Source organism: Vitis vinifera, chromosome 14, assembly GCF_030704535.1.
Source record: "Vitis vinifera cultivar Pinot Noir 40024 chromosome 14, ASM3070453v1".
Lineage (NCBI taxonomy): Eukaryota > Viridiplantae > Streptophyta > Magnoliopsida > Vitales > Vitaceae > Vitis > Vitis vinifera.
Window position 1 is genome coordinate 9847299 of NC_081818.1, and position 72089 is coordinate 9919387.

The 72089-nt window shown below is 35.5% G+C and overlaps 1 protein-coding gene and 1 pseudogene across 1 annotated transcript; one reads left to right on the top strand and one right to left on the bottom strand.

Moving 5' to 3' along the window:
• Positions 1 to 1828: 1828 nt before the first annotated feature.
• Positions 1829 to 45495, bottom strand: LOC100258649 (serine/threonine-protein phosphatase PP1). The gene is made up of 4 exons (XM_010661932.3): positions 44980 to 45495; positions 31672 to 32231; positions 31079 to 31345; positions 1829 to 2176 (listed from the first exon to the last, which is right to left on the bottom strand). Exons 1-4 carry the CDS (start codon positions 45152 to 45154, stop codon positions 2153 to 2155), a joined length of 1026 nt encoding a protein of 341 aa, XP_010660234.1. The 5' UTR covers positions 45155 to 45495; the 3' UTR covers positions 1829 to 2152.
• Positions 45496 to 47639: 2144 nt separating this feature from the next.
• Positions 47640 to 48837, top strand: LOC100853287 (zinc finger CCCH domain-containing protein 3-like; annotated as a pseudogene).
• The last annotated feature ends 23252 nt before the right edge of the window (positions 48838 to 72089 follow it).

Consider the following 72089-nt stretch of genomic DNA (forward strand, 5'->3'; position numbering starts at 1 on the left):
AAATGTGAAGAATCATATGATAAATTTTATCAACTTCAAACCCAATTTTGTTTTTATTTTTTCTATATTTTATTTCAATTTTAATTTTTCTCAAATTATTTTAAAATCTAAATAGAGTCAAAAGACACTTTTAGCTTATGTTCAATGTTCAGTATGTATTAAGAAAATAATAGAAAAAATTGTTAAAAAAATGTTTTTTTTTTATATTTGATTTTACCATGAAAAATATATAAAAAGTTAAATATAACTATAATTAGTTCAAAATTTATTTATTTTTAAATCATTAATTTTTCTTTTATATATTAAAGAGTTAAATTAAGCGAAAATGGGTTTGATATAACATATAAAAATAATGTATTAAGTTTAAATCTATTTTTTATTTTTAGATAAATTAAGCTAATATGTAATTATGTACTTTATTTTGCTTTGAAAAAATATTATCTTATGATAAATGTTTATTATAGTCTAGATCTTTTTATAAGTAATTTCAAACTTTTCTTCTTGTAACAAAATTATTAATTTAATTTTTCTAATAATACAAATATTTAGATATTATTTGTATTCTTTTCTCACGGAAAAAATATTGGTTTGCTATAATTTTTCCCTTTTATAATGAATTTTTATTTTTATGTGGTGTATTATAAAAAATACTATCAAAATCACTTTCACTATTCTCATAAAAACATTACAAACAAAAGCACTATAGATTAAAAGTATTTTATTGAGAATTACCATCAAACGGGTGATTAAGAATGTGTTGGATACTATTTTTAGTGAAAGTAATCTCTTTGAAAGCGTTTTTAGAAGAATCACTTATCAAATGTTTCCTAAAAAACACTACCAGTAATTTTTTAATACTACAAGTGATTTTTCAAATTTTAAAAATTGTTTCCAAAATTTTGCCAAACACCTATTTTTTATTTATTTTTTTCCAAAAAGACTTTATGTGTTAAAAGTACTTCCTAAAATCACTATCAAACGGACTCCAAATGCTTTTCAAAACAAATTGTCAACTTTAGCCATGCTGATAAACTAAAACTAACAAATTCTTTGTTAAATAGACCTAAATTTAATTAAGTGTTCTAACTTCAATCCAACCCAATTTGATCATATGCACAATCAACCAATTTGTACCAACCTGATCAAATTTGAATATATATAAACGTAATAAAATGAAATCCAATTTCAATCCAAGTTCAGAAAAATGGGTAGAATTGGGGTTTTATTGGACAACTTAGGTTGAGAACAGAGCTTCACTCAAATGCGCATCAAGTTAGATTGAACTCGGTTGATTCTTGAAGTGGCAAGAGAAAACAAAAGACAGATTAAAAAACAATTAGTCTTTCTTAAAAAAGCCAGTGAATGAGGTCATTCAGTTTGGAAATCTTCGGCCAAACATCCAGCAAACAAACATTGATATTTTATCATATGTAAAGGACCAAACCATGGAAAGTTCAGCCATTGAAGAACATGGAAGCCACAGTTGTAATAGCAGCAGCTAATTATCAGTTTGATGTGATGATTTTTCAAACTTTTTGTAATAATTGATGAAAACAGCCGCTACTGTAAATTTCAGCAGAAACTCGGATTAATCATGACAGGGAAACCATTAAATTTCTATAATATATTCAGAAATGTCCTGAGAATTCCTCCAAAGTTCCTGCACTGAAGGATTAGGGAGCTCAGATTCATGAGAAAATTCAAAAAAGTCGTTAGAGGCTTTATATCTGGGCATCCATAGTCTAAATTACGGAAAGATTTCCAGAAAAAACAACCACAAAATGTAAACTCTACCGACTCGGTTTTGTCGTCCCAGAACTGACAAGAATTGGCAATAATGTTTTTGACCTTCTTCATAGTCTTGGAGCAAAGATGAATCAAAGGCACACTGCGATTGTTCATAGAAACAGCTTAAGCAACCATTAGTGTACAAGAAACGAAGAGATTACAGCCTTCTTTCTTCAAACCCAACTTTATATCAAGGAGAATAAAACTTTTGCATTAGCTTTCTGATATTTCCTTTCATAATTTATACACTTCCATCAATTATCTGTAATTAAATGGACCTCGAGTGCCCTTTTGCAGCTAGTTTGGCAATGTCCACGAACCAATTGTTGAATGGCAGCTCCTGTATCCCACCAAAATCAAATTCTCATACTTTTGCACCGAGGAAGGACTACAAGAATGAAAAGAAAGGTCAGCAAAGAATGCTATAGGCGAGGTCATAGATGCATATATGTATACAATTTATATAGGTACACATTAATGTAATATCATGTATATAATCCAATTATAACTTGTGACATAAGAGAGAGAAAAAATCAGGTTCATGCTTGTGTATTATTTTCAATTATACTCTTAAAGTTCTAACCTCTCCGCATTTTTATTGCCTTAATTTATTGAGTCCACGAGCAAGCCAAAAGAGACTATCCATGATTTGTTTGTCCACAAACATGTCTATCTCTTCATGTGTATGGGGACACATGAGAGAAGGTGTTAGAGAGAATGATATACATTATGAACCTAAATCCTAACAACTTAAGATTCTATGAAAATTGATTGTTCAACATGGTATGAAGGCAAGTTCAAAACCCTAACTCCTAGTTCCAAAACTAATTTCAATTGGACATTGCCCTTTGCTCATTTTGTTACTCAAGTTACTTCAATCTATCATTTGGTTAAATGACTTCTAATGATAGTCTCCTTATCGGAAATCAAACTCAAGACAATATTTGATATCCATTTGCTATGATAAAATTAAATGAATCCAATAATCCACTATAGTCTAAAGTTGTGAAATATATCTTAAAACAAAGGACATGTTATAATTTTTTTCCGATGGTATTGAATTCAAAAAGTTTGTTGCAGAAGCAACGATGTGACCATGGAAGAAGCAAGGTTGAAGAAGGGGTCTCTTGTTGGAAGTTGTTTTGATGTGGAATCGAAGTCCTTTTAAATCTTTTTTGAGTAAATTAAAGGTAAGTCAGTGGGGAAGATTGTTGAGAGGAGTGGGGGTTTTTCCTCTTGGATCAGATTTGGGGAGAGGGGTCTTTCTTGGCTCCTTGAGTGGGTGGAAGATTGCTGTGAAGGGAAGTTTAGGGAGCCTTTCAGAAGGTTGTGGAATAAAGGGGGAAAGGGCTACAAGTTGGAGTTGCACTGCAACAAAACTGAAAGGTTTTTGTAGTGCCCAGCTGTGTGCGTAGAGGAAAAAAGGTTTTCTTTAGTTCTCCCAAAAGGAAAGGCTCCCCAAGGGGGTTGGAAGATTCTTGCTACAAGTCTTAGGAGCATTAGAGTAGTCCCTGTATCTTGACCTTTGGAGGAGTCAAAGGAGCCGATCAGGTGTTGGGAGGAAAAGAGAGGTGACAACCTATCTAAGTTTGCTTCCTTTGCAGAGGTGCTGAACAGAGATAAGAGGGAGTTGGGCAATGATGTGTGGATAGAAAGTGAGTCAGGGGAGGTTTAAGTAATTTGGGGTTCCTCAAGAAGTGCCTGGTGGGAAGGTGGGATGGTTCTTCAGACCGATTGCCAGCTCTGGACGTGATGAATTTCTGCGCTCATCAATCTTGGCGTTTGAAAGGGGGTTTGAAGTTGTCTTTGGTAGGTGGCAATCTCATTTTATTTGAGTTTGAATCTGTTTCCAAGGTTGAAAGAGTTTCGATTTTGGCGTCTAGCTTGCTTAAGGGAATAAGTTTGTAGCTTGACTGGTGGGAGCCGGAGGTTGGGTGCTTCAGAGAAGGCGCTTGCATTAGTGTAGTGTGGGTAAGGGTGATGGGTCTACCAGTGCATCTGTGGGGAAAAGAGTTCCTTAAAGGGTGGGTTATGCCTGTGGAGGTTTTATGCTGATGGACATGGAGACAGAGGAGAGGTGTCGCCTAAAAAGGTGCCTACTCGGTTATTGGTTGTGGAAAGAGATGCTGTCCTTGTCGTCCGCTTGTGGGAATTTCCGCCACAGTTGTGGATGTCGGTTTCTAAGAGGAATTACAAAAGCCAAATGATAGGGATAACAAGGAGGGATGCTCGCGCACAACTAGGAGAGTGGAGGGGAAAGAAGGGAGGCGTGATGCGGTAGACTTGCAGGCCAGAGCATTTGTCTAGCCGGCTTTGGGAGTTGTGCCCGGTCGCAGTGTGCAAGTTTTGGAGGATTGTAGCAGTCAAAGTTGGTCAATAATTTGGGTGGGGCCTTTTTTGGGCCCCCTTGTGGGTTGCTGGGCTGGAGGGCTTTCATTAATGTGAATGATGGTGAGGCCCCTTCTTTCTTAGGCCGACCCAAATCCCCCTCTTTAAGTTTGTGCAAAGGGAATCAGTATTGGCTTCATAAGTCTAGGCCACTTGAAACCCAACCCATGTCTTTTGAAACATTGAGTATTAGTTTCATTTTAAGGGTACCTTTTGTTGGCGACACTTCTTCCTCATTAGAGCTCTTCAACAATTTTCTCCTAAAGGCAGCGGAGCAAGGGTCGGCAAGGTGGGTTTTGGGGGTTAATGAAGCCCTTTTGGCTAAAGCAATAGGCTTCGAAGGTAGGCCCACCCTTTCGACTCCTTCTTCATCTCCGGTTGGGCCTCCCACTGTCATTGATGGATCAACAGGTAAGACAAAGGCGATGCCTCCCTTGGAGACTCTTTCTTCTGGCTCTCAGTCGCTCTGAATGTTGCTCCAAGATGGAAGGTTGTTAAATCTTATTGGAAGTGAAGAAAAAGGTCCTTCGGGTACTTGTTGGTGGGTAGGGATGAGGATCTTGAAGTCAACAAAGCCTTGGAGGCTTGTTGCTTGTCACAGGGGGAGGAGCTTAGCTCTGCAAGTCTTCCTAGTAAGTTTGCAAAGTTCAGTAGTTTTTTGGGGTTGCAAGTGGTGGGGTTTGAAAAGGAAATTAATTCCCTTTTGAGGAAAATGGAATCAAGAAAAGGACATGAGGTTAAAGTCTCAAGGGGAAGTAGGAAATTTTCGTCTACTTGTCTGGAGAGGGAAATCTGAAAGCTTGAATGCTCGGTGAATTACAATTGTTCTCCCCTCTCAGTTAGGGGGAAGGGCGGGGAGCAATAGGGTTTGAGTTCTTTCGCTATGAGGTCGTTGTCTTCACTCACAACTTGTTTATTGGTTTTTGGTTACAGAAGGGCTCTCAGATGGCTTCTTATCCATCCAGCATTTTACCTAGGTTTCTAAGGTGTTAGGGTTGGCTGCTATTGCGTGGTTTGTTTTTGCTCTACCCTTTTCTCTTGCTAGCATTTAGGTCTTTTTTGTATAATTTGTGTGTAGTTAGTTGTGTCTTTTGCTAGCGCTCTTTAATATATTCTCCTATTTACCCATCAAAAGGCAATAAATTTTTTCTGATGATCCTCCTCCTAGTGATCCAATAGACATGAACAATGGCATAAGGAGAAATCAATGTTCATGACCTGATTATGGAATAGCATGATGGCATAGGGAGAAATCAATAATCATGACCTAATTATAGAATAGCATGAAACCTAGTATCAATGTTATTGGTATGCTCTTTGACACTGCCAAATGAATTTAGGAAATATTATGGGAAAGGTGCTCGTAAGATAAAAATATTTCAAGGATTTAAGATATGCAAGTATTTATTCTAGCACAGATTTTATTAGTGAATATTATGGTCAAACAAGGTATGTGAGAGAAACTCAATGTGTATCACTATCATCCTATCATTAATGATATTGACTGTTACAAAAGCAACAAGAAGAATTCAGAGTAGTAAAGTTTCTCTCTAGTCTATGTCTAAGGTATTCTTGTGCTAAGATTAATACCCTCTTTCGTTAACAGTTACCTATCCTGAGTAGTGTCTACTCTTGCCTTCAACATGTTAATCTAGATTCTTTTGTGGAGTATTCTTCTATGGAAAACAAAGAAGTTGCAGCTATTGTTACTTCAACTAGTCATGAGAAAGGTGAATCTACAAAGCAAGTTAGAGGCTGAGATCTAGAGGGAGGACATGGTACATGTTGAAGATATAGATATCATGACCACTATGGTAAAATTATTCATATGTCAGAGAAATGTCAGATTTAAGTTTGGTCAAACTGTTTAGGCAAAGTCAGGTGGTTTGTGACAAAGTGGAGCTCTTTCGAGCCCATGGTTTCCTCCTTTAGTAATGTTATACTCCTATCATGCTTACACAAGAAGAGTATACTTGTCTAGTTTCACAGAGACTGCTAATTTGGCTCACTGAGGTGCCACAATTGCTTTATTTTCTGCTACCTTCCATTCTCCTTAGATTATAAATTTGAGAGCCTCTTCTCACATGACAAGTAAATCTTTTGGTTTTTTTGACCTCTCTAATTTTTCCATGCATTCATCTGTTATCCTGACTAATGGTTCTAAATCCTAAGTGCTGCAAGAAGGAACTGACTGTCCTGCCCGTAACTTCTCATTGTCCCCTATATCACATGTCTCTAACTTTCCTATGAATCTTTTATCTGTAAGCAAATTAACCAAGTCTCCTAGTTGTTCTGTAGAATTCTTCCCTTCCTATTCTGTACTTCAGGATCTCTCCACGAAGAAGGCAATTGGTGGAGGGCGTAAAGCCAATGAAGTTTATCACCGTATTGGCCCACCTCTTGCTCCAATTGCTCTACATACTTCTATTTCTTCCACCCAATGATTGTATTGATTGGATCACACTCCACTTAACATTCTTTAACTTATGAGATTTCCAGTTATATCAAAATCCTAGTTGCAGTGTCATACCTATGAGTTAGGCAAACATCATAGGTCTACTTTTCATGCTAGAGTCAACAAGAGGAGTTCTAGTCCTCTTTCATCTTGTTCATTCAGACATTTAGGGTCCATGTCATGCTCCTAATGTTTTAAGATTTAAGGATCCCCTAAGTTTTGTTAATAATTATTCAAGAGTCATTTAGTTATTTTTCTTTAAAGATAGATCAGAACTTGGTTTTGTAGTTCAGTCCTTGTTTCATGAAATAAAAACTCAGTTTGGCATGCCTATTAAAACATTTTGTTTTGATAATCCTTTGGAAGTCTTATATTTTTCTGTTTCCAATTTTTGTGAGAATAATGGGATTATTTATCAGACATCTTGCTATGACACTCCAAAGCAAAATGGAGCGGCAAAGAGAAGAAATAGACACCTTTTGAAAGTTGCCCTTTTACTGCTTTTTCATATGCAAGTTCCAAAAAGATTTTGGGGCAATGTTGTCCTTACTGCTTGTTTTCTCATTAATCCTCTCCCATCCAATGCCCTTAATAATCAATCCCCATTTTGCTATTTTATATCTATATCTTTCTTTGTTTTTTGTTTTATTTATTTATTTATTTATTTGGTTTTTGCTTTTTGTTTCTTTTCCTTCCTTTTCTTCATGAATATTTGCATGTGTTGCTTTATGCATTATGTGGCTACAAGTTCAAATACGCTTTCTCTTTGGACCACAAAGTGCATCTTCCTTGGGTATTCCAAACTCAAAAAAGGATACAAATGTTTTGATCCCACTTTAGGTAGATACTTAATTAGTGCAGATGCAACAATTTTTTTAGTGTCCCTTGGTTTTTCTGTTAAGAGGGTTGACTCCTGATACACAACTCTTGTTTTCACCTTCAGATCCTCCTCTTTTCATTATTCCTATACCTAAACTGGTTGTGTCATCAGCTCCCACTGTTCACGTGTCTAAGAAACTTTTGAAGCCTATACAAGAAGGAAAGTGGCCACGATTGAGATTACTCCGCTAGTGGAGCAACCCACCATTATAACAGAGGTTTATCTCCTATAACTAATCCTTTGACTTAATTTGATCCATCTCCTCGCCATTGCTCTTTGAACAGGTAATAGAACTGCTAGTCAGTATACTCTTTCTTTTTTTTCTTTTTTTATCAGAAACAAAATAGATGTATTAATAGAGAAAAGAAACATGAGAAGGATGAGAAATCCTCCCCATGAAATACAAGTCTGATCAAAAGAACTTAATAAACCTCCACTAACCAAAGAAGGTTATACAAGAGGTACAAAAGGCCGCTTGATCGAAATAACTAAGTAAACCTCCACTAAACCAAGGAGGGCTATACAAAAGAAACAAAAGGCCTATACAAGTAAAAGAATCTTGACCCTATAAACCCAACCCTAGGGTGTACATAACGGAAGCCATCCAAGCTAGATTACACTCAGAAAGAGACATAAAAATGAAGTTGATCCCACATCATCTCTGGTATTTTTCAAATGTCCTCAAAAACCCTAGCATTTCTCTCTCTCCACACAATCCACAACAAAGAGAGACATGCGATCCTCCAAAGGGTCTTACCTCTAATAGAATTCCCAAAACACTTGAGGAAATCACCAACATATCACAAATACTACTAAGCTGAACCCACTCCATCCCAAACCTTGATTTTGCCCATTTTTCTTGTCTTTTCTCAATCTTTTATTTTGTCTTTATCGGCTATTGCCATTCTTAAGACTTATTAGGGGCCTTTCTCTCATCATGGTTGGAAAGTTGCTATAAAAAGGGGAGATGACTACTTCATGTAATTGTGGCACATGGGATTTAACTACTTTAAAAAAGGGGAAAAAAATTGTTGGTTGCAGGTGAATTTTTGCCATTAAACACCATGTAAATGATGCTATTGAAAGGTTAAAAGCACAACTACTTTGAAACTTTTTCACCGGTGGCTAGACTCAATTTAATATGCTTGTTAATTTCATTGGTTATTCATTTTGATTGGCATTTATCCTAACTTAATGTCAAAATTGCATTTTTATACAATGATATACAAGAAATCATTTTTTTTTTCCTTTTGATGGCCAAATGAGATTATATTAAAAGTGCCAAACAAAAAAGGGGCGCACACCTAGAATACAAGAAGTATATATCTAAAAGGCAAAAAGAAACAACAAACAACCACAACCACATTCTAATTACTTTGAACACAACCACCTAGGCTTGTTGCTCAAGTGGAGTTAAGAAAGGTGTGTAAGTTGAAGAAAGTCATATATGGGCTGAAACACTCCCCTTGGGCATCTTTAGATAAGCTTTGTAGAGTACTAGTCTCTCTTGGCTTTTCTAGATGCCATTAAGATCATCTAATCTTTGTGAAGAATACAATTAAGTACATTGGTTCTAATTATTCATGTTGACGGTATACTCATGTATGGCAATACTTTGAGTGTGATTGAAGAGTTAAAAACACAGTTGAATAATACATTTTAAACTAAAAAAACTGGGGTTGCTTAGATATTTCTTGGCCATTGAAGTTGCTCTTATTGGTTTTGTCTCAAAAGAAAATATATGTAAGATTTATTAAGACTAGTATGTTATGATCTAAACCTATAAATACACCTATGAATCCTAATGTGACAAGGTAGCTTGTGTAGATTATGTTGATACAAGAAGAATAGATGTCTCATTGGAAAACTCAAGTATTAGACTATGACTTATCCTAATATTACCTTTGTTATAGGTTATCAGTCAATATAAGGAGAGTCCTCAAGAAGTGCACTGGGATGCCTTTAGTTGCATTCTTAGATATCTAAAAGGGATAGTTTGAATGGGTATTTTATATAAGAAGAGCACTAAACTTAACATTTTCAATTATTCATCTGCTGAGTAGGTTGGTTCTAAATCTAACAAGAGATCTACTAGTGGGTATTGGTATTGTACTTTTGTGGAAGGGTATATGATAACATGGAAAAGCAAGAAGCAAAATGTTGTGGCCAAATATAGCACTAAGGCTGAGGTAGAGTATCATGCTATGGCCCGTGTTGCTTGTAAGCTCATGTGAATAAAAAACCTTATCAAGGAATTACATGTTGAAACTAAGAAGCCTACGATTATGTTTTGTGATAATCAAGTCACTAAAAGTATTGCAAGTAATCTTATGTTTCATGAGCACACTAAACATATTGAGGCGGATTGTCATTTCATTTGGAAAATAATGATGATAAGTTATTTGAGTGTCAGGATTATTATAGGGGTGTTTTAGTTTATTATTTTCTAATTAATTAAAAAAAAAAAAGGGAGAGGCACATTACTTCACTCATTCCTTGTTCTTTAACAGCACTAATGCAGAAAACCCTTGCAGATTAGTCACATTGTCAAGGCTTCTATCTCCCATTGTTTCATCCTTATCATTTATTTTCCTTATGGATTGCAAAGACATGTATATTATGCACACACCCATGTAGACAAGAACATCCACAATCAGCCACATTAAAGTCCTTTTCCGATCAATTTTCCGCTCACAAAACCATGATGGCAAATTAAGAGTTCAGGAGTGCAACCAGAGAATATACTCAATCAATATTCTGAAAAGTTCAAGAATGAAATTTTGGTGGGGGAAGTTTCCTTACATGTTTGAATTTATAAAAAGGACAACAGTAAGTTATTTGGAATAATAAAGTAGTTTCACAAATAAATCCAGAACCATTTGAATAGCTAAATGAGATTTCATCTAGCTAATTGCAGGCATGTGCCAAACTATCACCCATAAAAACTAGGAATTTTGATTATTTGGGACTCTAAAAAACTGCGTAGCGAGGAGGTGGTAATAGGTTCATTTTCGGTCTCAGTCAAGTTCACATTGGATGGATGCGAACCGTTATGGTTATCCGCAGTTTATGGGCCAAACAACACAGTACTTAGGAAGGATTTTTGGGTGAAGCTGTCAAACATTTTTGGACTTTCTTCCCTGTGTTGGTGTGTGGGTGGCGATTTCAATGTCACAAGGAGAAGTTTTTTAAAATTGAGAGGTTCTAGTTTAACCCCAAGCATGAAGGACTATGATAATTTTATAAGAGAATGTGAATTGATAGATTCACCTTTAAGGAGCGCACCATTCACTTGGTCAAACATGCAAGAGTATCCCGTATGCAAGAGATTAGATCGTTTTCTTTACTCTAATGAGTGGGAACAATTATTTGCTCAAAGTCTTCAAGAAGTTCTTCCTAGATGGACATCGGATCATTGGTCGATAGTCTTGGAAACCAATCCGTTCAAGTGGGGCCCAACACCATTTAGGTTTGAGAATATGTGGTTGCAACATCCTAATTTTAAGGAGCGCTTTGGAAGTTGGTGGAGAGAGCTTCAAGGAAATGGGTGGGAAGGTCACAAATTCATGAGGAAATTACAATTCGTTAAGGCCAAATTGAAAGAGTGGAATAAGGCTTCTTTTGGAGAGCTAAATGAAAGGGAAAAAAAAGTATCATGTTTGATTTAACTAACTTTGATACCATGGAGCAAGAAGGGGGTCTCTCCCCTAAACTTTTAGTCTAGAGAGCTTTAATAAAAGGGGAGTTAGAGGAGTTGATTTTGAGGGAAGAAATACATTGGAGACAAAAAGCTAGGGTGAAATGGGTTAAGGAAGGGGATTGTAACTCAAATTTTTTTCATAAAGTGGCTAATGGCAGGCGAAATAGGAAATATATCAAGGTGTTGGAGAATGAAAGAGGCCTAGTGTTGAATAATTCAAAGAGCATCAAAGAGGAGATCTTAAGGTATTTTGAAAAGCTCTACGCGAGCCCTTCTGAAGAGTCTTGGAGAGTTAAAGGATTAAATTGGTCCCCTATATCTGGAGAGAGTGCGTCTAGGTTGGAATCCCCTTTTACTGAAAAAGAGATTTCTAAGGCCATTTTTCAGTTGGATATGGATAAGGCACCGGGGCTTGATGGCTTTACCATTACAGTGTTTCAAGATTGTTGGGATGTGATCAAGGAGGATCTAGTGAGAGTGTTTGCAGAGTTTCACAGGAGCGGAATTATCAATCAAAGTACTAATGTTTCCTTCATAGTTTTGTTACCCAAAAAAAGCATGTCAAAGAAAATCTCAGACTATAGACCTATTAGCTTGATCACTAGTCTTTACAAGATAATAGCCAAAGTGTTAGCAGGGCGTCTAAGAGGGGTACTTCATGAAACTATCCATTCTACTCAAGGAGCTTTTGTTCAAGGGAGACGGATTTTGGATGCAGTTCTCATAGTCAATGAGATAGTGGATGAGAAAAGACGATCAAGGGAGGAAGGAGTTGTCTTCAAAATTGACTTTGAAAAGGCTTATAACCATGTGAGTTGGGATTTTTTGGATCATGTGTTGGAGAAGAAGGGGTTTAGTCCTAGATGGAGGAAATGGATGAGAGGCTGTTTGTCCTCAGTATCTTTTGCAGTTCTAGTGAATGGAAACGCTAAAGGGTGGGTTAAGGCATCTAGAGGTTTAAGACAAGGAAACCCTTTGTCCCCTTTTTTGTTCACTTTAGTTGTAGATGTATTGAGCAGGATGTTATTGAGAGCAGAGGAAAGAAATGCCTTGGAGGTTTCAGGGTGGGTAGGAACAGAACAAGGGTGTCCCATTTACAATTTGCAGATGATACCATTTTTTTTTCTAGCACTCGAGAAGAGGATATGCTGACCCTCAAGAGTGTTTTGCTAGTGTTTGGGCATATTTCTAGGTTGAAGGTTAACCTTGACAAAAGTAATATTTATGGCATTAATCTTGAACATAATCATCTCTCAAGGCTTGTGGCTTTTGGGATCCTGTGATTGAGAGGATCTCGAGAAGATTAGATGAGTGGCAAAAGGCATATTTATCTTTTGGAGGCAGGATAACTCTCATTCAATCTTGTCTCACCCATATGCCCTGTCACTTTCTATCCTTGTTTAAGATTCCCGCCTCAGTGGCAGCAAAAATTGAGAGATTGCAAAGAGATTTTTTATGGTCAGGGGTTGGGGAAGGCAAAAGAGATCATCTGGTTAGCTGGGATGTAGTGTGTAATCTGAAGGCAAAAGGGGGATTGGGATTTGGAAAGATTTCTATAAGGAATTTCGCTCTCTTAGGGAAATGGTTGTGGAGATATCCTAGGGAGGGTTCAGCTCTGTGGCATCAGGTCATTTTAAGCATTTATGGATCACATTCCAATGGTTGGGATGCCAACACTATAGTCAGATGATCACATCGTTGTCCTTGGAAGGCTATTGCACAAGTCTCCCAAGAGTTTTCCAAGTTTACTTGGTTTGTGGTAGGAGATGGGGAAAGAATTCAATTCTGGGAAGACTTCTGGTGGGGGGACCAACCTTTGGGGGTCCAATATCCAAGACTACTTAGAGTAGTCACGGATAAAAATACTTTTATTTCTTCAATTCTCGGCTCTACTCGCCCCTTCTCTTGGAACTTTAACTTTCGTCGTAACCTTTCCGATTCTGATATAGAAGATTTAGAATGCCTCATGCGGTCTCTTGATCGTCTACATTTATCACCTTCGGTTCCAGATATGAGATCCTGGTCTTTATCTCCTTCAGGATTTTTTACAGTCAAATCTTTCTTTCTTGCCTTATCCCAATTTTCTGGTTTGCCTCTAGTTTTCCCTACTAAGTTCGTCTCAAATTCTCAAGTCTCTTTCAAAGTCAAGTCCTTTGTTTGGTTAGTGGTACACAAGAAGGTAAACACTAATGACTTGCTACAGTTGAGAAGACCTTACAAAACACTTAGTCCCGACATTTGTAAGTTGTGCATGAAACATGGAGAAATAGTAGATCATCTTTTTCTCCATTGCTCTTTGATGACGGAGTTGTGGCACAGATTATTTCAGTTAGCAAAGACGGATTGGGTTATCCCAAGGAGCATCTTTAACATGCTATCTACCAATTTTAACAGTTTTGGATCTTCTAAGAGAGGGATTGTTTTATGGCAAGCTGCGTGCATCGCTTTAATTTGGGTGGTGTGGCGAGAAAGAGATGCAAGGATTTTTTAGGATAAAGCAAGGAATTCAGAGAACCTTTGAGATTCTATTCATTTCCTTACTTCTTTTTGGGCTTTTTGTTCTAAGGTTTTTAAGGGGATTCCCCTTAACGTGTTACAACTTGATTGATTAGCGGTGTGTAATCCCAATGGGTTGGCCTAACCTAGAGAGTTTGCCTGTTTTTACTTTGTATTTTCTTGTATTTGATTTCTTGTAGTTTTGTTTTTCTTTGGTGGGAGGATTCCTCATCCTTCTCTTGTACATCCTTTTTATCAATATATTCCTTTGTCGTTTCCTATCAAAAAAAAAAAAAAAAGCTAGAGAGCTAAAAAACACATGGCTATCCCTATGCTAAGTTATTAGCCAGAAAACAACAAAAAATTAACAATATTTATCGACATTACAAACTCATTTTATGGAATCAAAAATAACAAAAGATACCAATTTCATTTCTTGAGTTCAATGCAGTTAAGAAAAGTTATATAATGGTACAATAAGAAGGAAAATACACTACTCTGTAAATATTAAATTTTAAACAAACAGAAAAATCACTTAAATAAATCCAAGAAATAGAAATAGAGCTAAGAAGGTAACGACATCCTTAAAAAGTGTGCCTTGATATGAGCATAATAACAAACTGCAAAACCACTTGAATAAATCCTTGAAGAACGAGGGATTGGGAGAAGGGAATCAAATCCTGTAGGTTTGAAGCTACATTCAAAGAATCAGCGTTAAGACAATTAGTATGAGCTTCCATCTTCATAATGATACTGGTATTTTGTGGGAAGGACCTTTCATCCTTCTCTTGAACTTTACTATTATCAATATATATTTTGTTTATGATAAAATAAATAAATAAGGATACTGGCGTAGATTAAGAAATAGTTTTTAAAGGCCCTGAGGCTAAGGCTAGGCTCAAGGAAAATGCCTCAAGGCATAACCAATAGGCTCATAGCCCAACGTGTAGGGACGGTGTTAGACATTCACCTTAACACACTAAAAAAAGACTTCTCTTTGAAATATCGTTTCCAAGTCCCAATCAAATATAATCCTTGATGAATAGATGGGCTTAATACCATTTCTCATCTTTTCTTTTTCTTTCTTTTAATTGCTTTGTGGGCTTGAAATTCCTAAAACTTCACATCAATGACTTATTTTTAACATTAGATTTATTCCTAAATATTGAAGTAACACTCACCAAAAATAAGTTATGTTTGGATTTGATCAAATCAAAATATGAAAAATTGGCATTTCCATGAAAAGATTGAGTTGCAATGTAGTCCAAGTCAATTCTCACCAATCCAGTCCATGAAGACTAAAAATTTTGAAGAAAGCACTAATACTGCATTTGAAGAGGACTCATCCAAGTTGTTGGCCAAAGTGTTGGCCAATAGAATTAAGAAGGTGATGGGGAAAGTGATTTCGAGTCCCAAAATGCCTTTGTGGAGGATAGACAGATTTTGGATGCAGTTTTGATTGCAAACGAAGCTATGGACTCAAGGTTGAAAGACAATGTTAGAGGGGTGTTATGCAAGTTGGATATAGAGAAGGCTTATGATCATGTTAGTTGGAGCTTTTTGTTGGCAGTTCTTAAAAAGATGGGTTTTGGAGAGAGATGGATTAAGTGGATAGATTGGTGCATCTCTACAGTGAAATTCTCCGTTTTAATTAATGGTTCTCCATCCGATTTTTTTCAAAGCTCGAGGGGGTTGAGACAAGGAGATCCCCTCTCTCCTTACTTGTTTGTGATAGCCATGGAAGTGTTTAGTATTATGCTGAGAAGAGCTATTAGTGGGGGCCACTTATCTGGGTGGAGGGTGAGTGGTAGGAGGGGTAAGGGGTTGCAAATCTCGCATTTGTTATTCGCGGACGATACGTTGGTTTTTTGTGAGGAGTCTTCAGATCAGATGACTTATCTAAGTTGGCTCCTCATGTGGTTTGAGGCATGTTCGGGGTTGAGGATCAACTTAGAGAAGAGTGAGATGATCCCGGTGGGAAGGGTGCATAATATAAAGGGATTGGCCTTGGAGTTGGGTTGTAAAGTGGGTGTGCTTCCTTCTTGTTATCTAGGAATGCCTTTAGGGGCACCTTTCAATTCATTGGCTATGTGGGATGGGGTTGAAGAGCGTTTTTCGCAAAAGACTTGCTATGTGGAAGAGGCAGTATATATCTAAAGGGGGGAGACTCACCCTAATCAGAAGCACTCTTTCCAGTATGCCTATTTACTTTATGTCTCTCCTTTATTTGCCAAGAAAAGTGAGGTTGAGATTGGAGAAAATTTAGAGGGATTTTCTGTGGGATGGGGGAGCTCTCGCCCAAAAACCTCACCTTGTTAGATGGAACTTGGTTTGCTTGGAGAAAAGAAAAGGTGAGCTAGGTGTGAGAAATTTAGCTTTGATGAATAGTGCCCTTTTGTGCAAGTGGAATTGGAGGTATGCTAATGAGAGAGAGGCGTTGCGGAGGCGTGTAATTAGCCTCAAGTATGACAAAGAGGAGGGGGGATGGCATACTCGGGATGCGATGGGGAGAAACGGAGTTGGGCTCTGGAAAGCAATTAGGAAGAAGTGGGGGTTGTTAGATGGCAGGTTAGCTTACCATGTGGGTAATGGGCAAAGAGTGAGATTCTGGAAAGACAAGTGGTGCAGAGATGGGCCACTTTGTGAGTCATTCTCCTCTCTTTTCTCCATGTCCATGTCAAAGAATGTTTGGGTTTCTGAGGTTTGGAACCCCGTCGGTGATGGGGATGGTTGGACTCCCCTTTTTGCAAGGGCGTTTAATGATTGGGAGATTGATTTGGTGGAGCGTTTGTTGCAAAAGATTCATGCCTTCGGGGTTCAAAGGGAGGAGGAAGATAGAATGATCTGGACAGCTTCAAATGATGGTGCTTTCTCAGTTAAGTCTCTTTATTCTATGTTGGAGTGGGGGGGCTCTTCTAAGAGTGCCTCCAAAGGTAGCTTTCTTTGCTTGGGAGGCTTCCTGGGGTAAAGTATTAACTCAGGAGCAACTTCAAAGGAGGGGGTTCTCTTTGGCAAATAGGTGCTTTCTTTGTCTATCCAAAGCAGAAACGGTGGATCATCTCTTACTTCATTGTGTCAAGACGCGGGTCCTGTGGAACCTTCTTTTCTCCCTTTTTGGTGTATCTTGAACTCTTTCGTGTATAGTGAAGGCAACCCTTCTTGGATGGAATGGATGGTTTGTGGGGAAAAGGAGCAAGAGGGCTTGGCAAATGGCTCCTTTATGTATGTTTTGGTCAGTCTAGAAGGAGAGAAATAGACTAGCGTTTGGGAATGAGGAGCTCTCACTTCAAAGGTTGAAATATTCTTTTGTATGTAATCTTTGGTCTTGGGTCAGGGGTTCCTTAGTAAAGAGTCATTCTTCTCTTGTAAGTTTTGTAGACTGGATAGGCTCCTAGTTAGGGAAGGTGATGTGTATACTCCCTATATACTTCGAGGGCACTGGTTTTTGGTGTTTCCTCTATTCGATAAATATACTTTCTTTTTACATATCAAAAAAAAAAAAAAAAAAAAAGAGGACTCATCCAAGCTTCCCTTGAGCAACATTTCTAATGAGACCTTTCCAAATTATTTAATCCTTCCAAAATTCCTTTAAAGACGGTCTAAATTAATCATAAAATAAATTAAAACTAGATACAACTATAAATGTATCCGGAACCAAAAATATTTTTGGTTCTAATAATAACTAGTTGGGTCTTCGTTTAAATTGAGCTTCCAAAGATGAAAGTGAGCCAAATTAAGCTTTGATTGATAGAATTGCTGAAGTGCACATCAATTAATCGAGTAGTTTGATCTCAGTCTTTCTTTAAAAAGTTCTATTTTACAAGAAATATACTTGATACAGCCCCATCCAAGCTCAAGTTCATATCTTCTCACTAATTTGAGATTGAGGATTTATTTCTTAGAGATATTCCCTGAGATTTTAAGAGAAAATTCTTAAGAAAAATTAATCCTTTATCAAGAACCTGTTCATACAATGAAGTCATGTTCAATTCCTTTAATTGAAGTGTAGGTCAATTGTTCAATCAATGTTGATGAGATTTTGCTTCTATTAAGTGGTATAGAAGGCACTCCTCTAGTAGGTAGCAACAAGACTAGCAGTACCAATAACAGGCTACATCAATAGCTGAAACTTGCTTTCAGGAAGGGTAGGTAAGTCTGAGTTAGATGTCCTCCTTTTCCCAACATAAGCATTTTTGCAAAGTTCACCAGCCCACAGACAAAATAACACTTGCAGATAACAATCAGGCTTTAACAGGGACCAGGACCGGAGTATGAAACCTAATTCAAAAGAATTAGGGCTTGCTTTCTCAATTACATCTGTCAGTGATGATTCTTGTATCTCTTGCTCACTTTGATTGGACTCTGATAGCTTAGAAATGATATATAGCTACCAAGGTCCCAAAAAAACCACTTAGACGGCCTACCTATTTCTTTCCTAATCCATCACTTGCTCGCCCCTCTTTCATGAAAGATTGTCTCTCCCCTCCCGGAGGCTTTTACTCATAAGTCTATAACCAGTCACTAAGATGATTCCCATTCAAGCATTTTCATTCAACAGTCTATTAATACTGTCTTATTTTGTTTCAAATTCCTTTCTTTCCACTAGTTCTTACACAAGGTGATTTGGAGGAAGTAAACAACCTTTCAAAATCCACTCCTGAAGTCAAGTCCTTTGGTACTGGGATTGAAGTGAAGTTCTTTCAAGTTGCCCTTTGCCCCAATCCTTGCTTCCAACTTAGAAGTACCAACTGTAAATAGCTTTAGCATCTCTTGACAAGGAAACATCTTTAAAAATGTGCACGGAAGGTGCTCAACACCCCAGTAGTTGAATGGAATCACCTTGTGTTCCTATTCTAATCCTAATATAACCTTTTGCCATTTTCTGTTATGTAATGGGAATGCATCAAACCTGTGATTTTCACCAGTTGAAGCAGAAAGCTGATTAGAGCTTTCTTTGCTCCACAAACAGGGATATGATTGGAAGTTGTCATGAGTCAAGCAATTTATATAGTAGAGTCATGTCCTAATTCTTCAAAAGAATCAAATCCAGGAGTCATGCATACAAGTCAACTCAGCCAAGCTTAAAATCAGAATTATAAAGTCTGTTCCATGGATACTTTTTCACCAGTTAGCCCTATCTATTGGCTCCAATGATAAGCTCACATAGTCATAGATATAATAGTATTTGAATCCTTACTTCTATGGACCGATGATGGCTTACTTCTAAATCCATCAGACTTACATCTTCAAGTGTCTCAGTTTGTTAAACAATGTACTTCATCTTTTCCTTCTAGTAACAGCTAACAATAGCATAAGTAAATCATTTCAATGTATCATTAACCAACTAATATGTGATTTTAGCATTATTTTGCACTTGTAGACAATACTACCAGGTGGACAAGATTATTGATAAGAAATGTGCCTGGTTTTTTTTTTTTTTTTTTTTTTTGTTTTGTTTTTTTTTTGTTGTTGGTTAATCAGAGAAAACTTCATTGAAATGAATTAGAAATAAAAGTAAAACAAAAGATGAGAAATCATCCCAAAACTTAGAAGATCTTATCAAAAAAAAAAAGATAATATACAGTTTAACCAAGAAAACCAACATGATTTATTTTCCAATTTCAGCGCCATTTATGTCATGTTTTATATACAAATTAATGAAGAAAATATGACTTCTCTATAAACTAAAAAGGAAAAATGCAATATAGATATCTGTTTTGTTCCCACAGTTCCAAAAGTAAATTGGGAGAGTACATTCCATTAGTAGACTTAAAAGTCAAAATGATAATGTTATCAAAGTCTTGTCTACTACACCTCAATCATTGCAAAATTATCGAAGTCAAAATATATGAACTGAGAATAAGCAAGGACAGGATTTAAGAAATGGTGATGGGAAATCAATCCTAGTCCATGACTGGAGAATAGATTTCTAGGCAGCCAATAACCCCTAATGGGTTATGCTCACTGGTGAAGAGAATGATAATGGACATTAAACAATATGTATGATCATTGGGAAATCAATCCTTGTTGCAAATGTCATGGATGATTCTCCCAATCTCAATTGCTTGAGCCTAGCCTAGGTAGGCTATGCTCATTCCAACAGGGAGAAAGCTGTGAGCAAGTAGGGTGATACTGATGAATTCAGGGACACAACAAAGTTTCAGAATTTTCACTAGGTTTTATATAGCACTTAATCCAATTTTTGGTAGAATGTTGACATAAAAGTAATTCATTTACTAATAGTTGTATAGTTGGAGGAAAGTAAAGGAAGAGAATTGGTATGGAATTGAGAGGAGGAAGACAACAGTTTGAAGTAGAATCATAATCATTCAAGATTTTGATTTGAGCTAGTCAAAAGCAAGGTGGTTGGAAAGATTATAGAGAGGAGTTGAGGCTTCTGAAAATGGGTCAGATTTGGCAAGAAGAGTTTGTCAGTTATTGGAGGGGTGGAGGCCTGCTGTCTAAAAGAGGACCTGAAGCCTTTTAGGAAGAGCTGGATAGAGGATGGCAAGAATTATAAGTAGAGTTGCAGAGTAATGTTGCTAAGCGATTCCTATTTTGTTGTGTACTCAATGGAGGCAAAAAGGTCCTCCCTAGTCTTCCCATAAGGTAAGGGTGACTTCTCAAACCAAACCCCGTTCTTGCCTTCACTAAAGGCATGGGGTTTAGGTTTAACTTGTCTGCAAGGGAGCCTCCATTTAGCATTGCTAGGATGATCTCTCATATCGTTGAAGTTTGAAAAGGTCACCAAAGCAAACAAGGTTTTTTGAGAGGGGAGAATTTTTAAGAAAAAGAGGTTGTTTGACAAGTGGGTCCCTAAGGTAGGTTGTTTTAGAGGATCCATGCAAAGGAAGCTTGGGTGAGAATTGTGGGGCTGCTGATTTCCTTGTGGGATAGGGAGTTTTTTAAGTAGTTGGGATATATATATATATATATGGGGGTTTCATGGCAATAAATGAAGACACCATTTTTTTTTTTATGAGAAACAACAATGTAATCTATTAAATAAAGATTTAAAAAGTAGAAAAGAAGGATAAGAAATCCTCCCAAAAACAAAGAACTAAACAAATGGAACCTCCAAATTACTAAGTAAACCTATACACCATATGGAAAGTACACAAAACCACCTCTCCTTGCTAGCTCACATCTTTGGACCAACACACTGACAACCAATCATGTGGAACCATATTAAGGGGAATACCCTTAAAAGTTATGGTGCAAGAGGCCCAAAAGGAAGCAAGGAAATGAATGGTGTCCAAAACAACCTCTGAAGTCCTTGCCTTAGACTCAGAAATTCTAACATTTCTTTCCTGCCGCACAACCTAGATCAAAGCCAGACAAGTAGTTTGCCACAATACCAAGCCTTTATTGGAGCTTCCCAATCCCTTGTATGCAATGGTCATCATGTTACAAATACTCCTAAGAGAAATCCAGCCCAACTTAGTCGATCTAAATAATCTATGCCAATAAATGAAGACATGATGAAGCGGCGCAATTTGCAAAGGGTGAGAGTTTTGATTAAAACAAATGGAAGGAGGTTACCAAAAAGCTGTAGGTGGTGGTGTCTGTCTTGTTTTGTCATTCATTTGTGGTGAGAGGTCCCACCATGGCTTTCTCAAGTTAACCCAATGCCGCTTAAAAGGAGGCAAGAGGTTAGGGACGATGAAGTGGGTATGTCATGCATTGTGGAGACCATGGAGGCAGGGGGCCGACACGTTCTTTCGATGTGGGCCTCCCAATAACAGACAAGCCCTCTACCATTCATAGAAGCTTGCTAACACAAGCCCTAGCCATTGTGAAAAGGTGTTGCTTCATAAAGTCAATTGCGTAACGTGAGGAGTAAGGGTGGTTGCCATCACACAATAGAGAAGCTGGCTAATGTAAAGGCAACTTTGGTGAGACCTATTCCAATCAACAAAACTCTTATGCTAGAAGTGTCATGCTTCCCAAGTATGGCTCCTCCCTCTCCTTCCTTCTTAGGGTACAAGGTCTCTCTTCCTTCTCCTCTATCTAAAGGAAAGCATTTAGAAGAAAGGGTGGAGTGAGCAACTTAGAGTGCACTTTGTTAAACCCGATGGAGAGGCAAATGGGACTCTACACATGATTTTGATTGGTGGCACATCAATGGAGTCCATTGAAAACACCATGAGAAGCGTTAGTGATGTGGAAGCAAAGGAGTTGGAAGCGGGGACTATTGCAATAAAGGAATCTCCCCCTTGTTGTTCTGATAAGGATTTCCACGCTTCGTGGGATGCTTCAGTAAGCTTGCATCTTTCAGCAAGTTTGTGGGGATGCCAATTGGTGGATTTAAAGGAGAAATCTTGGCCACTTAAGGAGGATAGAGCTTATGAAAAATGGGCAGCAAAGTCTCCAATATTGGGTTAAAAAGGAAATCTATCTTTGGGTCTAGATTTGAGATGGAGCTTCGCAAGCTGAAGTGCTTCATCAACTATAGTTTTGCTTTAGGCAAAGGGAGGAGTGGGAAGAGCAATTAGGAGTTGATCAAGGTTTGATGATCAAGCTTCGCATTCTTTCTTGGAATGTTAGAAGGGTTAAATGAGGGTAAAAATGGAAATTTGTTAAATCCTTGATTAAATCACAAATGACAAAACCTTGTGTGTTTACAAGAAACCAAGGTCTAGCAAATGACAGTACAAATTATGAGAAGTTTGGGTATGGGCAAATTCTTGGAATGGAGTGTTTTGTGGAAGCTAGAGGTCAGGTAAGGGAGACTTTAGTCTTTTAGGGCAATAAGGTGTTGGAGTTAATTGATATGAAGTGGGGTGCATTCAATCTCTTATTGATTCAAAAACTATGAGGACAACTTTGTCAAAATGTTTTTAAGGATGCATGGGATTGGTCCAAAATGGGGGGAGAGAGGAATTTTGGGTGAAAATGGTTGATGTAATATGGCTTTGGAATGACCTTAATGTATTAGAGGAGACTTCAATGTGATAAGATTCCTTGAGGGAAGGAGCAAATGTTTAAGATGCTCAACAGCAATGTGGCTCTTTTCAAAGATCACAAAGGAACTTCATTTGAGGGACATCTCTCTAGTTGGTAGTTCTATAACATGGACTAATGGGTTGAATAATTCATCTTCATCAAGGCTAGATCAATTCCTTGTTTCTAAAGAAAGGGGAACCACTTCAGTAGCTTAATTCGAGTGCCCTCCCAAGACTGATTTCCAACCTCACTCTCCCATTTTATTAGATGGAGGAGGGATAAGAAAGGGCAAAACACTCTTCAAGTTTGAAAATATGCGGCTGAAAGCGTAAGGGTTCCAAGACCTTGTTAGAAATTGGTGGGTATGATACAATATTAGCGGTTAATATAGCCACATCTTAGCATTCAAGCTAAAAGCATTAAAACATGATCTAAAATTATGGAATCGAGATGTATTTGAGAATGTCACTATCCATAAAGTTATAGCTTTAAATTAGATTAGTTTCTAGGATGCTAAGGAAGTCTTTCTTTCAACTGAGGAGGTTGAAGCTAGGAGGAAGGCAGTGGATAAGTTTAGAAAGTGGGCAACAATGGAAGAAGTCTTTTGGAGGAAAAAATCAAAAGATATATGACTAAAAATGGAGATAAAAATACAGAGTTCCTTCATAAAATGACTAATGCTCATTGAAGAAGAAAATATTTGACTAAAACTAGGGTGAATGGAGAAATGTTATTGGAAGATGTAGACATAAAGGAAAGAATGACAAGTGCTTTCTATAGTCTTCTTTTCGAGTTTGGAGCATAAAGGATAAATCTCAACGGGATGTTTAAAAGTTCGGGTAGAGAAGATTTAAAGTCCCTAGAGACTCCATTTTTTAAGGTGGTGGTCTATTCAACACTCTTAGTTTGTATAGGGATAAAGCCCATAGGGCTTTTTGGCCTTTTTTGGGGACTTTGTGAAAAAATGAGGTGATGGGATTTTTTGCATAGTTTTTTTAGTTAAGCTCTTTTAAAAGAAGCCTAAATGCCACTTTTATAGTGTTAGTCCCAAAAGGAACGGGGTGCAAAAGATTTTTTTTTTTTTTTTTTTTTGATAAGTAAGCAGATATTAGATTAAAAAGGCAAAAAGCCACACAGCATACAGGACGTATACAAAGCAGCCCAACCCAAAAACCAGAAGAAGCCCGCAACCATACCTACCCTCAAGTGGACGCGAGCCACTCTAGAAAACCTAAGAGTGAAGAGGACTCCTCTCCAGTATACACCCTAGCCCAACTCCACAGATTACATACAAAAGAATTTTTGAGTTTCTGTATAGATAAAAATCCCCCCCTAAAAGCTAATCTATTCCTATCCTTCCAAACCGTCCAAAAAATACACAACGGGATGGAAGTCCAAATCTTTTTCCTTTTTTTCCCCACAAAAGAACCCCTCCAACTGAAAAGCATATCTTTAATCGTTTCTGGAAACACCCACTGAATGCCAAACAAGGCTAGGACAATCTCCCAAAGAACCCGGACCACTGTACAATGTAGAAGAATGTGATTTACAGTTTCTTCTTCACACCCACACAAAAAACATCGGTTAGGGAACTGCCACCCCCTTTTTTAAAGCCTATCCAAGGTTAGGACCTTTCCCCACGTGGCCTCCCAAGCAAAAAACACAACTTTAGTTGGGACCTTGTCCACCCAAATGCCCTTATTCGGAAATACAATATCGTTTGAAGCAACTAGCAGATTGTAAGCCTCCTTAACCCTAAAGATGCCACTTCCCCCACCTTTCCAAAAAACCGAATCCTCCTCTGAAGAAATTTTGTAGTCCCTTAGCATATACAGCAAATTACCTACCAAATCCACCTCCCAATCATTAAAGTCTCTAGAGAAACTGATGTTCCAACTTCCTTGGCCAAAGCTAGGGTCCCATACTTCGTTAACCGTTGCATTCCTATGAGCTGCCAATTCGAATAAAAGGGGGAAAGTTTGGGACAGCGCTGCATTGCCGCACCAATGGTCAGTCCAGAACCTAACTTTGGTCCCTTTACCCACCTTGAACTCTATATTATCCCAACACCAATCAGCTTCCTTCAGAATCTCCTTCCAAACTCCCACTCCAAACGTCCCACGAGCCTCATTAGTCCTCCAACCAAGGCCCTCTTGACCAAACTTCTCCATAATCACCTTCTTCCAAAGCTTATCTTCTTCAAAGGCAAACCTCCATAACCATTTTCCCAGCAAAACCTTATTCAAAAGGGCAATCCTCCTAATGCCAAGACCCCCCTTCTCCTTTTGAGCACACACCACCTCCCAATTAATTAAGTGAACTTTCCTTTCCAAGCTTCCCCCTCTCCAAAGAAAGTCTCTTTGGAGCTTTTCAAGCCTTCTTGCCACCATCTTGGGCATTCGAAAGAGGGACAATTGGTAGATCGGCATGCTGGCCAGCGTGCTCTTAATGAGGGTAACCCTCCCACCTTTGGAAATATATTGCCTTTTCCACAAGGCTAATCTTCTCCTCATTTTCTCCTCCACCCCATCCCACATCGAGGAAGCCTTGTGAGGAACCCCTAACGGCAGCCCCAAATACACATTGGGCAAAGACCCCACCTTACAACCTAGCTCCACGGCCATCTCCTCAATCTCTTCCACTTTGCCAACTGGAATTAACTCACTTTTGGCTAGATTTATCCTTAACCCAGACGCAGCCTCGAACCAAGCCAGAATCCAGCTTAGAAAAGTCATGTTTTCTTTCCTTGCTTCACAAAAAATAATTGTGTCATCCGCAAAAAGCAAATGAGAGATATTTAGCTCCATCCTGCCCCTCCCCCAAAACCTGCAGCCTGAAAAGAAACCCCCGACAACAGCCCTTCTTAAAAGTGCACTAAGCACTTCCATACCCAAGACAAAAAGATAAGGAGAAAGGGGGTCTCCTTGACGCAACCCCTTGGTGCTTGAAAAGAAGCCTGCTGGCACTCCATTAACAAGAACAGAGAATTTGGCAGTTGAAATGCACCACCAAATCCACTCCATCCACCTAGCCCCAAAGCCCAATTTACGCAGAATCTTCATAAGAAAATCCCAACTTATGCTGTCATAGGCTTTTTCAATGTCCAGTTTACAAATCAACCCTTTCTCCTTACGTTTTTGCCAAGTATCAATCACCTCGTTAGCTATAAGCGAAGCATCCAATATTTGTCTCCCCTTCACAAACGCATTTTGGTCCAAAGAAACCACCCTTCCTAGGACCTTCTTCAGCCTATTTGCCAACACCTTAGCCAAAAGCTTGTACAAACCCACTAACAGGCTAATCGGCCGAAAGTCACCCAAATCCTCGGCGCCTCCTTTCTTTGGAATAAGAACCAAAAACGTTGTATTCAAGCTCTTAACAAAAGATCTTTGGTCATAAAATTCCTTGAATAGCTCCAAGATCTCCTCCTTCACAAAATCCCAGCATTCTTGCCAAAAAGCTACTGTAAACCCATCCGGGCCTGGGGCTTTGTCCCCATCCATCTCCAACAAGGCAGAATGTATTTCATCTTCAGAGAAAGGTAACTCCAGATTTCCAGCTTCTTGACTACTTAAATGACTTAGATGCAGCCCCTCTATGTCAGCTTTCCAGCCTGACTCTTCTGAGAGAAGCTGCTGAAAGGCATTAACAATCCCCTCCTTCACCTCCTGCTCCTCCGACAGCCATACCCCATTAATCTTGATTCTGTCCAATGTATTATTTCTTCGGTGTGCATTTGTCATTCGATGGAAGTAGCCTGTGTTCCTATCCCCTTCCTTTAACCAAAGTTCCCTAGACAATTGCCTCCAATGGAGTTCTTCCAGCAGCACCCACTTCTGATAGGTTTCCTTAGCTTCTTTCTTCAGCTCTATCTCCCTCTCTGAAAGGATCCTCTCACTTTCCACCCCATCCCAATGCTCTACTTGATGAAGAGCTAAGTTTTTGTTAACTTCCAACCGACCAAAAACATCCCTATTCCACACTTTGATCTTCTTCTTCAACTCCTTCAACTTTGAGGCCAGTCTGAAGCTGGCAGTCCCTCTCACCACAGTCTCCTGCCACCACCCCCGAAGCAAGTTCTTAAACCCAACAACTTTCAACCACATATTTTCGAACCTAAACGGAGAAGGACCCCTCCTAAGACCTCCGCACTCCAGCAAAATGGGAAAGTGGTCTGAAGTGGGTCTTGGCAGCCTGCTCTGAATCACCCCACTAAAATGATCAAGCCAATTCTGGGTCACCAAGAATCTGTCGAGTCTAGCCCACGACTGACTCCTCCTACCCCCATTCCAAGTACACCTCCCCCCTTGCAAAGGAAGGTCAGTCAGCTCAAGCTCGTCCACCATCTGGGCGAATCTTCTCATCGCCCCAGTAGTCCTTCCTTGCCTACTTCTTTCCCCTTGAAAAAGGGTGATATTGAAATCCCCCCCTAAGCACCAAGGAACATCCCAAAGGCCCCTAATCGCCCCTAGCTCCTCCCACAAACAATCCCTTTCCTCTCTAGAGAAAGGTCCATACACTCCTGTGAACATCCAAATTAAACCATCTTCTACATTCCGGACTCTACAGGAAATTGAGAATTGGCCCACCTCCACATCGAGCACGTCCAACGTCCTTTTATCCCAACAAACCAAAATCCCTCCTGCAGAGCCTGAAGCTTCTAAGGCCCCCCAACCTAGGAACCTACCCGTACCCAAGCTTCTCACCACACCCTCCGACATAGCTTGAATTTTTGTTTCTTGGAGGCAGAACACATCCACCCTCTGGCTTCTAATCAGGGCCTTAATCACCTTCCTTTTGGAACTATCATTAGCTCCACGGACATTCCAACTCAAAAGTCTTAACTTCATAGGACTTCTAAGATTTGACACCCTCTTCCTTGCCTACCACCAATCTGCCTTTTCCCTCCTTCGTAGTTGATAGAACACTCTAATCTCCTTAACTCCCTCTCAAATTTAGATTTTTCCAACAAAGACTTACTATGGATTCTTTCCCTTCTCTTTCTAATTTTAACCAGAAAATCCATGATCTCCTTCTCCAGTCCCTCTGTGGAAAACCCCAAGAAATTGCTGAATCTAACCAAATCGCTTTCCTCCCAACTGGCCTCCTCCCAATCTCTACCTTCTCGAGGCTTAGATTGATCTGGTCTCAATTCCGCTCCGCTTACTTCACTGCAACCGTTATTTGCCTCCACCAGCTCCCACCGAGTAACGGTTTTACCCTCCGTGAAACCCGAAGCATTGAGCATACCTAACGGCGTTTCCCCCTGGACGGTCTCACACACGGCCCCAGAATAGTCGTAATACTCCCTTTCAGGAGTCCGACCATGAAAAAAATAGAGAGGGGGAGAGAATCCAGAGACTAATGCTCCTTTAAGATTAAGAGCATTCCCATACCTCGAAGCTTCCTCAATTAAGGCCAAATCAGTCTTCGATTTCTCCACAGCTTGGATCTCTCTTTCAAATTGCTTACGTAAGCCATCCTTCTCCCAGAAAGTGGAAGACTCTGATACTGGCCATCCCAAGAAATTTGGATCTAGTCTCTTTGAAGAAGAGGCCTCTCCCACTTGGGCTTTGCCCTCTGGCCCTGAATGAGGCTGAGCCCTTACCAGCCCAAGATCCTCATTTAAACCGTTATCCTTGGCCTGCCCAGAATCCAATTAGTTAGGTGGATGTGAATGTGGGTGTTGGTGGGGGGGTGGGTTTGCATGATGGGAAAAGTGGTTTCAACTTCTCAACATGCATGTGTAAAAGGTAGACAAATCTTGGATGTGGTCTATTAGAGTGAATGATATGCATTATAGGCTCAAATCGTACAAGTTTAAGCTTTTAGGAAAATTGGTGGTTCAACATGGTATTAGAGCCTCACCTAGCAAAAGGTCATGTATTTGAACATCACTGCATGTTTATTTCCTCAATTTATTAAAAGCCTAAAAAAGGTTACTTTATTTCCCCAATTTATTAAGCCCACATATAAGCCCAAGGATGCTTACACATGAAGGAGAGAAAGATTTCAGAAATTGATTGCTATATAGAAGAGAAATGACTTATCAAAAGGAGGAAAGCTAACGCTGATTAAAAAAAAAAAATACTTTTCCTAGCCTACCAAGGGATTTTGTTTAGGGGCAGGTGCTTTGATGAAAAAGCCAACAAATTGGTTTAACAGTTTGCACAGACGAGGGAGGGGAGCTTGGGTTTTTTATTTTGATAGGTAAAAAGCAAACTATATTAAAAAGCGCTTGGAAAAGGCGCACCAAGTACACATGAAGTATACAAAATGCGCTAAAAGCAAGCAAAGGGAAAAGAGAAACAAACCAAAACCCAATACAAAAATAACACCCTATAGTTCTAGAAAAACAGAGGGCACTCATACATCCAACTTGCAGCCAACCAAATATGCTAACTCCTGACTAAACAGAGCCTACATCACTGCTACCTAACCTCGTAGCCACTCTTCACAACTCTAACCTAAACACTCAAAATCCACTTTCCACCCGCTCTTCCAGCTCCTCTCTTTTCCACTAAATTGATTGTAATTAACTAAGCTCTCTAACTTCCAAAGCTCCCTATCAAAACGAGATATAGACAAAGGTCTCCTCTTAATACTTGAGACCTCATTGTACGACCCTTTCTAGCTTCGAACTTCCTCAATAGGGAGACAACTTCCTTCTGAAAACCATCCATAGGTGATCCCAAAGTGTTGGCAAATCGGAGGGTTGGCCACGTCCATCAACTCCCCTTATGTTCGCCGTGGGCGCTTGGGTGAATGCACTATAAGGGTAAAGTATGCGCCTTTCCTAACAACAATTGTTTTTAGGAGAGTTAATAGCGCCTGAAGTCCTACAAGTGGTATCAGAGTCGAGGTCACTGGTTCGAACCCCAAGGGTGTCGCTGGGGGGGAGATTGTTGGCAGATCGGAGGGTTGGCCCCGTCCATCAACTCCCCTTGTGTTTGCCGTGGGCGCTTGGGTGAATGCACTATAAGGCTAGGGTATGTGTCTTTCCTAACAACAATTGCTTTTGGAAGAGTTGGTAGCGTCTGAGGTTCTACACAAAGACTTACTGAAGGAGATGAAATTCCTGAAAGAGGAGAAGCTCCCATCATCCAGCATGTTCTTATTGCTCCTAGAGCCCCCGCCTCACTACATAAATCAATGACCGCACACCCAACATTGTTGTAAGAATTTTTTGGAACATCCACTACCAGATCCTCATTGGAGAACATCCACAAAGGTCCATAACCACCTCCCTTGCTTTCTAAAGAAAACCCCTCGTCTTGTTCCTTCCATAGAATTATGCTCTTAGCCAAATCCATTAGCACACCCTCATCTTTGAAAATAGAAGAAGAAAAAGGAGAAATCCCACCCCTCAACAACAAAACAAAAGACGAGGCCTTACCTGTGAAACCTTCCACCTCACAGAAGAGAGCAACATCAGCATATAGCACTTGTTCATCAGTGATCTGTGTTGCTGCCAAGAAGCAAAGGCTTAAGGCAAGCTTCTGGACCATGTGTCCTTCACCTACCAGCAGAAGGAAGCCTCTTTAAAGAACCTTTGGGCTGGACCATGACAAGATCATGTGAGCCCTCAACAGGAACAGCTCAACACAAGGCAGAAAGGGGCTCTGTCTCCAACCGAAAAGGAATGGGCCAGAGAACAACATCCCAGGGAAAGGGGTCGATCCAGGTCAACAGACAGAGCAAGGCCTAAGGCACTCAGGGCCTCCCACCTCCTTGCCTGTAGGAGAAGGAGGCCTTGACACTGCTTGGCCCACCAGCCCAACTCAAGCCAAAAAAGGATGCCTAAAGACCATCCCCTCAACCTACCCACTAGCCTCCAAATATCTGCTGCAGGCAGAAAAAGCTGCGGCAACTGAAACTTAGGCAAAGGAGGGAAGCTTGGGTATTAGAAGTCCATCCAACCTTAACAAGACTCTTCTTGGTTGGTATTGATGATTTGTTACTGAGAGGAACTCTTTTTGGGAGAGCCAAAAGGGAGATTACAGCAAAGTGTGGAGAGAGAGAGGGGGGATGGTGCCTAAAAGAGGTGAGGGAAAGGTATGGATTGAGAGTATGGCAGGCTATCAGAAGCAGGTAGGAGGATGTTAATTGTAGAATCGGTTTTAGGGTGGGCAATGGGCAGAGGGTGCAATGGTAATCATTTGTGCTAGTCACACAAAACCTTAAAACATCTCAAGTTTGTTTATGTGATTCTACTAATGGAAATGTCAATTCAGCAGTACAATAGTAAATTTATTAACAGCATAGACAACATACATACCTATTACTTAACATCCTGCAAGCCAATGACAATCACAAACAGTCAAAGTGGTAACAAGGCTAAAGAATCAGAAAATTATCAAATAGTTTCTCATCATGCCCACAATAAGAATCAGCTGATGTCTTTTAACCAAAAGGTTGTGTTTACCTTGACTCCAGTTGGAGTGTTTCCTGGCTTAGTTGTAGTTGTGCTCCCAAAGACTTCTGGAGAATTTCCAGGCTTAGTGGTAGTAGTGCTTCCAAAGCTGAACTTTAACTTCTTAACTGCAGGTTTTAATATTTGGAAAGAGCACATTAGAGTGTCGTCCACACTCATCATGGCACCAGCATTATCAAACTCCCCACAATAATTAGGCGCCGAAAATATGGTTACAAGTTGCCGGTTTGCAAAGAATTCATAACCATCCTCTACAACCTGCAAATTAATTTTATCTTAGAAAAACCTCTATGAAAATTGAAGTCCTAATGAGTAATAAGTAATAAGCTCCTCACATCCATTACAGTCAAATCTTATGTAGAATAGGCCAATGCCAAGAACATGGTTCTAACTTGTAAGTGAAGAAATGAATCTTCTTAAAGGAAATCTTTACTATTAAATATTGGGAATACCAATGACAGACATGTTTTGGCTCCAATCAGTATATTCTCTACAATCCTACAAGTAGTAGAGTAGATGATATGAACTCAACTGCTTATAATATAGGTATGAAATAAACAACTACTGACAATCAAGTTTGATACCTGATGAGCACGACAAACAAGGTCCAGATCATGCTTCTCAAGAAACTCTGTCACTTTGTCAGGGCCGAATGTATAAGAAACTCCCCTGTCATTCATTCCCCAACCTTGAATATCGTTACTGGGATCTGACCAGAGAAGATCACAGAGCAATCCTGTGTCTGGTACATCAGTTGGGCGTTGTAAATTTCTAATCTGATCCAAATTATGCAAATCAGGGGAAAGTCCCCCATGCATGCAGAGAATTTTATCATCAATCCGGGCTGCCACTGGCAGACAATTAAAACAATCAGTGAAGATCTTCCACAACCTGACATTAAATCTTCTCTTACACTCATCATAAAATCCGTATATACGGTTTATAGATGCACATTCATGGTTTCCTCTCAAGAGGAAGAAGTTTTCAGGATATCTTATTTTATATGCAAGGAGAAGACATATAGTCTCTAGGCTTTGCTTGCCGCGATCTACGTAATCCCCCAAAAATAAGTAATTGGCTTGAGGAGGGAATCCACCATAGTCGAAAAGCCTTAAAAGATCCGAATATTGACCATGTATATCACCTGGGTGTCAAAAAGAAAATATGTCAAATACATTGCCAAAGTTATCTTTTTTTTCCATTAACACCAATGTCAGATCATATGATGAAAGAACCATGTATTCCACAGGTCAGTTTAATGCTGTCATCACTTGTCAACTGGGAGGAGCAGATGTGCATCCATTGGAACACACATAGGGAAATGAGAAGTTCAAAACAAAAAACGTCAAAGCTATATCAGGCAACCAGCACAAAATATGTAGAAATTCCAAGCTGAAGCATTAGCTAGTTAAGCAGAAAACTGATGTACTTGCCAATCTTAAGTATCACAAGTCACAACAAATTTTCTAACTTTTCACAAGCAATACCAAATTGGAAAAATATGATCCTGCAATAGCAATTACACACTTGGCAAGCAAAAAAGATTTTTCCATGTTCACTTATAGAAGGTTGCTGGACTGCCAAGGCATATAAAAAATCACTACAAAACCCCTATCAGGAGTGGGTGAAGCCACAAAGCCAACAAATTACCAACAAGAAGAAGAAACTCATGGACATGCTTCAATTTCCAACAAAGCTCCAGACCCAGTTTGTTAAAGATCCCCTTCTGCACATATGGACCACCAGGATTACACTGATGTTCCAAAAGAACCACCAATCCAAGTAATTGGGACAATCAGATGTCTGCTGATTCCAACAAATTAATAAATAAACAAAATCTCTTCCATATAAGAAAAAGTCAAATTTGAAAATAAAATATCTCTTAACAGTTTTTTTTTTTTTTTTGTTAATAAAGTTACTTTTCTCTAATAACATTCTACTTCATGCCAAGTTGACATATAACTTGAGTCATTTCCATGTCTGTTTAGGACTTAGAATATAGTGTATCCTATTTCCGCTACAGCCTGAATTTGAGTCATTTCCATGTCTGCAGGGATCTCCATACAACAGGCAGCTCAGGAAAGTCTCTCACAATCTCACATATCTAAAAGTAACCAAGATAAAACTAACCTTTTCTCTACTAACCTAACCCCATTTAAAAGGCAACAAGAAAATGTTAGTGAAATCTCCAGTGAGGTTGCTGAAAATCCATCCAATCTCAATAGACCAAAGGAGAGAAGTGTTCCAATATGGAAAAGAAGAAAATATGCAGTGGAGCACTCTAAGCTATGTCTTCCCAATGGGATGGGGAAATAAGCTAGTAGGGCACTCCAAGATAACGAGGAAATATGCTAGGTGCCAGCAGGCCACTCCAAGATATGTCTTTTATTATTATTATTATTATTATTATTATTATTATTATTATTATTATTAGAAGCAAACCATTCTTGATATGAATATCACATACAAACAAAAGATGGGAAATCCTTGCAAAAATATAAAAGATGATTAAAAGAAGAGGAAATACCTAAGAGAAGCAGAACGTTCTGTAAATCAAAGACGAAACAAGAGCACGTAAAATATAGCAACAATATACAATTTAAAGGGATAAAAAATCCCTTACAAAAGAAACCAGCTGGTTGACTCCATGTTTAGCCGATCAAAGGGACCAAGAGAAGGAATCCAAGCTGCTAACTAGGTCTAAGATTTGATGGAGCCACACATTGTGCTTCCAAAGACCTCTCTTTGACTTAGTCACTCATGAAATCACCATGGCAGAATCTCCCTCCCACCAATAAATTGGAAAGATTCAATGCCCTAGCCTGTAATAACCCTCCAAAAGAGCTAAGATCTTGCCACATTCCTCTCCTAGTTGTTTTGAGAAGGATCTCAACATTGTACCATGGTGATACCTAATTACATTTCCAATCCCCAACTAGCTTGGGTTGCCTAGAGCACACCCATTGAAGTTTAAGTTAATCAAAGCCACTAGCAGTGAAGCATACACTGAAAGTATCTTACAGCCTACCCTCTTTGGCTTGCAAACCATGTTCTAATTAACCTATAGAATGTTCAAGAAGCACCCTCAAAAGATATAGAGGAAGAAACCCAGGAGGAATAGTAAAAATGTATCAAATCCCAAACAGATTCTAAGGTCCTCAATTTATTGTCAAAAATTATGGCATTCCTCTCCCTCTAAGTTATTCATAAACAAGGTAAGGCAAGCCATATGCCAAAGTTACTTCAGGAGTATCCTCAAATCCTCTAGAAGATATAAGTAACATATTTGTCACACCCTTAGGAGTAGCCTAATCTATCCCAGCAAAGTCAAAGGATTATTACTCTTTAGGCACATAACACAATGATCCAAGTTGAAATCCTTGAAAAGCCTCCCCATTGTAGCAAATCATTGGTGCTTACTTCCTTATTAGCCACCAGTCATGAAAAAGCCTTAACCTTAAAAGGGACTTTGGATTTCCAAATGAAGATGGCATGAAAAGAAGGGTTCAAAATTGAAGAATTAGAAAGAGCTAAAAGAAAGACTTCATAGAAAATAAGTCTAAGGAAGTTGATTACCAAACTCTCATCTGGGATTGAAAGCAATAAATATACAAGGATAAGAAAAGACATGAGAAGGTCAGGCTTGCTAATTTCTTGATCAATGAGGTTGCAATGAAAATTGAAGTTCCAATCCAAACAGGAAGAAGAATCATCCAGAATGGATGAAAACCTCTAACTCCCATAGTTCTGAAAAGGTTAGGAAATTGAGGGCAAAGTGGCTAGTCCCTTCACCACAAGTATTCCCAAAAATGAAACTTTGTACCATCACTAACAAAAAAATAAGTACAATTGGAAAAATCAGAGAAAACTTATGAAACGGCTTTCCAAGGGCATTACTAGAACTACTTGTGATAGAGACAAGTGGCAGCCACCTTTAAAAGTTTATTAGAGGCGCAAAGGAGTGGGCTCTAAGGCCCAAGCTTTAATTTGGCACTCTCTGGATGATAATGGGCTTAGTTGGGATCTTATATAAGTCAATATGGGTTCAGCCTAGAAAGTACTTTCAGAAATTAAGTTATGGGCTTAGATGGTGTTTGTTTTTTTGGCTTTTTGCTGAAAGTAATTTAGTTTTATAATTTAGGTTGTTTGTTTTTCTACTTTTTTATGACTTATTATAAACTTTTTACTAAATAGAAAAAGCCAAAATATGTAGCTTTTTCTAAATAGAAAAAATAACATAATGGTTTTTTTTACTTTTTAATACTTAATAGAAATAAAATACTACAAAAACAAACAACCTAATATTTAACACTATTAAGCATTAAGGTTCTATTTAGAATTAAGTAAAAAAACAAACACCACTTTAGTCAATGGTTATAAGTTACCATTTTCAGTCATTATTATTGTCATTTTCCAACAGTCTTTAATGTGGTCAGTAATCATTCCAAGTTTGTCATTTTCAAGTTGCATTTACTGTGTCTAGTTCCAAGGAGTTATAAGTCCCTAGAAAAGTCTTATATGGTAGTTGATTAGTCTTTTGGAAGGAATCAATGAACGAATGAATTTTCAGCAGCCAATTTTTTTTTTTGTTTGTGTGATGCAAATAATACTTTTTGTGAAGCCTAAGGTTTCTAGGAGTGATTCCTAAGGTCCTTTCAATTATAGTCTCCTAGTATTTTACTTTCTGTACTGCATCAACTTGACTAGAGTGTTACCATTCCTAACAGTGGAAGTATGTCCATAAAGATCATCATAAAACATTATTCTCCCTCAGAAACCAACACAACCACTGTCCTAAGAGAATTCTATTCTTTAAAGATATCTTCCCCAAACTAACTCCCCCTACTTATTGAGATTACACACTTGGTCTCAACTAATGAGATAGTCCTCCTTTCCACACCAACTCCTAATCAAAGAAAATATTTCTATAATTTCTCAATCTTAAATGCTTGTTTGGAAGGGATCTTAAATGGGAATGTGAGATATGCAAGACTGTACCAAGGTTATTATGTCGCCTAGAGACTAGACAATTTTTTTCCATCCATCCAATCTTCAGGAAATCCTATCAAGAACCAAGGCCCAAAATGAAGTGGCTCTAGGGTTCCCAACCTTCCCTCCCCCCAAGGGAGACCCAAACACAGAAAAGGCCAATTTGAGGCTTCACACCCTAGCAAGGTAGCCAAACCTGTGATACAACTCTGATTCTGGTTGATACCTAAAAGGGTGCTCTTCTTTAGCTTAATCTTAAGACTTGAAATGTGCCCAAAGACCAACAAAATAAGATTAAAGTTTTGTAAATCTTTTGTTCTAGCTCTTGAGAAAAAAATGTAGTGTCAATTGTAAACTGCAAATAAAAAACCCTAATTCTACTTCTACCAACCAAAAAACTTTCCAACATGTTATGCTGGTCAGCTTTCACCAAGAACACTCAAAACATCAACCACAATAGTGAAAAAGGGTAAGAGCAAATCTACTTGTCTTAACCCTCTAAAAACTTACTCCAACTTTTAGCACAACAATTTATTAAAATGGCAAAAAAAACCAAATAACCCCTAATCCAACTCCACCGCCTTTTCTTTCTAAAGCATTGTCCACATGATCATAAAAAATTTAAAATTAATCTCGAAAATCACATCCTCCTCACCTAAGCATCTTTCCTCATCCACTAATTCATTTGCTGCTAAAATTTCATCTAGAATCTATAATGCAATGTGAAAAGACAAGAAGGCACTCCAAAGTAAGGAGGAGGAAATATGCCAGCAGAGCACAAGCTATGCCTTGTCAAAAGAAAAGGAGGACGAAAGAGAATTTCAAGCTTTGCTTTGCCAAAATGCAAAATTTGCCAACCTTCATCATTTTGGTTACAATCAACAACCCCACCATCTCTCTTTGCATATGACTTGCATGTTAGAGTTAGGAGCTTTATAAGATTTCTTCTTTAGAAGCATATCTAATAATATGCTTTTTTTTAATCAGAAACAAAAGATATATTAATTATGAAAAAAAGTACAAGAGAAGGATCAGAGGTCCTTCCCACAAAATACAGAATACTGATCAAAGTAAGCCTAACCACCTCCACCATACAAAGAGAACTATAGATAAAGGTATAGGTCGCTTAAGAATACAGAAAGGTAACATTTCCTCAAAACTGGACTCAACTTCTCTCATTGTTATCCACCACATTCGAATTACAAACCAAAAGCCTACTGAGTTGAACAACATTGAGTGGAACGCCTCTAAAGACGATGGTACAAGAAGCCCACAGGGAGGAATAGAAGTGAAGTAGATACTAAATCATCTCTTCCTTTCTCCACTTTTCCTTAAAAATCCTAACATTTCTCTCGTCATACAATCCAAAGCATAGTGAGGCAAATGATTAGCCAAAAGGTCTTGCCTCTAATGGAACTCCCCAAAATTTAAATGAGATGATCATCATGTCATATATACTCCTGTGCGGAACCTAATCCATCTTTACTAAATTAAAAAGCTTGTGCCAAAATCCCAATGTTAACAAGCAATATAGAAAGAGATGATCAATTGATTCTCCACTTCCCAAGCATAAGATGCACCAATGAGGACCAAGTAACTTGTAAGGTTTTCTCAACTGTAGCATGTCATTGGTGTTTACCTTCTTGTGCACCACTAACCTTTGATGAAGCTTTTGATTTCCATAAAAATTTGGCTAGAAAGAATGGGATTGGATTTGATAAATTACTAAGAATAAACTTGAAGATGATAAAGACTAAACTCCTACCGCAAATGGATACAAGTGCACATCAGTAAGTGAGGACATGAGCCTTTCAAGGTTTTCAATTTCCAGATCGATGAGATTGTGATAGAAATTAAGGTTCCACGCTAGTGAAGAGAAGGTACCAAGGAAAGTTGATATAGTGAGATTTTTCACTGTAATAACTTTATAAAGACTTAGAAATTATGAACACAATAGCAGATTTCTCCACCACAAATCTTCCCAGAAATGAATCCTCGCCCCACCACCCACTATAAAGCGAGTGTGTGAAGAAAAGTTTTGGAACCTCCAGAGCCACTTCCCTAAGAGAGCATGATTGCTTATAGAAGTCTTCTCAATCCCCAAACATCCAAACTCTTTTGGCCTACACACTATATCCCAATTGATAAGATGATCCTTTTTACCCTCCCCAATCCCCAACCAAAGAAAACCTCTTTGCAGTTTTTCAATCTTTAAAGCTATTGATGTTGGGATCTTGAAAAGATATAAAAAAATAGCTAGGGATGTGAGACAAGCAAGACTAAACTAGAGTTATACACTCCCCCACACCACAAAAAATATAAAAAGGCTTTTTTCCATCCATCCTGTCTCCTCGAGATTCTATCAACCATTGAATCCCAAAACCCACTTGCCTTATGATTCCTTCCTAATGGAAGTCCCAAAAAAGATAAGAATAATTTTGAAACTTTGCAATCAAGCATTGAGGCCAACTTAGATACTAGATCCTAACTTATATTAATACCAGAGAGAGTGCTCTTTTGTAAATTGATCTTAAGCCCTGACATTTCCCCAAAAACCAAAAGGATCAACTTGAGCTTCTGCAGATTTTCCAAAGAGGCTCTAAAGAAGAAAATTGTGTCGTTTACAAATTGTAAAAGAGACACTATAGTCCTATTCCAGCGCACTATGAAACCCTCTAATAAACCGCTTTCCTTTGTTGTGATCATCATCCTACTTAGGGCATCCACTGCAATGGTGAAAAGGAAAGGAAAGGAAAGGAAAAGGAGGGTCTCTTTGCCTTAAACCTCTACTTGTCTTAACCCAACCTTTAGCATTTCCATTTACAAGGATTGCAAAAATGGCCAACAAGCAACCCCTAATCCAAGAAGAAAAAAACAAAACAAGATAAAGAAAAAAAGGGAAAAAAAAAAACATTTCATAGATGCGAATTTTTAAGTAGAAGCAAACGATAATAAATCCTTAATAAAATATGAAGGATGATAAAAAAAATATTAAAAAATAAATAAGAGGAGCAAGGTAGCAACGCAAAATGAAGGATAAAACAAGAACATATATAATGGATAAACAATGTACTCTCAATGTACTACTCAATGGTGTAAAAAATCCCCTACAAAAGAAACCCTCATATTGGCTCCACATTTTGCTAATTAATCTACAGTATCATTAGTTGAACGTAAGGACAAGAAAAAGAACAGCCTAAACCTAAACTATGGAGGAACGTTAGAACCTAAACAAGATAATGAAGGGCATGGACTAGAAGTTGGACTAGTGATCAAATTTTGGTAGGAGTTAGAATGATTACTGTTAATTTCAATACCATCATCTAGTTCTTAGTGAGATTCTGAAGAGATGAAGAGAACCAAGCCTATCCTTCTCTCTCTGTTTGGATCCTAAATGAGAGAAAAGTTAATAAAATTCAAACTATACTCACCCAACTAATAGTGAAGAATGCAAGTGGACAAAGAAACTTTCAGCTTCTTTTTCTTTTATAACTCTAAATTCCAAATCATTAACACCCTAAATTACCTACTAAACAAAGGCTTAAGCACTTGATGGACTGTCCCACCACACAAGGAATCAATAAAACTTGCAACTTATTGATCTATATTGATGCCTAACAATCATAAATCACTTTAGAAGGGTTGTCATTACAGATTTCTCAAGGCATTTCAAAGTAAGATTGGATTCAACTCTTCCCTTCATCCCATGAATAGGAAAAAATGGTAATAGTAGCAAACTGTAAGTGAAACATAAAATCATCTCTTTTCCTAACAAAGAACTTTCTATAAACACCACTCTCCCTACTGCGCATCCACCCGAAAAGACAAACCAAAAAAATAGAAAAAAACAAAAATAAATAAATAAAACCAAAACAACTATACAACAAACACAAATGACAACTAAAAATGTTTTATATGCATTAGCCCCTCAATGTTAGGTTCCTTAGGAGGGGTAGATGTCCCACGAAGCACTTACCATATTCAGTTGGAGAGGATTTGAGCTTAGATCTCATGTAGGCTAGCCACCAAGCTAACAAGCCTATGATCTTTAGATATAATGAGGATAAATGTACAAGATCTATTCAAGAATGGAAGGAAAGAATTTAAAAATAAAAAATAATAAAAATAAAAATAAAAAGTCCTAAGTTAATTAAGGGTATTCAGGTAATTTTGCAGTTGTTTAGCTATCATGATTAGTTAATAGTTGGTATTTGAGTTTTATTTAAAACTTGAGAAGTTTTTGAATTCTCTTTAAAGGAAATTCTAAACTTTCTATTTTCTAATATTTCTATTTTGAGTCCTTAGAAAGTAGTCTTCTTTATCAAAACATCGATGATCAATAACATTAAGCTTCCTTTGCATTCCTTGCAATTCTCAATGGTATTCCATTGATTTTCTTCTAGGTGAGATTCCTAGAAGGTCTCAATGAGATTCTTAGGTTATATCTCTTCTACTTTATCTCTCTTTTCTTATATTTTACATGACTTTTCTCCATTGTTATAATTTTTTATTCCTCATTCCTCTCCTTAAACTCTAACCCACGTAATTATAGACAACCATTCTAGAGTTGCATTACATCAAATCCCTAGAGAAGAAGAGTTCTTATTTACAACAATGACAAAGGTGAAGTGAAATATTTATATTACAAACCACATTACATAAGAGTCTCAGACACTATTATACATGTGTACTGTTTTATTATCAAGTGAATGAATTGGTTTTTCCATCTAATAAAAAACGATCAAAAAAAGTAGTTGAACTACTAAAGGAGGTGGGAAAAGAAAAACCCCTCGTAGAAAAGAAATTAAATGCTTAGGTCCCTGCTTTGCTAATAGTAATAGATTTGTCATGTAGCTAAAAAACAAGGAACCTTGACTTTGAAGCAATATAAAAAGTTTGGCAGAATCAAACCATCAAATTTTTGGAATCCTCTTTCTCAACAAATTCTCTCTCCCACCCACCCCGTCCCCCCACCCAAAAAAAAAAAAAAAATGAATAGCCCACATCTTTGGCCCAAATTCATGCTTTCTAATATGGCTAGTATCTTACATGGATTCAAATGTCGCCAACTGTCCATCTGATATTTCTAATATCAGCAACTAACAAAGCAAAAAATGGTGAGGAATTTCAATGAGGTTGCTATCAACGAAGCTTCAATCTCAGTCTCAGTCTCCTCCAAAGTCCAATCCACCATTCCGCTATTAATGTTCAAAACCCTTCTTTTTCTTTCTCACTAACCAATCCCCCTTTACTTTCTCTCCAAGCCTACCTCTTATCTTTTTCAAACATCTCTTACAAACCAGCACTCACCTAGGTCCACCAGAGATACCCACTAAGAACCACCACACAGTCGCCTTCTTCCTCAGTTCCATCACTGGGTCTAATCTTTGTCCAGCCATCATCGTCGCCACCATTGATAGCCTTACCAACAATTACAAATACTATAATTATAACATCCAAAGTGAGAAGTTTTCACCCATCGGTTTGGAGGATGATTTGGCCAAACTTGCAATATTTGAGAACTCTACAAACATTTAAAAAAAAAAAAATCAAATTATTCTATACACTCCCATACACTCAAGAATATTAAAATACACCATAACAAATTCACCATTATCCATGTACCTTCTCCCATTCTGTGCCTTTTATGTCACTTTATTGCTTCCATTTGGTGATTCCAAAATTAAAATATAGGATGCAGTTAGTGATGCAAGGTCTACGTAGTAGGGGGTCAATGGTCCATTTAGTTGTGTAGCTTAGTTTTTTTAATTAAGATTTTTTTGAAGTAAAAAATTTAAACTATTTCATAAATATAATATGTTTTAAGTATTGAAATATGGTATATTTTCAAACAATGCAATTCAATGAAATAAAATTTTAAAACTTTTTCTGGAATTTCAACTCTATATTTCTGTAAGATCTAACCATCAATATTTCACATATTTCTAATATTTTGATCCTTGGAATCTTAGACTCAAAAGCTAAAATACTCTCCAGCATGTTTAAAGAATGTTCTCACCAGTGTACCAGATTAATCTACGAGTACTCCGCCAATCTTTAGTTGTTATAGGTTACCCAAAGGATATCCATCAAAACTTTGTTTGACACAACCCACTAACACTCAAGTCCATATTGGAAGTGCCTCCTCAATTGAAAAAAGGCATGCTAGGTTCCAATCCAGTAATACAATACTAAAAACTGTGCTTTCAAATGATAAACTAGTTGACAGCCAGTGAGGAGCAGAGAAATAAAATAAATTCCACATACTTTCACCAAAAACTAATCTAGGGTTCATAATATAAATGTGCTAGATTCCGAACTAAGCAATTTTATCCATACATAGAGCACAATTTCATCAAAATAAACAACTAACTAATTAAATAAAAAGGATCTCGTAAAAACATCATGAATTGGTTGCAAGAAAATCTCTCTAGCAACTAGGTGCATCAAAGATTGAAAATATTTGTTGTTGTTGTACGAACTTAGAAGGATGATCATTTGAGAGAATTTGAAACATTCATCATGATACGTGAGTGGGAGAGAGTTTGAAACATTCATCATGATATGTGAGTGAGAGAAGTGGAGACATTCCTTTTAGCAGAGAGTAAGTTCATAGAGAGAGATAGAGATAGGAATGGTTTATTTGGAAAGAGTAAGGATGTAGAGGATCAGTCTCTTCTAGATTCTTCATCTCCAATTTTCTCCTAAATCTTTTTCAAATCAGCATAAATTCATCAAAAATCAAATGTGACTTCATTAAATTAATATAGTAAATTCCAAATTAAACAAACAAATCCTTACTCCGAATACAAATTCATCAAAGAAATCAAATATAACATTAACCAACTTTTTCTCATGCTAAGAAATCAAATCCTTATTCTAATTTACATCCATCAAAAGATCAAATGTAGCTCATACAATTGACTCGCTTAAATTGCAAAATAAGCAATTCAGTTGCCAGATAGAAAGAAAATTATTTCAAAAAGGACCACTAAATATAGATTCAAAACATAAACAAAGTTTACCTCAAATTAAGCAATTTATTCCATACCCCATAACACTATTCCAAGGAAAGACCAAAAGTGAGTTCATAAAACAAACAAAGCACATTCCAATTTTAGCTAGTTAATCCAGACCAAGAACACAAATTCACCAAAAATGAAAATGAATGAGCAAACCACATTGCTGATTTTTCCAATTATTCAGAAGGCAAATAAATATTTAATTACAAACTGTCAACCAAAAAAGGGAGTTTGACCCAAGAACTTAAGTATACAAAGGATGCCAAAAGATTAAGGAAAAATGATCCACAACCCTGCTGGTAAAACACCATACAATCAATTATCAATTCTTGGATTGTTTGATGGGAGTTTATAGCTACAACATATTAGGTTGTCCTAAGAAAAAATCTCTCAAGAGCCTACACAAAGCAATCAAATATCCAACTTCAACAGCTGAACCTGCTTTACAAGTTGAACAAAACTTCGAGGCAATTTATGACATCATCGAGAATGGGTTGATCCACCTTGTAGTCTTATACACATCCTCAACAACAAAGCCAACCTCCTTCCCCTGTTCAAGCATTCATGGTCCACCAAAGAAACACACTGACATAGAACCAAAGAAATAATAGAGTTACATGTATCTTTAGAGAATCACATGCATTGAAGATTGCAGATGCTGGTTGTTGTTGTTGTTGCTTTATGTTTCAGAGTGTCATTTAGTGGCTCTCAAACATTGATTGCAATGGGAAATTGGAAAAATGGAGACATTCCTTTAAGCAGAGGATAAGCTGAATGTGTGCCTTTGTGTCTGTGTGTGTTTCTCACCATTCTCTCCATTCTCTTAACCTCCAGCTTTCCTCCTAAATCTTGGCATGTCCACATATAAAATGGATTTATCAGCATATATAGGTCAGGAACATAGGGTGGTCATATTTGCCTTAGCTAATCTAACAGAATCAATCTAATGCATTAATTTGCTGCAACATAGTTTTTACATTATGGAACATAGTTTTAACATAATGGTGCTCTCATTTCTATGATACAAACTGTCTCCATACCCAACACAAATTTTCCAAAGTCAGCACAAATTTCATCACAAATCAAAGCAATTGAACATGAGCCATAAAATTAAAATACCTAATTACGCAAAAGCAATTCAATCCACAGCTATCGTATAGACTTCATGAACAAAACCAACAAAGCTCAAAAGTTTAAAACACTTAATTTCAAGATCAGCAATTCAATCAAAATTCAGCCAAAACCCAAAGCAAAATTTCACCCAAAAAAAAAGGCAAATAATGGTTCAAAATTTAAACACACTGTACTAAATTAAGCAAACTTAACCCACTGTCATGCACCCATAAAAAAGAATAAATGAAACACCAGTTGTGAGTTCGTAAAATCAACAAAGGACAATCCAAATTATGTCATTCAACCCAAACCAAGACACAAATTCGTGAAAACAAAAATAAAATTAAAGAAAAATAGAAAGAAAAAAAAAATGAGGTATAACCCACTGTGCTACTTTTCCTACTAATTCAGAAAACAAACATAGAATGTCACAACATAAGCAATTTAATCCATGCCCAAAAACCACACACATTGGTTCATAAAATTAATACATCATAACCAAATTAAGCAAATTTAATTCACACTCAGAACACAATTCACCAAAAAACCCATTATGGGCACACAAAATCAGCAACTTATGTTGCAAAGTAAGCAAATTTAATCCATACCCAGAATACAAATTCACCAAGAACCCGGCATGAGTCTATAAATTCAGTACCCTACATTCGAAACTAAGCAATTTAATCCCTACTCATGACTCAACTTCACCCAAAAGGAAAGAGAAAAAAAAAGACATAAAGAAAAAAAAATTGGGTTTCACAAAAGTACCGCAAATCTTGATGGGTGCACATAGCTCCAACAAATTGGGCTGTTTTAAGAAAATCTCCCTAGAAACTACACAGAGTTGCCGGATCTCTGACTCCGATAACTGCACCTGCTTCCCGGGTCGAAGACGAACTTCGCGAAGCCGATTGATTATGTCGTCGAGAACTGAAGGGTCCATTTCACGATCACCACCACCGCCGCCGCCAACGCCACCAAAGTCAACCTCTCTCTCGAAGCTGTAAAAGAAATGGAGTACGGGAGAGAGAGGAGACAGAGAGAGAAAGAAGTGAGAAAGCTACGTGCCTTGGAGATGAGCAATGTTGGGCCTTGTCGTTTTGTGATTAGGAGGGTGTCGTTTTGAGAAGGTTTGAAGCATTCGTCGCTATGAGTGTGGGAAAAAGCGGACACTGGCTCTTTGGAGGAGAGAGAAAGAGAAGCGCCCTGACCTAGAGAGAGACTGAGTGTGTCTTCGGGTTCCCTGCAGTTCCTCGGTGTCAGTTTTTGACCTCGACGATCCTTGACAAAGTCATCCCAATTTAAAAATATAACTTATTTTTCAGATTTTTTTCTAAAAATAATTCTAACAACCAAATCTATTTTTATTTTTATTTTTATTTTTGGAATTTTATAGTAGAAATTTTAAAAAATAGAGATATAAAAACTCTTCATTCTCAAATTCTTTTAAAGTTAATATAAAAAAAATTATGTTTACCTTACTTCTTGTTTTCATTTTCTAAGAAAATAGAAAATAAGTTAAAGTATATGTATGGACATTTAAGGTCTATATGTTAATTGTTTTTTGAGAAAAAAAAAATAGAAAAACATATTTAAAAATTAAAAATAGAAAATAATCTTATGTTGTTAAAAACAAAAAATACGTTATTTTATGAAAATATATTTTAACCGTTTTCAGTTGTTTTTTAAGATTATTTTTAAAAATAATTAAAAGAATGATTAAAATTAAAACATTTATTTTTTAAAAATATCTTAAAACATAAAAAAGATGATAAGAATATTTCAAGTTCTCAAACAAACTTTTCTTCCATAAAATAATCTTTAAAATATAGTTCTCAAAAACAATTTTTTGAAAAGGTTTCAAAACACTTTCCAAACGTATTGTAGGATTGTTTGGTTATGTTTTCTAATATTTGTTTTTAAAAATTATTTTTAAGTTAAGTATTTTATAAAAAAATAAAGGTGTATGATAAATTGTTTTTCCAAACAAACTTTTCTTCCATAAAATAATCTTTAAAACATAGTTCTCAAAAACAATTTTTTGAAAAGGTTTCAAAACACTTTCCAAACGTATTGTAGGATTGTTTGGTTATGTTTTCTAATATTTGTTTTTAAAAATTATTTTTAAGTTAAGTATTTTATAAAAAAAAAAAATAAAGGTGTATGATAAATTGTTTTTCAAAATAATTTTTAAAATAAAAAATAAAAAACTTGTTTGGATAAGTTGTTTTTAAAAATAATTTTTTTGTTTTGATTTTATAAAAAAATTATAAATTCAATTTATATAATATTAATTAAATTTAATTCAAATCTTTTTAAAAATGAAAATATTTTTATAATTACAAATAAAGTAAAAAATAAATATTTTTTAATAAAACATAAATAGTAACATTATAATAAAATCATAAAATTATATTTTTTATTAAAAAAATATGTATATATGTTAGAAACAATAGGATATTAATGTCTTCATAATTTTTTTGGTTAAAAATTATTAATTGTAATAATTTAAAAATAATAACTGTTAATAATACTTTATTTAGAATAAATAGCAAATCAAGTTTAATTTTTTTAACATGTAAATGAGTCAAATTTTTTATTACATGCACAAATTTAGTATTCAATTGTAAACATAATTGTAGACCCCATTTTTGCAAACCAAAGGTTTTTAGTTTTTTATTTTTTTTATTTTTTTTCTTTTATTAAGGAATTGGAGAGCATTTCATTGGGAGTGGGGGACACCTCCCATGAAGCTCCATGCATGGGCGTGTGGTGAACATCAGCAGCTCGCCCATGATGGTGGTTGGAGAGGGTGACATATTGGCTGAATGATGCACAGTGGAGCAGGTAGTGGCTTGAGGGAGAAGACAGAAACAGGGGAAGGAAAAAGAGCTAGAAAATGGGAGCAAGAGAGGTTGAAGAAGAAAATTTTGAGAGAGCTTGAGAAGAAACCAGTTTAAGGGTGGATAGCTTGGGGATAGAGGATTTTCTGGAGAGAGCAGAAAACAGAGCTTGAAGTCAGGCTAGCTTTCGCTTGAGAAGAGGTTTTTCAGGTACAGACCCTGTTTTCACCATTGTCTCTGCTCATTATCTTCTCCATCTTATTTCTGGATATTATTGCTTGTTTTGGGTATGAACATCAAGCCATATGTTTAGCTTTCATTAATATCTGGAATAACTGTGGATTTGTTGTTATTGTTTTATCATTTTCTTCTTCTTGGCTTTGCTGAAGAGTACTTGACTCTGTTTTTAGCTTCACTGTGAGATATCTCAGAATTCACACCACTATTTTTGTATGAACCTATGGTCTCTTAACCCGCTTGCAAGCCCGTGGATGGAAGAATGAAATAAGGCTTCACTCGTTGATTTTCTTCTCTTATACATGTTTTTGTAAATGTTCTTTTACGTTTTCCTTTATTCTTAACGAAATGGGTCATGAGAGTGGTGTGGTTTGGATTGGGTTGATGGGTCTAGTTCTTTGGACTATTCGTGGCATTTCTGCAAGTAGGGTTTGAGTAGAAAACAAGTTGATGCAGATGGGTTGACAGGGATGCAAATTAGGCTTCCTACAGCAGTTGAAGTCAACAAGGTTGGTGATGTTCTTATCATGGATGTTCGTATAGAAACAGATCCAGGAAAGATAGAAAATTATGCTCTGAACCTAGAGCCATTGTCTGAGTCTGGACCGAGTTATGGAGCTATTGAGACACAATCAGTGAATTCCTAGAAAGAATTGGACAACCTGACTGTGGGTACTATTTGAAGACAAGAACATGCAAATATGGATCTATATGTAAATATCATCACTCACGGGACAGGCTTGATGCTGGACCAGTCTCATTGAACATTGTAGGTCTATCCATGCGTCAGGAAGAAAAACCATGTTCTTACTACATGCGAACTGGGTTGTGTAAGTTTGGAGTTGCGTGCAAGTTTCATCATCTCCAGCCTGCATCAATTGGAACTGTTTTGCCTGTAACTGGCTCTGTTGCCTTTGGATCTACAGGCATATCAATTACACCTTCATCAGGGTTATCGTATGTGGGTGGTATTCCAGCATGGTTATTACCACGAGCACCATATATGCCTGGCCCACGTATGCAAGGTCCACAAACCTACATGCCTATTGTCCTTTCTCCTTCTCAAGGCATTATACCTGCACAAGGTTGGAACACTTACATGGGAAACATGAGTCCCATATCTTCAACTAGTATTCTGGGATCCAATCTTGTCTACAACACCAAGAATCCGAGTGAGTCAAGTTCCAATGGGCAGGTGCATTTGTTGTCATTGTCGATTCCACATTTACCTGAGAGGCGAGATCAACCAGAATGCTAGTATTTCATGAGCACAGGGAGTTGTAAATACGATTCTGATTGCAAGTATCATCACCCAAAAGAAAGAATTGCTTAGTTAGCAACAAATACTTTAGGTCCGCTCGATCTTCCCTCGAGACCAGGGCAGGCTGTATGTTTTCACTATAATTTGTATGGACTCTACAGGTATGGTCCAACTTGCAAATTTGACCACCCTTTGACCGGATATTCTTCTTATAATTATTGTTTGAGCTTGCCCCCTCTATCTATACTTGAACCATCTCTCTTACCATTTTTCTCATCCTCCTAAACCCACTAAACTCATTAATCTCATTTTCCTTCGTCTTTCATTCCCTCAAAGACACCCGAAACCTTTGTAAATCCTCCATCGAAACCTCTTTCCATCTCTCAATACCCATAAAGTCCACTTCTCTCACTATCCTACATCTATTTCACCGCACCCACCAATATCCATCCTTCATATCCTTTATATCCACACCACTACCCAACTCACCCATTCCTCTCATCACCTACCTCATCCTCCACCCTTCATTCCCCATTCACCTATTCCTTATCCTTTAAATCTACTGTCTTCAACCCATTCACCCTAAACTCATGTTGCCCCACTCATTCTTTCCTAATCCTCCCCACGCACATGCAATTTATGCGCATGGCCCATTAGCATCCTTCCCAAGCCTTCCCATAAAATCCGTTCTCCATCGAATTCGAATCCCAAGCCAAATACCCCTCATATTCTACCCATTTTCTCAAGCCAAACCATCCTCCCAACCATACCTATCATCGTCCATGCCCACACTTCCAATTTTCAAATACCTATTGGACCCGTTTTCTCACCACTCTTCATCATTCATTTCATCAATGATATCCACATCCTTCAATCACCACACCCACATTTTCATTCTTCATATCCCAATACACCCATCCCCATTCATACCTTTATTTTTCTCTAACACCCAATACCCACTTCACTCACCACCTTTCTCATCTTCACAAACTCACTGCCCACCGAACCCATTTGTCCCACATCACGTATCCTCCATGCCCATCTTTAAACCCACTTATCTCTTTACATTTTCACTCATACCCATTAAACCCACTTCCCACTAACCTCCACTACCCATTCCGCTAACCCCATACTCCTATCCTCTTGTACCATCCATTCCCATCATGCACATACACCACCTATCACCCCTACCATCCGTCTAACCCACCTTCATCTCATTTCAATTATTTCCCACATACATGGAGCTCCACGTGCACATGGCCACCCTTCACTCCTTCCACACTTACCACACGCTCATGTTTCCACCACTAATAACCCACATCTTCCATGCCCATCCAGCAAACCTATCACTACACTCTCACCTTCCTCCTCATTCACACCTACCCCCAACTGCCATCCTCACAATTTCTTTTCCACAAATTCACTTCCATTTTTCCTCATGTGCGTCTTTAGTGTCGGTTCTTAGTTTCCCAAAAAATAAGTTTCCAGAAAGTGTTGGACATCAAGATGTTGGCTTTGTGGAGCCTAGTTTTGTTTTATTCGATTTGACGACCTGACCCGAATAATATTGCATGGCTTTTTAATGGGAGATTTATTGAGGCATGTTGGGCTCGTTTAGCCCATTGTGGAACCACCTTTTGTAATTAGGGGTTTTTAGTGTGGTGGGGTTGCCGTGTTATATATATAGAGAGAATATTGTAGCCGCTAGGTTGTACTCTGTATTCTTTCCTGATAATAGTGATATCCCTGCAACTCCGTGGACGTAGGCAAATTGCCGAACCACGTAAATACTGTCTTGTGCGTGTGATTGTTTTTTCTTTGGCGTGTGTTTTATCTAATTTTTGTTTCTCACGGGTTGTGAATTCGGTTTAATTCCCTTCAATTGGTATCAGAGCCTAGGGTTAGGTTTGAGTGGGAGCAATGACGGAGGAAGCAGGAAAGGCGTCTGGAATAGAAAAGTTTGATGGCATAGACTTTGCGTATTGGAGGATGCAGATTGAAGATTATCTCTATGGGAGGAAATTGCATCTGCCTCTTTTAGGGACAAAACCTGAGAGTATGAAAGCTGAGGAATGGGCGCTTCTTGACAGACAGGTTCTAGGAGTTATTAGGTTAACTTTGTCTAGGTCTGTTGCACACAATGTTGTAAAGGAGAAGACCACAACAGATCTGATAAAGGCTTTGTCCGGTATGTATGAAAAGTCGTCCGCAAACAATAAGGTGCATTTGATGAAAAAATTGTTCAATTTGAAGATGGCAGAGAATGCATTAGTAGCACAACATCTAAATGAATTTAATACAATCACAAATCAATTGTCGTCTGTAGAAATTGATTTTGATGATGAGATTCATACTCTGATCGTCTTGGCTTCTTTGCCAAACAGTTGGGAGGCAATGAGGATGGCAGTAAGCAATTCTACGGGAAAGGAAAAGCTCAAGTACAATGATATACGAGATTTAATTCTGGTTGAGGAGATTCGCCGAAGAGATGCAGGTGAAACCTCAGGATTTGGTTTTGCCCTAAACCTTGAGACAAGAGGCAGAGGTAATAACAGAAATTCAAATCAGGGTAGATCAAATTCCAGAAATTCTAATCGGAACAGAAGCAAATCTAGATCAGGCCAACAAGTACAATGCTGGAATTGTGGGAAAACATGTCACTTTAAAAGGCAATGTAAAAGCCCTAAGAAGAAGAATGAAGATGATTATGCTAATACTATAACAGAAGAGGTACAGGATGCATTACTTCTTGCAGTAGATAATCCACTTAATGATTGGGTTTTGGATTCAGGAGCTTCGTTTCATACCACTCCACACCAAGAAATCATACAGAATTATGTTGCAGGTGATTTTGGTAAGGTGTATTTGGTTGATGGTTCAGCCTTGGATGTTGTGGGTCTGGGAGACGTCCGGATATCGTTGCCCAATGGGTCTGTTTGGTTACTGGAGAAGGTTCGACATATTCCTGACCTGAGGAGGAATCTGATTTTTGTTGGACAACTTGATGATGAAGGACATGCAATACTATTTGTTGGTGGTACTTGGAAGGTTACAAAGGGAGCTAGGGTATTGGCTCGTGGAAAGAAGACTGGCACTCTGTATATGACCTCATGGCCAAGAGACACAATTGCAGTTGCTGATGCAAGTACTGATACAAGCCTATGACACCGCAGACTTGGTCACATGAGTGAGAAAGGGATGAAGATGTTGTTGTCAAAAGGAAAACTACCAAAATTGAAGTCCATTGATTTTGACATGTGTGAAAGTTGCATCTTAGGAAAGCAAAAAAAGGTGAGCTTCTTGAAAACTGGCAGGACACCGAAGACTGAAAAATTGGAACTAGTACACACTGATTTGTGGAGGCCTTCTCCGGTTGCATCCCTAGGAGGTTCAAGGTACTACATCACCTTTATTGATGACTCAAGTAGAAAGGTATGGGTTTATTTTCTGAAAAATAAATCTGATGTATTTGTAACTTTTAAGAAGTGGAAAGCCATGGTTGAGACAGAAACAGGTTTGAAAGTAAAATGTTTGAGGTCAGATAATGGAGGAGAGTACATAGATGGAGGATTCAGTGAGTATTGTGTTGCACAGGGAATTAGGATGGAGAAGACCATTCCTGGGACACCACAGCAGAATGGTGTGGCTGAGCGCATGAATAGAACTCTCAATGAGCGTGCTAGAAGTATGAGGTTGCATGCTGGACTACCAAAAACTTTTTGGGCTGATGCTGTTAGCACTGCAGCTTACCTGATAAACCGAGGACCATCAGTTCCCATGGAGTTCAGACTTCCTGAGGAGGTTTGGAGCGGTAAAGAGGTGAAGTTTTCACATTTAAAAGTCTTTGGTTGTGTTTCTTATGTTCATATTGATTTTGATGCTCGTAGTAAACTTGATGCAAAGTCAAAAATATGTTTTTTCATTGGCTATGGTGATGAGAAATTTGGCTATAGGTTTTAGGATGAACAAAACAGGAAAATCATCAGAAGTAGAAATATGATATTTAATGAACATGTTATGTACAAGGACAGGTCAACTGTAACGTCAGATGTTACAGAGATAGATCAAAATAAATCTGAATTTGTCAACTTAGATGAATTGACTGAAAGTACTGTCCAAAAAGGGGGTGAAGAAGATAAGGAGAATGTAAATTCACAGGTAGATTTGAGTACACTTGTAGCTGAAGTTCGCAGATCTTCCAGGAACATTAGACCCCCACAGCGTTATTCACCTGTTTTAAATTATCTCCTGTTGACTGATGGTGGTGAGCCAGAGTGTTATAATGAAGCCTTGCAAGATGAGAATTCAAGCAAGTGGGAGTTAGCCATGAAGGATGAGATGGATTCCTTGTTGGGGAATCAGACATGGGAACTGACTGAATTGCCAGTAGGAAAGCAGGCTTTGCACAACAAGTGAGTATACAGAATAAAGAATGAGCATGATGGTAGCAAACGTTACAAGGCCAGATTAGTTGTTAAAGGGTTCCAGCAGAAGGAGGGCATTGACTACATAGAGATTTTTTCTCCAGTTGTGAAGATGTCAAAAATTAGACTTGTACTTGGAATGGTGGCTGCAGAAAACTTACATCTTGAGCAGTTAGATGTGAAGACAGCATTCCTTCATGGTGACTTGGAGGAAGACCTTTACATGATTCAGCCAGAAGGGTTCATTGTTCAGGGACAAGAGAATCTAGTCTGCAAACTGAGAAAGAGCTTGTATGGCCTTAAACAAGCTCCTAGACAGTGGTACAAGAAGTTTGACAATTTTATGCATAGAATTGGGTTCAAGAGATGTGAAGTTGATCATTGTTGCTATGTTAAGTCCTTTAACAATTCTTACATCATATTACTGTTGTATGTAGATGATATGCTTATTGCAGGGTCTGACATTGAGAAGATTAATAATTTGAAGAAGCAATTGTCCAAACAGTTTGCAATGAAGGATTTGGGAGCTGCAAAGCAAATCCTTGGTATGAGAATCATTAGAGACAAAGCTAATGATACATTGAAGCTTTCACAGTCAGAGTATGTGAAGAAAGTTCTCAGCAGGTTTAACATGAATGAAGCTAAACCAGTTAGCACACCATTAGGTAGTCATTTCAAACTAAGCAAAGAACAGTCACCGAAGACAGAAGAAGAAAGGGACCATATGAGCAAGGTGCCCTATGCCTCAGCTATTGGCAGCTTGATGTATGTTATGGTGTGTACAAGGCCAGGCATTGCATATGCAGTGGGAGTTGTGAGCAGATTCATGAGTAAGCCTGGAAAGCAGCATTGGGAGGCAGTCAAGTGGATTTTAAGATATCTAAAGGGTTCATTAGATACATGTCTTTGCTTCACAGGTGCAAGTTTGAAACTGCAGGGTTATGTAGATGCTAATTTTGCTGTTGATATTGATAGTAGAAAGAGTATTACTGGGTTTGTTTTTACTCTAGGTGGTACAACTATATCATGGACTTCAAATCTACAGAAGATTGTTACTTTGTCTACTACAGAAGCTGAGTATGTTGCAGCAACTGAAGCTGGAAAGGAGATGATTTGGCTACATGGTTTCTTAGATGAATTGGGTAAGAAGCAGGAGATGGGCATTCTACACAATGACAGTCAGAGTGCAATTTTTCTTGCCAAAAATTCGGTTTTTCATTCAAAGTCGAAACATATACAAACAAAATGCCACTTTATCCGTTATCTTGTTGAGGATAAACTGGTAATACTTGAGAAGATTTATGGATCTAAGAACCCTGCAAACATGTTGACTAAGGGTGTCACTATTGAGAAGTTGAAGCTGTGCGCAGCTTCAATTGGTCTTCTAGCTTGAGGACAGGAGAATGAGTTGTGGGGATGAGGGATTGTTTCTTGGAGGATAGCGGTTTGATGTGGTGATTGGACTAGTCTCCAAGTGGGAGATTTGTTGGGCTTTGTGGAGCTTAGTTTTGTTTGATCCAATTTGACGACCCGACCCGAATAATATTGCATGGCTTTTTAATGGGAGATTTATTGAGGCCTGTTGGGCTCGTTTGACCCATTGTGGAACCATCTTTTGTAATTATGGTTTTTTAGTGTGGAGGGGTTGTCGTGTTATATATATAGAGAGAATATTGTAGCCGCTAGGTTGTACTTTGTATTCTTCCCTGATAATAGTGATATCCCTGCAACTCTGTGGACGTAGGCAAATTGCCGAACCACGTAAATACTGTCTTGTGCGTGTGATTGTTTTTTCTTTGGCGTGTGTTTTATCTAATTTTTGTTTCTCACGGGTTGGGAATTCGGTTTAATTCCCTTCACATGACTGAGCTAGTTTGCCCGTATCTTGTAGTGGGTGATGTCATCCATGTTGATTTGAGTACATCCACCGATGCTAATGAATTGGGGAATTTACATTCACCCTCTATTGATGCAAACAAAAACCCTAGCATTGCATTTGGAATTGATGATACATGTAGGCATCCCGCACCAAGTTCCAGTAACTGCTCAGCGTTTTTAACTCCAACATCTTCTTCATGAAGCCATTTCTCTTTTTCACATTCTGTGCTTGTGCCTTCTCATGACCCATCTCCTATGTTGATGGTATGATTAAGCATAATCAGGGCAATTACATAATTTGGAAAAGGCTTTTGGTGAAGATGCTAGAGTTGCACTGCCCTCATTCTTAACATATTTCACTCGCGAGCAGTAACACAAAAGACAGCCTTACATGTTGCATGGGCACGAATAGAATATCAGTTGCCATGTCTCACGCAGATGTGGACTCACCTTGAGCATCAAGCGGGAAGTAAAGTGAAGGAAGAAGAGATGGAGACAACCGAGCAATGGCCCATCCTTAGTCATAGCTAGTCACAGTATGCATCTCGACGTTCATGCTACACCACCGGAAACGCTACTTTGATTTTGCTTATGTTGGCAATATGAGTAACGCACCATATGGGAACATCAAGCATGCATTTTCTCTAGCCCGTTGAGAATGGAATGATCACTCCCATTTATTTTTTTATTTATTTTATTTTTACTTCATGACTACATAATGGTGGGAATTTAGAAAACCAAAGATGTGTCGTTCCGTGTCGAGGTAATGGATGGGGTATAGACCTTGGAAAATGGGAAGAGGTCTGCCATTTCACAAGTGAGCATCAGAGTCTTCAATGATGGTTTTTTTTTTTTAGGCAGCTGGGTGAGTTTGGATACGGAATGTGCTAAATTAAAGGTATTGGTGGAGAAATATCCAAATTACCCTTTGACTTTTGCTGATGACCTCTTGCACTATTGACAATGGTGGTGGTGCATAATGGGCATAAATTGGCCAATATTGACTGGAAAAGTATCAAGTGCTATGCAACTGCACCTGTAAGGTGCATGTTGTTAAATTTGGTAGTGGGCTATGCAGATCTCATCAATTCTGTCGTGCTTTAGGAAGACTCTCCACCCTGGGACCCACTCTTGCATGGCATACATGGCCACATTTGGTGGGCCATTCTTAAAGCGCACGTGGATGCTTCATTTCTTAAGTTCTTCATCTTTGCTTTCAAAAATTGATTTTCAAAAATCTGATTTTCGAATAATTTTCTTTTATTCTTTAACCTTTTATTTTATCTTATTTTGTTATTTCATTTTATTTTCTTAGTAATCTTAAAGTCAATGAAATCCCTTTTTAATAAAAGTTGCTACCATTCTCTATTCGACAAGCAATTTTTAAATCTTTCTTGGTCTTTTAAAATGTTTTAAAATAAACATTAATTTAACTTTGTAATTCCAAATAAATGAAAATTACGGAATCAATTCATGCAAAAATAAATAGGGTTTTGGTGGGGGCCCGACATTGGTGATGTTTTCTTTAAAATAAAAATAAATTTGAGTGAAGTGAAGCGTGATGCCTGATGATTTCATATTCTATTTAGTGATGCATGTGACATATTTTATGCTCATTATTGTGCACTTACCCCATTTCATGATAGCGCATTGTCATTTGCTGTCAAGGTACGCACTCGTTCTCATTCTGATCATTTTCTATGTATGTTTTAGCTTTCAGTGCATGATCATTTTGGTATCCATTGATTTCCTTATCAATTGTCATGATTGCTTCCTCTCATTAGTAGAGACCCATGTTTTAGGGACTTAGAGGGGTGTTACGGTCTTTATCGTACCTTCCCAATAAGTAACCTGACCCCTAAGCCCAAATTTGGTTTTTTACAAGCCATCTTTTCCAAATAAGGAGTCATACTTAGGATTTTCTTTCTTATTTTGCTTACCCTATAAAAATAAAACAAAAATAAGTGGCGACTCCAAATCATTTTCTAAAAAAAAAAAATCATTTTCAAATAAAAAGCGATTTCGCCATCGAGTGGAAATGCATAAGTTGAAATGTGGGGTTCACAATAATATCTTAAAATGTTTTGATTTAATCTACAAGTAATTAGATCAAATATTTTTTATTCTAAATTATTCTTAAAAATTAAATGATTCATTAAAGAATTTAAATTTTTAATTATATCTTACTTACTTTATAGTCTTTTTACCTTGTGAGAAAATTCAAAAAATATAGTTGTGTATATAAAACAAATAATAAAGTCAAGGCTTATAATATGTTCGTTTTCATTTATTTTTTTAGTAATTAAATCTATTTTTTGAATTTCAAGTTATGTTTAAAAAATTTTAAACCTATTAATAAATTGAATTCAAAGTGTCACTTGATTTGAAATTTATTTTTCTAGTGAAAAATTTATGAAAACATAATTACATGTAGAAAATACATAACAAAATCACTATGAACCAATTTTTATCCATAAATTTTTTGTATTAATAAATTTATTACTTGAGCGTCAAATTATTTTGAAAAATTACTAGACTTATTAATAAATTCAATGCATTAAATTTTATTTAATTTAGAGTACATTTATCTAGTGAAAAAAAAATGGAAAGCAATAATCCTATGTAGAAAAGAAACAATAGAGTTAATACTATTGGACTGATATATTTGCACAGATAAGCTTCCTTGGTACATAAATAGAGGAGCTAGCCATGATCAATGACCGTTGCTTCTACTCGATTAAAGATTACATGGATCAGTATTAGTCGAACTTTACTATTTAGTTGCATTATCAATACCAGGCAACATTCACCACATAGCTTCAAGCTTAACATGAGGAGATGATGACATATCTTCATCATGTCTTTCCACTTCCTTCTCCCTAGCCTTGAGATCAAGTTTAGTGGTTTCCCTTTGTTTTTTATGTTGGCAAATGGGGAGATATTCTCATACATAGACATATCTAGGGACTAGGAGTTATTTGGGATATTTCACTGTTATTAGGTCTTTTTGGTTATTTTGAACTTTTGATTGTTTTGGCTATACTTACTTTTTTTTACCTTTCTATTGGTTTTTGGATATGTGCTTTGGATGTATGTTACTCATGGTATATATGCTTTTGGAAATGTTTATTTCACTATGGATAGTTCATTTGCTATTTTCCTATGGATTTTAGGATAATTTCTTTCTAATGCACTCCATGTTGTTTACATGATACCTATTGGTACTTGATCTCATTAGTTAACTTTATTTTTGTTATTACAATCATCGGATGGATGATCTTTGCATTCTTATTGTTGAGTTTTTATCCAAGTTCCTCAATAAATTGAAATCGAACACCAATCTAAGAAGACGAAGAAAACAATACTAGTAGGATTTACGTGGTTCGGATCCAAGATTGAATCCTACGTCCACGTATCAAGATCACCTCCAAAAATCATTTAAGATTGAACCATTTTACACCCTCAAGAATATCTGAGAATCATCAAGTTCTCATTATAGTACATCAAAGAAGAGTCACACTCTGAAATCCTCTCACCTCTTTTTTGCAACTCAGAAAATTCTCCTCCCTTATTTTTTCTTCACACTTTTATATATGAGCACATAAAAAAATGTTAAGTAAATAGGTGTGCCAACTCACACTTCTAGTTAGTTAATCAACTAACTTTGCTTACATGGCTAATCAATTTGGACCACCAATTTCCACACTTATATATTTTATTCCATGTGCTTTAAGTCTCTTTGAGCTTTAATTACCTGATTTTCCATGCCCTTAATGAGGGAAACCTTTCTTCCTAGATAACTTAATTTTATTATCATTGAAAAAAAAAAGAGGAAGATTGTTAGCATAAGGGTTCTTCTAATTGGTTTTGATGATTACAAAATAAGGTTAAAGTTATGAATGGTTCAAATCAAGTCAAGTTTTTCAAATTTATTTGTGAAAATTCAAAGAAAGCTCAAGTAACCATGGAAGAGGTCAATATTGTGAGGACTTGAATCTCTTGAAGACTTGAAGTGACCTTAGACAAATAGTAAGATGGTATTTATTAGTGCACATAAGTCTAAATTGTGTTTTTATATACTCAAAAATTTATTTTCATCCTTTATTTACCTTAAATGATGAAGAAATGGAATAATTCTTCTTTTTAATTAAAACCTTAAGTTAAATTCTTTTAAAACTCAGTCTAAAAAGTTTTAAGAAGGTTTACTCAAGGTGCTCTAGACCACAAACTAGGATTTCTTTACAGTGCAACCAATTGAGGGGATTAAGAACTAGTTGAGCTCAATCGATTAAGGGTACATTTTACACACACACACACACACACACACACACGCACGCATGTTTGTAATAGCTATGGTTTAGCTGGTTGAGGCAAAGCCTCGATTGGTTGAGGACATGTCAAGGGCCGATTGCATCAATTGTTAAGGTTCAAAACTTTGATGGTCACCTGTAAAGCATTAAATGTCCAATGGCTAATGAACATGTTGAAGTGGTTGTTTGACTAATCAAGGGCTTCTATGACTTTTGGGGGGTCCCCAAGTTAGAAATTTATCAATTGAAGTGTTTTAGAGCATTTATTTATTAGAGGACAACTGAATTCAATTGAGAAAACATAATTTCTCTCATTTAAAGCTCTTCTTCAAAGTGCATTGATCTTTTATTTGCAAATTTTTTTGTGCACCCCAAATCCATCCTAGTTTTTATTTGTATTGTGAACTAAACTTGTTACTAAGTTTGAAATTCAGTATTTGATGGGATTGTGAAGGTCCATTGAAACCTTGGAATCAAAGTATAAGAAGTTTGAAGACTTTAACTTCAAAAGTCTTAAAGATAATGGAATGTTCACTCAGTTAAGAGTTTGAGGAGAGTGGATGTAAGCAATATCAAACCACGTGAAAGAGTTTTTATATCTCTTATCTCTATCTCTTTTTATTTTATTTAGTCTTACCCCTTAATTTCTCATTATTTTTGTCATTGGTTGATTGTTTTGAAAACGTTTTAAACATCTAATTCTCTCTCCTCCCCCTCACCATTCTTGAGTGATTTCCTTAACCTAGCTAGTTGTTTTTCATACTTTCTAAATATTTTTGAACTTAAAAAAGAAAATCTTTCCAAAATCTTGCCAAGATTCTTAAGTTTCTTAAATTGCTTTTTGGTAATATGATTTTTAAACTGATCCCAAGTTCACTAGGTTTTCTCTTGTATAAATATATTTATTGGGAGAGTTCTCAAAAGAATTTATGTGTCTAAGTTTTAAATCATTATTCTTTGCGATTAACCTTAAAGTTCAAAGGTGTTTATTTTTCATTTTTAAGTTTGTCATAGAGATTCACATCCCCTTAAAAAGTTGAGGTGTTCACTAGGAGCATGTGGATGTTGCATCACAAACATGAAGATTTAAGGATAACATCCATGCATGTAAATCTATGTACTTTTCTTTCATACTAGATTTATACTCTATAATCTCTAAATCTCTTGATTTTTCTTTTCACAAAGTCTATGGTTTTGTGTGTAGTTTTCCACATAATTCATGGTTTCTTGTGTGATAGATTTTTTTAAAATTCTTAAATAGAAATTAAAAACATAAAAATTTGGGCTAGAAAGGAATTACTATTCTAGGTATTTCATAAAAAAATAAAAATAATTTGAAATTCAAATATAGACCCAATAAATAACAGAACATAACATAGAATGATTTTACTATTTCTTTTTGACACATAGCTATATTTTTCCAAATTTTCTTCATAGAAAAACATATGCCAAACCAAGTAAGAATTAGTGTTTTAAACTTTTAATAATTATACTAATTTTCGAAATAGTTTGGAATTCCAAATTTGCCCCAATTAATATTATAAATTCATGAAAAAAAATTATCCACAATAATCCATCAATAATTGAGTGATAAATGGGAAAAAAACCTTGGCTTATTTATTTATATTAAAAACTGAATTTTATATATTTTTAGTTCATTTTAAATAAAATGTCACTAAATAGGATTATATTTTAAAATACTATAAGAAAAAAATACAATTATGTTTTTATTAAGACATTGATAGCCATATTTAATGGTATCTACTAAAACAATATTTTTTAGACAAAAAAATATAATTATAATTTTATTATTATATTGATATTTACATTTTACCCAAAAAAAATTATTTTTAATTCATATATAATTATAAAATTATTTTTATTTTTGAAAAATAGAAATGGAATTTAATTTTATATTAATATAAATTAAACTGATAAAAGTTTTACTAAAGAAAATATTTTTTTTAGAAAAAAAAAAACAATATCAATTATTTTAACCAAACAAGATTTTTTTTTTTTTTTTAAAAAAAAATCTTATGTTTTCAATTTTTAAAAACAATTTACCACATATGCTTATCTATATCTATACCATATATAAAAGTCAGAATGCAAACAATTTTGTTGTGATTGTTTTTTAATCTTATTTTTTCTCATATATTTACTCGTTTGGCATTCATTCACACCACAAGAATTGTTACTTTCTTCATTCTATTAGGGTTTTTCTTATTCCTCCATGTTAGAAGGCTCCATATTAGGGTTTCTCCTTCTTCGCTAGGGTTTCGGTTTGTTGACACCCTTGAGTTGAAAAAGAGAAGGTTTTTTGGATTAATTTTGGTAATCACAATGGTTATTTTTCTCTCAATTAATTCTCGTTCTTGGTTTTATTCGGGGAAAACTCATGTCAAAAAATTGTTTGATCTTATCCTTGGTTTTAGTTGTTTTTCGTTTAATATGTTTGATTGTTGAGAAGATGGTGGCGTTAAAGGTTTGAATTTTGGAGTTTTCCCTTAATTTTCTCGAAAACCAAACAAAGGTGAGTGCAAAACACAATAATAAATTTAAGCTTGCAAATTTCAACAAAGTAAATGAAGTTGCATAGAAACACCACAACAATGAATTTAGGATTATAGATTTCAACAACTTTTTCCGTTACATTTTCTAAGAAACCAAATAGAAAAAAGAAAAAAGAAAAAAGATAAAGATGAAGGTTGGGTCAAACTTCAAATAAGTGTACAAAAATTTCACATTTCTCTCTTTAAAACTGTTCCTTTCTTTTCGACGATTGTTTTCTTTCTTTATTGTTCTATTTGTGACTCTCCCTTTTCCTTTTTCAGTTTTATTCAAGGAGAGGGAGAGTAGTGAGAATGTGAAATTGAATAATTGAAATTGAAAAATAGGTCATTCAGATTGTGCATGGCTGCACTTTCTTGTCAATAAGGTAGCCCAATTTTCAAATCTAATGGCAAAAAAGATGCATAAAAATGGGGTCAATTATAACGTGGCATGTGTAAAATTTAGTTTCGATATTTTATACCCAACTTACATCCCATCTTAGTCTATTTTTTTTTATAGCTATTCAATTATTTGCATCTTGATATTAATGATATTTTTAACACTATTTTGATATACAAAAAGGAAAATAGTTTAAAAAAATGATTGAACTATCAATTTAGAAGGTTGCTTGTTTGGTTGACTAATTCTTACAACTATAGAGTCACTTGGTTGAAATGCATAAAATCTGATATAGCTTTTATATTATAATATAATTATACTTTATTAAAATTGATGCACTTTTTCTTATAGTTGAATATTATTATCCAAATAACTTTGTACCCAAGTAACTTGCAACTGAATTAAGTGGCAGAATGAAGTGACATTTTTTGTTGCAGGTGTTCTCAAAACTAAGAACGTCTGCCTATTTTATTATTACGTGTAATATCCTGAGAAATACATGTCCATGCGCAATGCCACGTTTCACACATCACACAAACACAACCACACATGACGCAATGACACGTGTAATAACTTTGAGTTTTTCTGCTAAGTTGGTTGTCCTTCAAATTAACTGGGTTTTTTTTTTTTAATTTGCTTTTCGGCCCTAAATTCAATTTTCCTTAATCCTTTTTAAGTTAATAACTTTTTAAGTTAGATGTTTGAAGTTCTAATAGATCAAGTTTTACTTTGATCTTTTAGCTTTCCATTCAAACCATTTCGATTTCTAAAGAAGAACACAACGAGACAAGAAAAAAAAAGAGGCCAAGAAAGATATTCTGTTAGAGAGAGGGAGAGCAAACAAAAACCGTTGTAGGCCTGCGTGGTAGATCACTTTAAAAAAAAAAAGGGTTAAAACACTTATATTTATTAACTGATAATGTTAATAGGTCAAATTATATTTGTTTTTTTTTAGAGAGAAGATAAGATTAACTTTTATTTATTGTTATTAAAAAAACAACATTTCAAATTGTAATTCAATGATGTATTATTTATATTAAGATTAGAAATAAGTTTTAGAATAAATTAATAAATTCGGTATTTATTTTCTATATATATTTTTTATTGTTTTTGAATTGAAAATTTCAATATTAAATAAAAGGTCATTAATTATTTTTATTAAATTAATTAATTATATTTCTTTATTTTCCATATTTATTCAATAATAAAAAAACCTATAAAATAAATTAAAGTTAAAATAATAAATAAATATACATTATAATTTAGAGAGAATTATGTTTTAGGTGTAGATGAACCCTTAAATTAACAAAAGGTCCATGTAACTCTTCAAATTGAGCCAGGACCCAATGAAAGTATGGAAATTGAGTTGAAGGATATCATCCTTCAGTATTTTCAAAAATGCCCTTTGTTGATTTTGAGAAAAAAATTAATGTTTTTGAAAAATACTTTTAGTTAATTTAATATTTTTGATTTAATTTAATATTTTTAAAAAATAATTTTATGTAATTTAATATTTTTTAAAATACTTTTATTTAATTTAATATTTTTTAAAAATAAATTTATTTAATTTAATATTTAAAAAAAATTAATTTAATATTTTTTTTAAATACTTTAATTTAATTTAACATTTTTGAAAAAAAAATTTTAATTTAATATTTTTGAAAACTACTTTTATTTAATTTAGTATTTTTGAAAAAAAAAATTATTGAAAAAAAATTATTTAACCTAATTTTATAAAATATTTTATATGTGTTCTTAAAGGGCAATTTGAAGAGTTATTTGGACCTTTTGTTAATTTTGGGGCTCATCTACCCCAAAAAATAATTCTCCCTATAATTTATTGAGCTAGTGACTATGACATAATTAGATAAGGTTTATTTAACAAGATTTTCCTAAACTTTTTTCTAAAACAAATTTCAACCAAATAAGATTTCTTAAAAATATTTCCTCAACTTTTAGAAAATTAAAACAATAATTATATTTAGATGAGATTTCAAAATCATATTAAATAAAAAATATATATTTTAATTACAACCTTCTACTACTACTGCTACTACTAATAATAATAAAGCTAAGTATGGAAGTAAAGTCATTTATAAACAATCAAAATAAAGTAAACTCAATTTTGTGACATCTTCTATAATTAGAAAATAAATAAATCTTAAATTAAAAAACTTAAATTTTAAATTCAAAGAATTATTTGAATTTTAAAATCAATCGATTTTTATCTATAATTTTATATAAATAAAAAAATTATTTACAAAGAAAAGGAGGAAAAAGTTGTACTCTCATAATTATATTTTTTATTATAAAGAATATCTTAGAAGAGCGTAATTACATTTTTTTCTCTTTCAATATAAAATTGTTCATGTTTCCTTATTCTTGAATTTTATAAATGAAAATTTATATTTACAAATCATATTATGTTACATTACTTTTTGTCTTGAAATAAAAATACAAGTTTAGATTAGATATAGATATTATTTTAGGATATGCATATTTTTGTTCAAAATTAAGCGATTTTGTGGCAATAATGTCTTTTTCTATGACAAGAATTTGTAGTTCTTCGTTAATTTCTTTAAATATATCATTTTTGATATATGAAGTAATGTCGTAGTTTACTAAGTGATAGTCATTTATAGATTTGCTCATTGATTTTAGAATGGAATTAATATGTTCTAATACTTTAAATCTTATGTTTTTTTATTTGCTATCTAATAAAGCATAATCATCAGACATTGCTTGTTCAAAATTTTCCCATAATTTTTTAGGATTGTTAAGTTTAGAGTATATTAATATAATAGCAAATAAACAATGTAAAATATATAACATTTGATAGAAAGAAGTTTCTTTTAAACATAATTCGATATTATCATCTCCTTCTAATAATCCATTTAATTGAGCAGCTTCACGGAATGATGAAGTTTCAATACCGTTTACATTTTTTAAGTGTTGAAATGATGTTGCACCTCTAATATGATTTAAAAGCAAGCGTAAATAATATATTTCACTATCAATTGAATTAATTGTTACAATTCTACTAATGACATTACCTTTTTTTTTTTTTTTTTTTTCATATAGTCCACATTTTATCTTGTTGATTCCAAAAAAAATATTTTGGAAATTCTTTATATTTCAATTTCTTAGTTTTATCATTTATTTTATTCATTACGAAGAATTCAATAAGCATATATTTTTCAGAAGAATTATTATTTATTATATGATCTGCTATTTATTTTCAAGATGTAGTTGTAGTGTTTTAACAAATGGTTGTATTTCATTTAGTGAGAAACTATAAATTCTCCACATTGTCTCAGGTGGGGAAGTCCATCATGCGGCTTGAAAGTTCTTAATTTCATCTATATTTTGAGTCTTCTTGATAGCTAATATTAAATGCAACTCGATCGTGTCCTTTATAAATATATTTATATAGATATTTGATTGCTTTAATGGTAGAACATATTTCTACATTAATATAACAATCAAATTTTGCAAGTAAATATGGATTGTAAGGTACTACCCATCAATTCTTCAAATTGGCTCATCTTATTTTTATTTTATTTCCATTGTTACGATGTCTATATTTTGGGAATGAATTCTTTCCTAGGCTAGTTTGAGAACAAAAAGGTTTAAGGTAATTGTTTCTACATTTTCCATTTTTTTTTTCACACATACATTGTTTTAATTTAGATGACCACATGGGCCATGTAACATATGCTTTGTAATTGCTAAATATAATTTTTCATTTTCAAATTTAAATTCAGCACAAACTGTTATATTTATATAAATATATATATATTGTTGGTTAAAAATAAAGTGTAAGAAGAGTTACACTTTTGAAAATAAAGTGTAAGAAGGGTTACACTTTTAATGTGTGAATTAAACACATGATTAAGTTTTGAAATGTTACAAAACTTGAAGGGTTAAGGAAGACAATGAGTCTTCTCATCTTCGTAACTTTATAAAACTTAAGAGGTTAAGTGTAAGAGAGTTACACATTTGAGATTAAATCATGTTTAATGTGTGAATTAAACATATGATTTAATTTTTGAATGTTACAAAGATGAAGAGATTGAGGAAGACAATGGGTTTTTTCTCATCCTTGTAACCATTTTTCAACCCTAAGAGTGCTTTATATGACTTTTCTTCCTTTTGAAATCTTATGCAGAAAAGTGAAAAAGGCTTGATCAATCCCAAGACTATTTCCATTAGTTCCCTAAAGATTTCTAGAGGTGGGAGGAAATAGAGTTTTTGGACAAAGTTCCAAGAACTTGTTTGAGCATTTCTTGTGTTCTTCTTCTTCTTGTTCTTATTTTGTAACTTTGAGAGTTTTATTGTATCAAAGTGAGTGTTTGAGAGTGTTTCTTTTCTCCATTGTATCCAAATTTTAATATTACAAACAACCATATCAAAAGATTTAGGTGCGATTAATTTTGTATTTGTTTTAAAAATAATAATAAAAATAAGCATGTGGTAGACCTCTTTTTTTGAAATTCAATTACATATACATATGCGACTATACGTCCAAATATTCGTTTCTTAAATAATTCTATTTTTAATTCTTCTAGCTTTGATCTAAATATACACACAATTAAATCAAGTCTATTCTATGTTTCTTGATTGAATTGTAGTTCTTTAATTTCGGGCCAATTAGGATTGCATGTCATTGTAAGAAAAATATCTAGTTTTCCAATGAATTGCTATCTTTGTTTCAAATATATCATTATTGACAAAGTTATCCAACTCCTTTATTGTGAATCCAAACAACACAAAGGGTCTTGCATTGTGAAGTTGGTAAATCACATAATCTTCTCATGCTTATTTGTTTAGTTTTTACATTATTCTTTAACTTCTTTCACTTCAAATAAGATTAATAAAATAAATAATTATATATTTTCTCAAAACATTACTTAATAAAACAATTTTTTTTTTTCATATATATACAATGACAAGTGCAATGATAACATAGATGGTTTAAATAAAATCATTGTCCAAAAGTCATACTTTGCTTCTTCATCGAACTCAACATTTTTAGCTGATATATATGTCATACAAATTGATCAGATTTAAAACTTAATTGATACAATAAATTCTTTAAATTCTTGTTATTATCATAACATTTTATTTTTATATTACCATATATAAATATATCAATATCTAATTAGTCAACTTTTAATGCAGTAGATGACTTTTTGGATCAAAGCATCAATTTCCATCGTAAATCTAGATAAAGGATTTTGGTATATATGGCTTGCAATAAATGTAGCAAAGGCAGTGGTGCTGAATTTCGACAATCTGAATTTCGATGATCTTTCACTTGCATCTATTGCAAACGTCATGTTGTTGTTGTCATACCAATGTTGTAAATCTTACACATTTTTATATTTCACTAACCAATACAACTAAAATTATTATAAATTGCTTAATATAATTACTATTATTCAATATTCTAACATATATACTATTTTTGAATTACATATTATTAGTATAGATGTTGTGTGGAAGTAAACCTCTCAGACAATTCCGAATCATTAGTCGCAAGTTTATTTAGGAAAAATATAGAAAGGTTTTTACTATGTTCCGTAATATACTTAATGGAAAATGCATTTGAGGTAATAATTATTTTCTTTTTTATTTTTATTTATTATTTATAAAAGAGAAAACTTAAAATCTTATATTTTTTATATATGACAGGATTAGGTTGATGATATAAAAACGTTTGCTAGGTTATCTCACGAGGGAGTTTTTCTGATCCATCTAGGAAGTTTCAAGTCTCAATATCATGGAAACACGATATCTAGGTTCAATGTCATCTATCCACACGAACATATAAAAACTGTTGCTCAACCTACAAACATAGTTGACTAAGTGATTGAGTCTCTTTTGCAAAACAACAAAACCATAAAAAAAACCATATCCATCAATTTTGCATATATATTTTTTTTATACAAGTAACTATTATATGTTACATATGTATATTTTTTGTTGAAGCTACTATGATCATTTTGTGTGTTATGCATAGTTGAGCATCAAAATTAAGTACCATCAACCGAAATACCATCACTAATCTCTCTTACTTTCAAAATTTGATCTTCTACCCTACATTTGTTATGCCTCAATGTGAGCAAGTTATTTTATCTCATTTGGTTTTCTATCCTACAAAGTTGCTTTTCTATTTCTACTGCATAACATTAGACTCAAAATAAAACTCACAAATAGCATCAACCATTATTTGACGACCCATGTGTTGATCTTTAAAGCATCATCAATCCATCAACTGCATTATACATAAGAAATCACAAAAATCATCAGTCGAAATGCAGACAGTTTTTTTGTGATTATTTTTTAGCCTTATTTCCTTCAAATATATACCCGTTTTCCATTCATTCACACCACAAGAATTTATGATTTTTTCTTTCTATTAGGGTTTCTCCTTTCTTCTCTAGGGTTTCGGTCTGTTGACGTCTATGAGATGAAGAAAAGAAGGTATTTTGGATTAATTTTTGGTAATCACAATGATTTTTTTCTCTTAATTAATTCCCGTTCTTGGTTTTATTTAGGGGAAACCTAGGTCAGAAATTTGTTTAATCCTATCCTTGAATTTGATTGTTCCTTGTTTAATATGTTTGGTTGTTGAGAAGATGGTAACGTTAAGGCTTTGAATTTTGGAGTTTTCCCCCAATTTTCATAGCAACCAAATAGAGGAGAGTACAAAACACAACAATAAATTTAGGCTTGCAAATTTCAAAAAAGTAAACAAAGTTGCGTAGAAACACCACAACAATGAATTTGGGGTTGTAGATTTCAACAACTTTCCCCCCTACATTTTCTAGGGAGCCAAATAGAAAAAAAAAATACAAAAATGAAGAAAAAAAATATAAAAACAAGACAAAATCTAATTCGTAACTTTGATCTCCTCCTTTGTATGAGAGTGACCATCGGACTTCAAATAAGTGCACAAAAATTTCACCCTTCCCTTTTCAAAATTGCTCTTTTCTCTTTGATGAATGTTTTCTCTCTCGACTGTTCTTTTTGTGACTCCCCCTTTTCAGTTTTATTTAAGGAGAGAGAGAGTAGTGAGAATGTGAAATTGAATAATTGAAATCATAAAATGGGCCACTAAGATTGTGCATGGTTGCCTTTCCTTGTCAATAAGCAATCCAATTTTCAAATCTAATGGCAAAAAAAATGCATAAAAATGGGGTCAATTATAATGTGGCAAGTGTAAAATTTTGTTTCGGGATTTTATACCCAACTTACATCCTATCTTAGTTTATTTTTTATACCTAATCTTAATTATTTGCATCTTGATATTAATGATATTTTTAATATTTGTGAGATTTATTAGTGTCATAATCTTAAATATTGTAGTAATGAATTCTATCAATACATTCTTTAGAATAAAGAATTGATTCTTTTATTTTATCTCTTATTTCTATGCAAATATAATAAAATTATAAAAATTTTATCCAATTATTTTTTCCTTTTTTTTATATAAATACTTTATTTATTTATATACAATTATAAATAAAGTTAAATTAATTTTAAATTCTAAATAATTATTTTAACTTAAAATTTTATTTTTATAAATTCAAGATTTAGTTATTTTATAATTATGATAATGTCATAAAAGTGGGATTTACTTTTATCAGCATTTATAAATATCAATTAAAATATAATCTCTTTATTTTAATTTAATAACAATTAGATTTCTCATATAAAGAAAATTACAATCTTAGTTTTCTAGATATTTATGAAAAAATAATTGTAATAAAGAGTATATTGAATAAAGAGAAATTTATATAATCTCATATAAAATATTTAAATTTTTTTTTCTAGAAATTACTATTAATTATAATTAATTACTTGAATAAAAAATAATTAGCTACTTTTTATTTAATATTAAAATTTTTTATTCAAAAACAATAAAAAAATATCGAAAATAAATAAAGACTATAAATTTATTTCCAATTTTAATATAAATAGTACATAATTGAATTACAATTTGAAATATTATTATTTTTAAATAATAAATAAATTTTAATTTTTTTTGAAAAAATAATATGATTTGACCTATTAATATAATTATTTAATAAATATAAATGTTTTAAAATAAAATATATTCATATACAAACATAAAATAAAATAGATTAACATCAATTTTTTAAATAATTAAATTTAAATTTAAATATTAAAAAAATACATTATTAGCCAACACGCTTTGCACGTGCACCAAGCCTAGTATTTAGAATTAAGAATGACTTTTATTTTGGGAACGGCCGAACAGGATGCAAGCAGCCCAATCTTGGAGCTCAATTTGAACCCACTCCAACCAGGCAACCCGGCCCAACTCATTTTCAGACATCCTTCAACCCACCCTTGCACCGAATCCAACAAAAACCCTAACCCCTAGAAGCCTTAGAACTGAGAGAACTACAAGCTTGGAGCTTCAACGAAAGTAATCTTTCTCTCTCCTCTTATTCTTTTTCTAGCGTTGTGATAGATTTGTAATGCACTGTTTGGTTTCCCAGAAAGCATTTAATTTCCCTTTTCTTTTCCGATTGTTTCTCTGCAATCAAACACAGCGTTGCGGAATTGCTAAAAGTGATAAAAATTAAAGGTTACGGTTTCCTGAAGAATTTTGAATATAAATATTAGTTTATATATGGATTGGATAGGGGGAAGCATATTTGATCGGAAATGTTAGGTGAAAGGAAATGATTTGGTTTCATCCAATTTGAATTTGATGATTGCAGACTCAATCAAAACTAAGTGTTGATGCTTATTTTTATTCTTCAGTTTGGGACTGGGTTTGAATATTGATTCTTTACTCAAAGAAACCTTAAAATGTGGAGAACTTTGAGGCCAATACATGTAGCTTCATTTTGTTTTTCTCGTCTGAAAGTTCAACCTTCTATTAGTCTTTTTGATTCCTTGAAATCTAGAAGTAAACAATTTTGTGAAGCTGTTTTACTTTTGAAATATTCAATTTTCCCTGAAATGGAGAAACTTAATTTTAAAATTAAGACTCATTTGCTTTATTAAATTTTAAAAAATTCTGATGAATCTTGATTTTCAGTTAGATATTCAAATTCCCCAAAGTGAACCACTGAACCACATGTTTGTAACATCCATCCAAACCTGGAGACAGGTTTAAGACCCAACCTGGTTTGCTTTCATGCTCTAGTGCAACACATGGCTTAGGGTTACTAGAGAAAGAAGAGGCTGATAGTGCAGGTGAGACATACAGAGAGATTGTGAATATCTCTATCTTATGTTAAGTGGACAAGACCATCACTGTGTAACTTTTGCCTTTTCTTTTACTTAATTTGTTTGTTTGTTTGTTTTTTGTCCTTTTTAAACTCATTTATTTTTTATTTAGGGTTCTTCATTGTGAGAAGAATGATGATATACAAATCTGCTAATTTTTCAGGTGTCTACAGTTGTGCTACTGATAATTGGGTATTTTTATTTTTTGATTCAATTGTTTGTTGAATTAAACATGAGTTCTGCTCATGACGAGGCTGGTGGCGGTGTGCGCTTCTCCACTTCCACATACCCACCTGCTGGAATCGCACTGCCACCTCACCAGAATCACTTAGCTTTATAACCCTATTTAAGCTCTGTTTGGTGCATCATATGAGAGGCTTGACAAATCTTTTCAATATTAAAAACTCATTCACAAGGTGTTTGGTAACAATTAAGAGGTTTATTGAGTTAAAAATATTGGTACCATCTGGACAAGGTCTATTAGATTTGATCTCATGTCAGTTCTCATGGTTTACTGCACTGTAAACACTAAGTTTGATATTTAATTTCTTCACTAGTTAGATTCCCAGCTAATTTATTTTTAAATTCCTTCACTATTTAGATTCCTCAGCTCAGACAACTTCAAACTGCTGCTTTATTCAAATAAGCTATCTGGTAAGAATCGTGAAGAGGTCTTCCAAAGGTTAACAAGTTTTAAGAATAA

What these genes read in the sequence shown, in the direction of transcription:
- LOC100258649 (XM_010661932.3), bottom strand. Translation starts at nt 45,154, where the DNA reads ATGGACCCTTCAGTTCTCGACGACATAATCAATCGGCTTCGCGAAGTT. An exon ending in TGCACCCATCAAGATTTGCG is followed by an intron (nt 32,232 to 44,979) that starts GTACTTTTGTGA and finishes TTTGACACCCAG; the next exon opens with GTGATATACATGGTCAATAT. An exon ending in TTGTTTGTCGTGCTCATCAG is followed by an intron (nt 31,346 to 31,671) that starts GTATCAAACTTG and finishes ATTAATTTGCAG; the next exon opens with GTTGTAGAGGATGGTTATGA.